We start from the raw sequence: 70284 nt of genomic DNA on the forward strand, positions 1-70284 counted from the left end.
CCTACCCCACCGTAGTGAGGTTGGGGGTCTTGTGTCAGAATGCCATTCTGTTCCGTCACATTTCATCCTCTTGAGGTCCTGCCTGAAGACCATCCCTCCTTCAGAAGTTACCCGTGGTACGTGTCTTGCATCCCTGGTTCCTGGAACCACGGACACCCAGAAGAAATGGAGCCCCTAGAGAGGATGGAATGAACCTTTAGCTAGAACCCAGGTCCACCTATGTTTCTAGTCATAATTTGATACAAGTCCTGTTCAGTCGGGCTTTGTTTCCATCAAAAAGACACAAAACGAGTTGTCAATCCCATCAGGATACATCAAAAGGAAACATTTAACTGAGTTTGGAACTGAACTTTGGAAGGAGCAAAGAAAAAGAGGGCGATGTGTTTATCACAGACAACCCAACCTTGAGGCACACTTTGATTCAGATTGCCAGCCAGGGATGAGATGGCCTTTCAGAAGAGACACAAAATCAGTTTACACAACCTTCTCATTAACTCAGGTCTCCTCAAGGCATTTAAGCTCGGAGACGGCACTCAGTGACAGGCAGGCCCTAAGTACGCTTTGGCCACTCCCCAGGGCGAGCACAGGCACAAGTGGCCCCCGCCCTCCACATGTCCCCTATCTAACAGAAGGGCACTTGTTAACTCAACCCAAGATGGGTCTGCATGTCCTGCCCGCCATGTGTGACCCCGCACTGTGGTCCAAGCAGCAGAAAGACTGATGTCACCAAGAGGGCGGGAGTGGACGTGGGGAAGGTCCCTCCAGTGACACAAGCTTGATCTGGACAGGTGACTGGGGATTTCCCAGAAGATGGTGATGTGGGGGCCAGGGCACATGCGAGAATGTCGCATCTACAAGGGACAGGAAGGGCAGGCAGACTGGGGGGGGGGCAAGGATTGGGGTTGGCGGTAGCAAGAAGGGAATAGGCACTTCCTACTTGTTAAGGCTGAATCTGAATGACTTTTAGTAAGCAGGGGAAAGAAAAGGGAGAAGTCTTGTCAGCAGAGGCACACACACAGACTGATTGTTCTAGAAAGTGGTTTCAGGGCATCCTGCAGTGGAGCCACTGTTGAAATGACAGCAAGCAGCTGTGGCAGCCATTGTTGTTCTTCCAGAGAAACAGGACAGGATGGGTACAGTGGCAGGGGGGAAGGACAGGCGCATGGACAGGCGGTCAGTCATTAGGACCCAGGATCTTCCCCACTCTGGGCATGGATGGGACACCAGCAGTTGCAAGGGCAGGGAGGAACAAGGATGGTGGTGGTATCTCATGGGAGCAGCGGGCACAGATGGGGAACAGAAGGTCTCTCAGGAGAGAGACCAATGGCTCGTGTTGGACCCTCAGGACGCCCAGGCTGCTCCGCGCAGCTAGAAGCTGGCGAATCACAGGGGGAAGGTGAGGGCCCAGGGTGAGGCGGGCAATGCCAAAACCAACTGGGATGAACGGTAAAAGGACAGCCGGGGGAGAGCACCGCAGCATAGACGCCCTTGGGGGTGGATAAGGAGAGTCAGTCAAGACCACAGTCAAGGAAGCCAGGGTCGGGAGGGAGAGCTGCGGAGAGGCAGATGGTAAGTGTAGGCCATAGAGTGGTTTGAAAACGGGCTGGGGCAGAAATCTGGGCCGTTTGAACACCGACACCTGTTTTTGTTTGTTTGGTTTTGTTTTCAAGACACCGGTTTCTACAGAGGGAACCTTACAGCTTCTTGTTGGTGTCACCTCTGTCACCTTCCTGAGTTGTGTTGAGAGGTTGCAGGCAAGGGGTTTGACTCGGGGGTGATCACGACTTTCCAGCTACAGTGTGGGGTCTGGGATGACAGGTCAGCGGAGTCAAAGGCAGGGGCCTTGTTGGAGACCACGGGGAAGAGAAGTGTTCCACCTGCCGCCGGGCTGGCAGTGCTCGGGGACCCCAGCACAGAGCTTCCAGAGAGCACTTTGTCTCGTCACAGGGGGCTCGCTTGAGAAAGACAGCATGGGGGGCCGGGGGAGCAAGAGAGGAGACAGCCTCTTGAGGTACTGCTGATCCTCTGGGTGATTTACTTGTGCCAACAAGTTTGCTTTTAAACTTAAGCCAATTTGATTTGGGTTCTGTTATTGACAACCCAAGGAGGGCTGACCCACGCACAGCCGCTTGGCGGAGGAGACGCTCCGCTGGCCTCGTGGCCCCTGGAGAAGACTGTTACCCAGCCCTGTGTTTGTACATGGCTTGCGCTTCCAAAGCAGGTCAGTAGTTACAGCCATGAGTTGGGGGGGGGAGAAGAAAACTAGAAATTGACAAGCTGGCTGTGTCTCAATACCTACCGGTGCGAAAACACAATGGTCTCCTTTATCCTACAAGGAGTGAGTCACACTGGTGAGCGTTGGCTTGGCGCAACGACTTCGTGTTCCTGCCAAGGGCGATGGTTGGGATGGGAGGTGATTTATTTGAGGACACACGTGTCAACATCATCCCGAGGAACAAAAAAAAAAAAAGAGAGAGAGAGAAGACAGATATGCTTTGCTGGCGTGTGCTTTTCCAAAGAGGCCTCTTTCTTGGCCTCAGAGACCAAGGCAGGATGTTAGACATTGTGGGAGTTTTTGAGGTTGACCAAACACGGGCCCTGGAAAGGAGGCTGATCTGTTCTCTCCAACATGGACAAAGGAAGGGGGGCGGCTTTACATCCAATGGATCAGGGTTGTGCAAAGGAGACAGTCAGATGACGACCTCTCCCACCCTGAGGGAGGGGACAGCAAGTGTTCAGGTGGCTTGAACAGCGAGGCAGCCAGTGTGATGTAAGAGCTACACTGGCCATGGATGGAGGACTGCCACATTCTCTGTCCACGCCGTACGTCTGCAGCCTTGCCTATCTGAAGTTCTGTGGTACTTAATACAGTCAGTCTCTTCTTCCCGTGTACGAATCCATCCATTCATCCAGTGCACAAATACGTAGTTTAGCCAGCCGAAGGTGGGTGGATGGGGTTGGTGCTGTCGGGAAGGCAGAGTTGCCCAAGAACTCTGGAGGAAGAACCTATACCCCTGCAGAGCACAAAGCCCTTGAGGTAAGTCCTGGGGTCCTGGGTGGAAGTGGCTTTCGCACTGGGGCCCATTGAGAAAGCCCTCCCTGGCCTTCCATCCTGATATTGCCCTCAGTGGAGAATGGAGCTTCTTCATGCCCAACACCAGGCAGAATGGAGACATGAAAAAACTGATGAAATGCTTTTGGGATAAATTAGGTGGCGTCCCACACGGCATTCTAATAGCCATGTGGTAGCAGGGACTGATGCTTTAAGAGAAAATGAGGAGAGAAACACTTAAAATGGAGACTAGTCCATCCATTAGCTTAATTTTTTCTGCCAACCATGAGGAGACCATCATTAGTTAATATTAGTGACGGCCCAGTTGAGGGAGCACCTGCTCCACCGCCAAGCCTCGTTCAGGACGGGCTGCTGTGGCCAGAGGGTGCTGTCTCGGGGCCTCCATCAGGCAGTGACATGATCCGATTTGTGCTCTGGAAAGGTCACGGTGGCTGCAAGGTAGAGGATGGATGGAGGAGAAGAGATGTGTGATTGTTAGGAGTCTGCTGGAAAGGTGCACGGTGACTGCCAGAATTTAGGCACCAGGAAAGGAGATGCTAATCCCTGGAGGCCAAGAGTGTGGGTCTGTCTTCTCCACTTAGACTGTAGCTAGGTACAGCCACCAACAAATTTTCACAAACACAGCACTGAATTGTCTGGGGTAAAAAGCTAGCAAGGAGGGGCTGGAGAGACGGCTGAGCAGTTAAGGTGCTTGCCTGAGAAGCATAACAACCCAGGTTCGATTCCCCAGTACCCATGTAAAGCCAGATGCAGTGGCGCATGCATCTGGAGTTCATTTGCCTTGGCTGTAGGCACCCATTCTCCCTCCCTCCCTCCCTCCCTCCCTCTCTCTCTCTCTCTCTCTCTGTGTGTGTGTGTGTGAGTGTGTGTGTGTGTGTGTGTGACTCTTTCCTCTCTTTCCCTCTCTCTCTGCTAGCAAATAAATAATTAAAAGTATTTAAAAAAAAAAGCTAGGAAGGTCTGCACCAAACAAACTGATGCCTGTCTGCTGGGGAGATGCCCGTTCACTCTGAAGGCAGACGGTGGGGTTCTGAGGAACAACCCAGGGGGACAGAGGACAAAAGCTGCCACTTCGTGAACCTGCCAGTCCTGTTGGCTCTGTGCGAAGGAGGCATTTCTTCGGCTTTGGGACACACGTTGCTCATCTGCGTAAAAGAACAACATCTGTCTTTCTGAGGTACCAGAAGTTCAGAGTTCAATGGCATCCATTTGGGATTGGATAAGCCCCTCTTCCACCAGAGCACATTGTAAGCACATCTGGATTCCCCAGCCACTGAGCAAGAATGTTGAAAATGTGCTTGGCTAGTATTCTGTTCCCACAACCATGTCCTTCCCTTTGGAGGTTCTGGTGCATTCCAGGGTGAGCAGAGCTTGTGCACGAGCTTTCCTACAAGAGGATCACTGCAGTAATAAATCACACCATCATCCATTGTGTGCTGAGCCAGGATTAAGGGTCTGCCCAGCCCTATCTCAGTTAAACTTCTTCCCCAAAGGCCATGTGAGTCTCACACAGCTAACCCTCTTTGTCTAACCACTAGCTTGTTTGTATTTGAAAATCTGCCCCTGACAGCCTCTGGCTTCTCCAGGAAAGCCCATGTTTACATTTCCCCTCTTCACTGATTAGGGTGACCAGTGGACAATGAGACACTTGTTCCCAAAGGGACTTCTTGGATCCATTGGCAAAATGTTAGAAAGTGGGTATGAAGCCCAAGAAACAGGACACTGAGACTGTAAGCTTGAGAAGTGTTGCAGAATCCTATCCCAGGCCAAGAATGAGTCACAAGGAAAGCTTTTAAAATATAAAACCATCAACCTAGATTTCAGCTCCAAGGAAACACATACTTGGCCATGAGGGAATGCTTAAAAAAAAGAAAAAAAAAAAAAAACTTAAGCCACTTGACAGGAAAATAAAATGGCTGAGGAACATTGGAATATAATGATTTACATCCTTCCCCTGCACCCCAGCAATGTGGACCAGGGCATACATGAACGAGACTACAGAGTGTGCACGTCTTCTCTGGGACTCCCTTCTTTTCACAACATTAGTTCATGCACAGAAGCCCATGCCTGGGTGTCTCCGGGGCTCAGCTGCACCACGCTGCCTTCGGCTGCTACAGCTTAGATTCAGCCAACATCTCCCTACTTGTGGGCTCTAGTGTTGCTTGAGGTGTCTGTTTTGAGTACAGGAGGATTCTTGTTCCATCACTGATGTGTGCAAACACTGCTCATTTCTCTGAGAAACAGAATCTTGGTTGATTTCCTAAATGTAAGAACGAGATTGTACTACAATAATTATTTAGGAATTACCAGGAAGGTTGACTCCCACCTGCTGAAAACACACACACACACACACACACACACACACACACACACACACACACACCCCAGAAATTACTTTAAGCTTCCTGCATGGAGCATGGAGGGAATGTATGAATAACCATCCTATATAATATTTGTCCAGCTTCTGATAGTTTACAAAGTGCCTTCTTTTATCTTATTTGATTTTCAGAGATGTAGTCAGGGCACACTGATCGCAAAGATTATGAAAACCATACATTATATTTTCTTAAAACAGGGCTCTAAAGGCCGAGTCGCTGGATGGAGGTCAAAGCGGCTGAGAACGAAATCTCTAATATTCATGCACATATTTAAAAGCCGTTTATCCAGAGCCTGAACAAGCCAGATGAGATGGCAGTGGGTACAAAGATGACTAAAACACAGCCACGCGTACAAGGAATATCAGGTTCTAGCCAGAAGTAAACAAGCCCCTGCTTTGCAAGGGGCTGTACGCTCCAGAGAATGGAGAAGAATCAGGACCCAGATCTAATCTGATGTTCCCGCCGAACTGCGGCGGCTCGGCTGGCTGGGTTGTTGTTTACAGACACTGGTGCCCTGGGAGGAGGGGGAGGAGGAGGAGATGGAGGAGGAGGTGGTGGAGGTGGTGGTGGTGGAGGAGGAGGGGGTCTGCCCACGTGACTGGGGTCAGCTCTTAAGGAGGGGTCAGTTTCAGTGTGGTAACAGAAGAGATAATTTCCCTGCGTGCCGACCGTGCTCAGGGGGTCTACAGAGGGACCCTCGCATTTCGTTCCAAGAGATCAGCCTGGACCCTGGTTTTGGAGAGGCCGTCTCCGCAGCCCTGCGGCCTTCAGCCGGCCCTGAGCTCCCCGCGGCCGGGGCCGGGGGTCGGGGGCCGGGGACCGGGCGGCTCTTGCCGTCCTTTGCATCGCCGGCGCCTAGCTGCTCCTTACACGCATTGCGTGATGCACCTCAAAGATGTTTTGCACACGAGTGATCAGTGACACGAGAACGCACGAACACGCTCCCGGGGAGGAAAGGCACCCGGGCTCCCGAGCACGGATAGCCCTGGACCTTCCAGTGCAGGGCTTCGCTCGGCCCGCACCCGGGAGCCACGGCCACGCGTGTCCGAGGCAGACCCGCAAGTCGGCAGGCCGGGCCCGCGTGCCACGCAGCCCCAGGCGCCGCTGGCCTCGGCCTCGCGGGCCGAATGTCTGCTCGGGCTGCGGAGTTGGAGCCGGGGGGCCTCGCAGAGCCTCCTCGAGCGCCCACCGCAGAGCCTGGCCGCCAGGCAGGCGACCCGGGCCGGGGGTCCCAGCTCGGTGGAGCGCGGGCCCAGCCAGACAAGTTGTTCCCGAGGGGGTCCAGGGGGCTAGGGGGGCGTCAAGTTTGCAGGGGCATTTCCCGTGGAGATGCCCGACTCCGCAGTACCCCCTGCAGAACCGTAGGGCGGGCGCCCCGACGACCCCAGGTTGCCCCCTGCCTTGGGCTAGACGAGTCTGGAGGAAGAGCGCGTGCTAGCACCTTTTTTTTTTTTTTTTTTTCCAAATTCTCTTTTCTCTCCTGGTTGTTTTTCAGATACATTATTTTTTTATTTTTTTTTTTTTACAGTTTAAAAAAAAAAAAAAAGCAAATCTCCTCGGCTCCAGCGAGCGAGGCGCCTGCAGTGGAGCGTGCTCGGCCTGCAGAGGCAGTCGCCGCCCACTTTTGCTCCCGCCCCGGCGGAACCAGACTCGGCTCTGCAGGAGCCCAATTCTGCCTTCCGAGCAACTTCCACTCCTTCGCGCGCGCGCCAAGGCCCCTGGCGGCAAGTTTCAAGTCAGGGGCCACACAGTCGAAGCTCCCCTGGCCTGTCTCACCCGTGCCAAGGCCCGGGCTCACTCGGGGGGGGGGATGGGAAAAACCAAACACCCCGAGAAACCAAACACCCCGGGACAGGGCGGGACTCTCCCGCGCCGGGAGGCTCAGGACAGGGAGCTCCCGCGCCCGGAACGTTGCGAGCAAGGCCCTGCGAGCGTCGCGGGGGGGCACTCGCGAGGGACGGACAGGAAGAGGGCCAGGGGGGAACGCCAGAACCCGGGACCACAGCGCGGAAACGGCCCCAAGGGCTGGGCTTTGCAAGTCAGATCCGGGGATGGAGGGAGCCGGTGAAGAGGAGTGAGAAGGCCGGGGAGGCAGGCCCTGCCGTCCTCTTGGAGGCTGGCAAGCCTGCTGGCAGTGGAGGAGCAGGCCCCGCAGGAAAGGAAGGGGTCAAGAGGTCGAGGCGCGCTTCAGCACGCTCAGCGTCTGCGCTGGGAGGGAGCTGCAGGCGCTCAGTAGTTCAGGGCTCAGGCCTGCTCGAGGTTGTGCGAGCAGGAAGCAGTTTGTGTTCACTCTCCCGTGGTGTGGGGAGTGAACCAGAACCCGGCTTTGGAGCCACAGCTTAGATTTGGCCCAGAGGCCAAGTTTAGGGGTAGGGGGTGAAGACCTTTTGGGGGGGGGTCTCAGGCATTGAGTGGTAGGGGGCTTCAGGGTCTTTGACTCACGAGTGTGATTGGCGAGTTAGACGCTTGTAGATCCAAGGTTGGATTGGGGAGGGGTCTCTGGGACGTGGGCTTCTCGGCAAGGATTGGGGGGATTCAAGTGCTTAGAGATCTAGAGTCAGGTGTTGGGTAGGGGGAGTCAGACAATTGGAAAGCCTAGGTAGTTATTTGGGGAGGGGTCTTTGCGCTTTGGCGAAGCGCAAAGCTGCGCCTTTCTGGCTCGAGGCCTGGGGCCTCGTCGAGAGAGGCCTCTGTGCAAGGGTGGGCCGGCTAGGCCAGGCCACGAGAAAGAAAAGTGAATACATCAGGAATATAAGGGGGGAGGGGGACCCTGAGAGGGGGGTCACAAAGGGTGAGACATGGCCACCAGGCGTTTAACCGACGCTTTCTTGTTGTTGCGGAATAATTCCATCCAAAACCGGCAGCTGTTAGCCGAGCAAGTGAGTAGTCACACCACCTCCAGCCCTCTGCATTCACGTAGCATTGCTGCGGTGAGTCTCCTGGCGGCCTCCACACACGCACCGTGTGCACTGCGGCTCTGCCTGTCTGTCTGTCTCTTGTCTGTCTCTCTGTTTAAAGCAAAAAAGAGCAAGAAAGCAAAAGAAGAAGACGACGAAGACTAGGAGTGATACGGAAGTGGAAGGTCTCCTGGCCAGGGTCAGGGGAAGCAGCGCCGGGCCTGCCCCGCCTCCCTCGCACTCCAGCGCTCCCCTCCTCCCCGCGTGGCACTGCACGACAGGCCGCTGCAATTTACATATGTTTTCACACCAGGATTCGAAGCCCTGGGCCTCTCTGAAACCTTTTTGTTTTGTTTTGTTTTGTTTCGTTCGGTCCCGAGCTTCCCCCTGCCCCCAGTCTTGGGCCTCACTCTGGCCCTCGTGGCCAGGAAGTGGGCTAGCCTGCCCAAGGCCTTGCAAAGTGAAGGACTCCCTCCCTCCACCGAGGAAGGAGTTTTGTCAAATATGTGTGTTCTGTTTTATTTATTTATTTATTTCATTTTCCCACCTTTTTCCTTTTAATGGCCTCAGCTCTGTGTGGCCCTCCTGTTCCCTGTGAATAATTGCTTTTCTTTTTTCGTGGGGGCTCCTGTTGTTGAGGCTGTGAGGTGCTAGGCGCTTGTTTTCCATTTCCCACACAGGAAATTAAGCTTTTCCCTCTCTTCGAACTTTTTTCTTTTAAAAAACATGATGTGTATGTGAAAATTAAGCCCCCAAAATAGCACATGGTTTTTGATTTTTATCGACTGAAACTTCACTTAATCTACCAGTAGAGTTGGTTTTTAAGCAGGGTTCTGGAAAGATCTCTGTGGTTTGTTTATGATGGAGGCTAACTCCCTTCCTGAACCTCAGTTTACTGCTGTGTTTTACACAGGGGTCGGGTGTGGAAGAACCAATCAGGGTGAATATCATTTGCTCTGTGTTATCTTTAATTGAAAAGTGAAATTATGGAGAGATTGTCCTACACAGTTTGCTTTGCATCACAAGGGGTAACCGTTGACCCTAAGACTTGATGCTGCAGCGTTTTTGTGTGAAGTAGGGGTTCTAAATCCCACACTTACCTGACCTCTTTGGTACTGGGTTGATTGAATCTTTGTCATTTACCGAGATGCTAAGGAAAGTCTGCTACATGCCGCTTGTTTTCAAGGCGCTTTTACCGTTTTTTTTTTTTTTTAAATTCACTGTGGAAAATATCTCTGGCCATGTTATTTTTTAAAAAAAGTGATTTTTAAGCCATGTGAATGGTTTTAGGAATAAAAACATTTTAATTTTTGTCAGCATAAAAAAGTAACATGAAGTGTGTTTGGGCTTTTATTTACATATGACTTTGGAGGATTTTTTTTTTACATTATGAATGGAAAGAAATGGTATTATGTAGAAATAAGTAGAAAGATTTGGTTAGCGTGGAAGTGAGCTAGTTCTGGCGCTAATTTTGAAAGGATGTACTGAAGCGAGTGTGGAGATACTGAGTGGACGCGGAGTGAATGGAGCCCTGGGCGGGTCCTCAGTGACGGCTGGGGGAGAGCCGCTGGGTGTTTTCAGGGACTCAGTTTTGGGCTTCCTTGTCCGGGAAGAAAACTGAGCTACCCCGTGTACCAATGCTGCTAGGGCTGCAGTTTTAATAGACTGAAAAAGATGCCATTTGCTGTTTAAATTTTTAATTGTATAAGGTTTGATGCACCCTGCACCTTTGGGCAACAAGAAAAAAAATGTAGCCATTAATTCACACAATTGAAAAATGTGTTGTCTCAGGCGGGCAGCTTTTCCAGAGAACATCTCTTGAGTCCAGCTGTTTTTAAAAAATATTTTCCAAGGTATACATATTTTAAAATACATACGTAAGCTAGGTAAAAGAATTAAAAATGATTGGGTAAAGTACACCATTTGGAAAAGCAGGTAATAGCAGAGACTGTGCCGATTTAGTTACCTAATTCGGACAGTTTCTTGAAAAGCATTGAATTTCTGAATCCAGCTAAGATACATATCAAGTCAACAATATTAAAAATATTTTCACAGGTTTTACTATTAGAAATACTGCATGCCTGTATTAGCCTGACATCCTGGTGGGATCAGCAAAAGCCCTCAGATCACTGGAGGTACTCGGGAAGCCAACCCTGACCGGCTCACAAATCCCGCAGTGTAACAAAAACAGGTTGCCTGAGATCGGTTCAAAAAGAAAGCACACTTTACACATTTCAGTTGTGTACACGAAAAAAAACACAAAACAACAAACACACACACCACCACATGCCATTAATTCCTCCAAGTGTTTAGAGGTGAAGAATTACATTTTCAGTTTGCTTCTTAGTAGTTTTTTCCACAGAAACTATTTCTGCACTCAGAGTATCGTAACATGGCAAGATGTTAACAGCAAAGATGATAAAAAATTTTCAACTTTACTAAAAGCAAGAAAGCATCATGAGCAATTTAGAGAAAAAGACATGCTTAATAAATTTAAAAAAAAAACTTTATAGGGCCACATGTGCAGTGCTTCTCGCTGCTTCGAAAATCTGAAGACTTCATTTCCAACTTGTAAATTGCAAATCCAAACCGTAGCTGTCAGCTTTGAGTGAGGACTAGGTACTAGGTACACCCAGTCGTTAACTAACTAGAATGACATTTGTACATTTGCTTGAAGATGCCCGTGAGACTGTCACATGCCTGTTGTTCTAGTTAAGTGCTTAATTCCCATAAAAAATACAGGAATCAAAGCGTGGCTAGCTACTTAGCTTAGCTGATGCAAACATATGGAGGGGCATTTTGCCATTTTACATTTTTTGTGTGTTTGGGAAATTATAAGTAAAAACTTAAAATGTATATTTTTCATAGTAAAATAAAGCAATATAATAAAAGACAATTTGTAAATAAATATCTAAATTTAAATAATTAAAAAGTAAGTTATTAAACATGAGTCTAAAAAATCATAACTTGAAATTTTAAGTTTTGAATTAGAATGAAACACTGTAGATGTTGATTTTGGTATGTTTTTAAATGTCATGTATAAATAAAAATACCTAAAATAATAGATTTTTGAAAAATGTGTTCCCAAGTTTTCACATCCTCATTTGAGGAAAAAGCTCCTCAAAACAAACCAAATTTAATCCCCAATTTTTTGAATAGGATTTTAAAGAAAATACTAGGAGTTTGCTGGTGGTGGTTATTTATTGCAGGCACAAATGTGTATTTGTATTTTTGCATACAGGTAGAACAGCATTCAGGTAAAAATTTTATGAATAAGGCAGGACTTAAGGAGGATTTTCAGCTGAACAGCAAGCAAACAAGCCAACATAAAACCTCTAGGGCAGAGGAGACCCGCAGTCTTTTGGTTGGGGTTTCTTCCTCTGAAAATTTTTCATGCCTTTTTGCTGGACACTGACAGGGATAGGCGATTCCAGCTCTGCTGCTATCACTTCACACCTTTTATTTCTGAAATGTCTTTTTTGTATTGATCCCAGTCAATTTGCTGTCTCCCACCCTGTGGTTATATCATGGGGCTATTCTATTCCCTTGGCTCGGAGACATAGGAAGCCTGTTCTGCATGTTGAAGTTGCTTGTTTTTTTTTCCCCCTAGGTTCAGCATTCCCGGCTCGGACGCATAGTTAAGTTTTTTTCCTCTATGAGTGGAGTCTATTTTCTCTGTATTTTTTTTTTTTAAGCTCAGCGCTCACAACTGAGCAAAATTCTAGCTAGTTATAGTTTTGATTGTGTCAATATTAGCAAAGTTAATTGTTAAAAATAGTGGGCTTGTATTTTATTTTCCAGGGAAAATGAACTTGTTAGGCGGTTCTTGTGAGCTGGGTTTTGCCCTCAGTGTTGGGTGTCCATCATGTCCCTCAGGGAAGAATGAAATAGAGGAATGAACACATTGGCTGTAAGTCTGGGAATTTAGGCTAAGCCTCGGTGTGCTGTGGATGGAATCTTTGTGGATATCTTTTGTCTCATTGCTAAATTGAGGGTTTTGAGTTGGATGATCTCTGTGGCCCTGTCAGTTCAACAGTGATTTTCAAGTTCTGTTTGGATGGGTTATTTCTTCTGGTAAAGCACACAGCCTTATCTTTAAATTGAAAAAGACAGTTCATAGTCAACAACAACGTTGGGGCGGTCAGCCCAGGCTTATTGTAGAGGTACTCAGAAGTAACCCAGCGCTGCGTGCAAGTAACTTTGCCATCCTGTTTGCCAAGTACAGATTGTAAAGGTGGTGCATTCAAGCAATTACAGCCATTTGGCTTCAGGAAGCAGACATGGATTTATGAAGCTAAATAACCATTTAGAAAATGTAAAGTCTTAATTAAAAGAATGAGTGAAAGATGGAAGTTGAGTTGGTGTTCCGATCTAACCATGCTGTGTTGGTCTGTGTTCTTAGATCTCAAGGTGAATCTAATACAGGGCTGGATCCACTGTGCTGGTGTTTACTGCCTGATCTACAGTGCTTTCAAATAATGGGTCATCTGTACACAGAAATTGGAGTTCATTGTTCTTAGATTAGTTTGGAACTAGCACATTCTTTTTAATAAAATGTGTGCTTTAGGGGAAAAAATAAGGATTAACTCATTTATAAGAAACGCGAAGTCCTTATTTAGTCTTGACTATGGTGTTAGTGGAGATTTGTTGCGGACTTGCTGTGTGCAGCCAGTGCTGAGCCCTGTGGGCAACCTCACGCCGTCGTGGGTGAAACACGTGCCCACTGCACAGGAGGAAGGCCGTGGGTACAGGAGCTGGGAGCTGGCCCAGCGTTGCCTGCTTATGAGCAGGGGCTGCAGGTGGGCACACTGGCACTGGCTGTTTTCCAGGGTTTAGGTTGCAGATCTGGGACAGTGGAAGGATTTAATTGTTCAATTACAATTTTTTTCTTGCAGTAGGAAGCACCTTTCCTTATTTCTCTTCCATAGTCAGTTGTGATTTGATCACCAAAGGATCGCTTCGATTTCGTCCAGGCCGAGTCTACTGGAAAATCACTTCTTTGCCATTAGGGTCCAAGTATGAAATCATTGTATGTTTCTCTTTAGATCTATTTGCTTTTCTGTGTTTCAAGATTCCATGTGAGCAGGGAGGCTGACTTGAGAATAAGGGTACTTTGTTGGATGAAAGTGAAGCAAACTTGTATTTTGGCAGTGACGGAAGTAAAGTCAATATCAGCATAGCATAGACCTGTGTTTCCAACTCATGTTGCTCAACTTTTCCAGACTTCCTGAGTAAACACAGATGGGTCTCCACTTAGTTTTCAATTCTATGTGGAAAGTTCTTTAGACTGTACACTCCAAATGCTACTTGGAGTTTTCAATGTTTGCTTGATTGCGTGCCATGGGCAGGTCAGAAACCTCAATTTAGACGTTACGAAGATTGAGAAGGTGGTGATGTGTAGTAACTATTTTCATTTGGCTGTATTTTGGTCTTTCCTGATGGTAATTCTTAATGTTTTAATTCAGGTTTTGACTAGATTTCCTGGTAATTTCGTGGCATAAGGAATTTTGGAAAGCTTCTATTTTTAAGTAGCAGAATGGGAGATGGTCTTTGAAAAGATAGTGTTCTGAATTTATTTCCTGATGTGCAGGCAATTCTCTGAATTGTGAATAAAGTTACAGAGGCTGAAAAGTGGATGGAAAAGAGCTGGATCCCCAGGGCTGTGCCCATCCTAACCACTGTCAGAGGTCCGTGGGTTCAGACAGCACCTTTGTATGTTATTCCAACCCAGTTTTCAGGTATTGGTGAGGATGGAGTCACTTGTATCCCTAGGGTCTCACAATTGTAGTTTCACTCTTACCGTCTCGTACTTGTGGAGATCAGAAGCTGAGGAAGAGTCCCGCTGCTGGGGCTTGGGTACAGAGGTTTTGACGGTGGGTTAGAGGATTGCTTCATGCCACCAGGAGCCACCAAGGAGTGCCCCACGCAAGAGCAGGCCTGGGCTGGGAGGGAGGGGGGCTCTACCCAACTCTAGGCTCTCTTTCTGGAAATACTAAGCTTTAAAAATAAAGTAGAAGACATGAGATCAGATTTCCATTGACACTGTCTTCTCTCTGGTTTGTCTTTCTGTCGCTCAGCGTGTGTGCTTCTCCTTCGTTCTAGAAGAGCTGAAAGAGGGAGGCTTTGCCCTCTCCCCGTGCATCCTCTTGAGGTGTTGAACTGAGGGGCATTACTTGATTCCTGTTTTTGCGGGGGGTTCCTAGCATTGTGCAATGATATTTGGCCCTGGTAGATCAATTTCATTTGCCAATTAATTTTCACATAAGAAAGTTATGTGGTTTTTTAATGTTCTAAGTTTTATTTTCTAAATTCACTGCTACACATAAAAAAAAGTTGAAAATTGAAATTCAGCACTACTGATTTCCGTGATCGCTGTTAAGATAAAGAAGAAAGGTCATCAGTCACTGTCTGCTGAGAAGGCAGAGTCCACGTTGATCTCAAGAAGAACCCAGTTTTACATTGAAATATAGCCTTCCAGTGCCCAGTTCTCCCTCCCGCGGCCTTTCACTGGGTCGTGTCTGCTTGTTTTACTAAATAGCCTGTAAAAGTGTGCACTCTAGGGCTACCACAGCACAGGCCGAGCAAGTGGACAGGGCTGCCCCTCTCCCACCGGGTCCGAGGAGGCGCGGGTCTCAGCTCTGCGCTGCTGTGCTGAGGGCCTAGTCACGGATTTGGCTGGTAGAGCCCTTACCTAGTGAGCTCTCCTTACTCGAGGCAGCCATGCATGGTTCTGTTGTGGGTTGTTTACATTGTAATTGTGTTGCATTTGGAGGGACAATTTATGTGTTAAAATATGCGTTTATTTGACAGAATTACATTCCATTTTCGCTTTTATCTTCCTAAGGAAGTTGTGTGGCACTGGCTGTGATGTTGGATGCTATAGAGCCCGATAACAGCATGCTTCAGAGAGGCGGGAGGGAGCCAGTGCACTTACTGTCTCTAATGTGCTTTAATTTGTACAGCTAGTTATTTCTTGATTCTTACCTCATTTACCAAAGTAACGATTACAGTCAATCAAAGTATATAGGTGTAGCTCTTTTTTTTTTTTTTCCTTAGAAAGGACAAACTGGAAGGAAACGTTTAAACTAAGTGTCTTGATTAGAGGGTCTTTGTTTTATAGTCAAGTTAGAGTTGCTTAACACCTGTTTTCTCACTTGACGGAGCCTTGTCTGTCTGTCTTACCATGCTCTTCTGCTCTCCCTGCCTGGACGGGCCTGATGCCAACTGCACACCCATAGGAGCTGGAGGAGGTACGTGCTTAGATATTTCTGTATGTTAGCTAATTTTCATTTATAAACCATCTGCTTATCCTGAAATCTTTGGTCATATATAAAATGGTAGCCAAGCTGACATTTGTTTAGCATTTATTTATTTGGTACTTTGTAGAATAATGCATACATAGGACTTGTTCATTGTATTTCCTCACTGTGAGGTGATAGGACTTCAGAAGTAGCCACAAGTGAGCGTTCAGAGAGCAGGAACCCACCTATGAGAGACAGCATGACCTCTGATTTCTGAGAAAAAGGTGCTGGTGGCTCAGGTAGAGCAAAAAAACGGACAGGCCACCAGTAAGCCCCCAGTGGGAAGGAATGAAGCCGCTGGGGGCTATTGTGAGTCTCTTGTGCCTGGGAGGAAGTGAGGGTGCTCTGTGCATTTCTGGAGCTAATCATCGCACAGGGCCACTTCTTTCCTTCCTAGCAGCACACTGTGGCCTTTTCACTTCTCATTAGCCTCTCACCTACAAGGTGTGAAGGGTGCATGCTCAAAGTCCTCAATTTTAGTAGCTCTCCTCAAAGGGCTGAGAGGTACTGAGAGGAAATTGTGCTGTCGCACCGAAGTGGGTGACAGGGTCTGGTGTGTAGATTTTGTTCAGAGCAACTGAGGGGAAGGGTACTGTGTCTCATGTTTAAATGTCTGTGGGGTGCTGGAGAGATAGCACTTGGCCTGTGGCTCCTGAGGACAAAGGTTTAATTCTCCAGTACCTATGTAAGCCAGATGCAAAATGTGTTGCATGCATCTGGAGTTTGTTTGCAGTGGCTGGAGGCCCTGGTATGCCTATTCTCTCTCTCTCTCTCTCTCTCTCTCTGCCTGCCTCTTTCACTCTCTCAAATAAAATGATTAAAATGTTTTTTTTTTTTAAATAGTACTTAAATACCTGTGGGAATGGTGGGATCAGGACCACCACCTTCGAAGTCAAAGGGTGCAAGCTGCTAGATCCAGATTCACCTATGCATCCCAGCAGGCCACACCAGTTCAACAGCCTTCACTGGGAGCCAGTTCAATAAATCCCTTATCCCAGGGAGAGTGAAACCACCAATGAGGGCTGCCAGACCCAAGCCCCAGACTCACAGTCAGGCAAGAAGAGAAAGCAAGATGCAAAGTGGTGTGGGTGATAATATTCTGTGTCTTGTGTTCCTGGGGACATGAAACATTCTGAGGAGATAGACCAACATGTGCTGTCCTAGGGTGCTCACACGTGTTTAACCATATGCATTGTTACCTGTGTCACCAGAGACAGTATAAGAAGCACACCTTCACCGAGCTCACTGACCAGGGTCCAGGTCAGGTTGTTGGAGGTGTTTTACGCCATCGAAGACACTGGGCTGCCAGCACTGCTGCCTCGACTCTTGTGAAGAGCAGTTAGGGGTCTGGGGAGCAGCAGATTGAAGGGTTTACTGACCAAACTCCTACCAGCACAAGGCTCAGGGACAGACTTGGGTGGTAGAGGCCATGACATAGGCATGCTGGTCCTCACCTGGCAGGATGTGGTTTAGAGCACCAGGGGCTGAGGGAAGAGGCATGTCTGCGCTGGGGGAGGGGGGCAGATAAGTGGAATAAGGTCAGTCATCACCAGGAGCCTGTCCCCAGCTCACCCTTTCTTCAGGGACAAGTTCTAGAAACCATTCATTCATGGTGTGAACTGGCAACCCTTTTGCTTTACTTTGCTCCTTCCTATCTTTCTTCTTTCCTCCCTCCCTCCCTCCCTCCCTCCCTCCCTCCCTCCCTCCCTCCCTCCCTCCCTCCCTTCCTCTCTTTCTGTGTGTTATGTATTTATTTGCAAGCAGAGAGAGTGGGGAGGGAAGGAGAGAGAATGGGCATGCTAAGGCCTTTTTGCCTCTGCAAATGAACACCAGACGCATACACCACTTTGTGCATTAGGCTTTTTGTGAGTACTGGGTGGGGGATTGAACTCCGGCCAGCAGGCTTTTCAGGCAAATGCTTTTAAACCACTCAGCCATCTCTCCAGCCCTTATTTATTTATTTATTTAAGATAGAGTGTTAGTATGTAGCTCAGGCTGGCCTCAATCTCTCGTTACTCCTCCCACCTCAGTCTCAGTGGGCTCTCAGTGGGCTTTCAGCTATGTGCCACCACATCCAGTGTCCTTTTGTTTTGCTTATGTTCAGTGTTGGAGTGCTTAAAGGGAGTCCTCATATTCTGAGCAAGGACCTAGGCAGAAATGTGAATGATGTTGCCATCCAGCCCTTGCACTCAGGCTCACATCCCTCGTCACCTGAGCTGTCAGTTGGTCCCTTTGTCTTCTCCAGCACCATTATATTTTTCAGGAAGCATAGCTTCCAGAATTATCTGTGATATATTTTATTTATATCATTCATTCACTTCTCCTTGTTGGCTCATTCAGCTTGTGAGGTGCAGGGATGCTGCTGGGAAAGGTGTCCAGAGGTTTGTTTCACTGGGCAAAGTCTGGCTTCAAGTCGCTGTCTTCCGGGAGTAGTAAACACCTGTCACTTGGATGGCTGGCATGCTCTCTACCTGGTGGGTGAGGGGGTCCGCTTTAGGCACCGACATGAGCCACTTGACACTCTCCTGCTCTAACTGAGGTCCCTAGAGGCACTGTCTTCATTCTGGCTCAGAAAATGTGCCAGTAAGGTGTCTGCTGAGGATGAGGCCTCCTATCTGTCACACAGATAAGTACCTGGCCCTCTCATCTGTCTTCTGCCTAATTTTCATTTTACCTTCCAAATTCTTGGTTTATTAAATTCAAGATAGAAGCTGCTGAAAAAATATGGAGAGTAAATGTCAGACTCCCAAAGCACCCTTGAGTGGTCAGGTTTGTGTAGCCGTGAGTGGGTCCCCAAGTCCAAGGGTCAGTGCTCACATTGCAAAACAGGGAAAAAACTCTTCCCCCCACCCCTCTCTCTCTTTTGAAGTACTTTTATTTGTTTGAGAAGAGCAAAAGGGTGTGTCAGGGCCTCTTTCCCTTGCAAACAAACTTTGGATGCATGCTGCACTTCATGTATCTGGCTTTACATGGGTGTTAGGGAATCATCCCAGACCACAGGCTCACCACAAGCACAGATCACCATAAGCAAATGCCTTTGACTGCTGAGCCATCTTCCTTGTCCCAAGGAGCAACTCCTTCTGAAGGATTGTTGCTGGAACCCACACCAGTTGGGTTTTAGGGGGTCCAGTGGCACGAACAGTAGGTAGTTGTTACCTTTTTTTTAGGTTGTAGATTGAGGATAAAAGGAATGTAAGTGAGATTAGCAGTGTTAAGTATCTGGGGATGATTTTCAAATTGTTTTGTATATTTTGTGTTCAGAAAAATTTTGAGCAGAACATATTGACTCACACCTGTAATCCTAGAACTTGGAAGGCAGAATCAGGAGGACCAATTCAGGTTCAGAGCCAGTGAGGGTCACACAGTGGGACTTTTCCTCAAAGAAGAAAGGCATTTTGAATCTTCTAAGAGGGGATCAGGAGCAGTCAGGGTGGTTTGGCCTTAGACTTGAGTTACTCCATAGTCGGAAGAACACAATTTAAATAATTCCACATTCAGATTACGGAGTGCTGACCTGCTCTGATTCTGTTTTGCCCACGGGCTTAATCACTCCTCCAGAAGCACGTGTGTCTGCCCGTAAGATGGCTGCGCTCGTGCTCCAACTGGACGGCACGTGGGTCCCGTGGAAGAGTCGCGGCTAGAACTCCAGTGTCCTTCCTGGGCTCTTCACGCTTGTTGCTCACGTGGTTCGTGCCTTGTCACTATACTTCGCTGTGTCACGTAAAGCTGGCTTAATTGTTTAGAGTTCTGTCTGAATGCCTGTCATCACCGAGGCTGCACTGTCCCTTAATCTAAATCAGCTACGCATGAAGGCAGAATGTTTGTACGAGCAAGGGCTGGGTGTTTGGAATAGCAAGATTTATAAGCGAGAGCATGCTCTTCCCCATGCTGTCTGGTCCTCCTCACTGTCCACCTGAGTGTGTGGAGTGCAGGAAAGCCTGTGAGCTTCTCGAAGCACTGTCGGGATGCTCAGGTTGTCGGAGGACAGCCACAAGTCAGGGAGACAGGAATTCTTAAACTCTTAATTCTCTTAAGTGCAGCTTTTATTAAAAATTTTCATATTTAAAAAAGCATGGAAAATTGTTTTTCTAAAAAAATACCTCAGAAGTTTATTTAAGAAAAGCCTTAGCCCATATCATATTTTTGGAGGGGAGACTGAGTTAAAATGGGCAAAGATAAATACAAAGAATGAGAAATGTAGTAGGTGAGGTGTGTGGAATGGATGGCAACCTGAAACCTATGTGTGCTGGCTCCTTGGCAAACAGGAAGACATACTTTTATGTGGAAGATGGTAGGGCTTCAGGGAGTTGAAAGGGTGATTATATTTGTTCCCACTTCCGACAGTTGATGTTTATCTTCTATTGTCTTCCCTTCTCACAACATGTTTTCATTTTTAGTAGTACATACTGTGATACACAGTACCGATAAGACAGGTGACATGTTTCTTCTCAGTAGGGCAGGGTTTCTGTCATAATGAGCTATGGCTGTAGAATGTATGAGAAAGGGTCAAATAATTGGCCACATGGAAGTCCGCAATCCCACAGACTCAGCAGTTCCTCCCGTTGGCACGGTCCTAGCGCGGTGTGGGAAAGCGGCAGCTAGTAGCTGTGCGGGCCAGCGCCCGGCCCTCTGGTCATCTCCGCCTCCTGGTTGCAGGCTTCCTTAGGGCCTGTGAAAGATTGTCTTCTCCCCAGTTCTGGTTTATACTGACTTCTGGGGAAACATATCTCTTGTGAAAAATCAAGTGATGCTCAAAATCACTGAATCTGTTTCAACCAGCTGTGTGATTTGTAATTTCTTGTTCCATATAGGGTGCTGCTAGTGCACAGTACAGGCAGATGTAGAGAGCTGTGTGTGTGTCTTTAGTTTAATATGCACATGTGAGCAATAACCATAGCATAGCTTATTTTTTATTTATTCATGAGCTTAGAAACAAAATCATTATGATACTGTAGAAATACAGTATCCAGGTATTGTGCGTTAGACAACAGGCTGGTGTGGGGAAAGGCCCACGACTCATCTGCAGATACCTGGCCTTTTCACATACTCTTGGAAGCTCACGTTCTGCTCTGGCACAGCAGGGCTGCCTGAAAGCATCCTGAGCCTGCTGCACGGGGGCCTGCAAGAGGCCCGTGTGGGTTGGTGCCTTGGGGCTCATTGGGCCTCCTGTAACCCCTGAGCAGGGGTTGGAAAAGAAACCCCTGGCGTAGTTCCCACCCTCTGGTTTGTTACCTCCTGATTCATTTTCTTAGTGAATTACAGCTGTATTTTACAGGCTTGTCAAGAGTGATTGGCAGTCTGTGGAATGGCGGGACCTCTGGGGTCACCTGACCCAGGGTTAATCTATCCTGGAGTGGCTCGATGTCTCCTTAGACAGCTGTTGCTGTCAGGTTCGCACTGCTGGTAGAAATCACCCAACCAAGAGCAACTTGTCAGGGGTGGGAGGTGGGAGAGGTTTATTTTGGCTTACAGACTCCAGGGAAAGCTCCATGATGGCAGGGGGAAATGATGGCATGAGCAGAGGGTGGACATCACCCCCTGGCCAATGTAAGGTGGACAATAGCAACAGGACAGTGTGCCCAACACTGGCAAGGGGAAACTGGCTATAACACCCATAAGCCTGTCCCCAACAATACACTGCCTCCAGGAGGTGTTAGTTCCCAAATCTCCATCAGCTGGGAAACTAGAATTCAGAACACCTAAGTTTATGGGGGACCCCTGAATCAAACCACCACAACTGCCAATTTTTCTTATTTCATATTTATTTGCGAGGAAAGAGTGAGAGAGAGAGAGAGAGAGAATGAATATGGGTATGCCAGAGCCTCTTACCACTGCAAATGAACTCCAGAAGCATAAATCACCTTGTGCATCTGGCTTTACATGGCACTGGGGTATTGAACCTGTGTCATTAGGCCTTGCTGAGCCATCTTTCCAACCCTACTTAGCTTTTCTGAGTTTCAATTTCATATTTATAGATTGGGATAATTCCTAGCTCACCTAGTTTCTGTGAGGACTAAAATAATAAAAAGCAAAAAGTTTCATTAGTGAACTCATAAAATCAAAGCAGTGGTGGAGAGTCCCGGGGCTCACAGTGGACATTGCAGGTTTTGAGAACGGAGATGGTGCTGGCCTGCAGTGGCAGCATGAACCACAGCGTGGCCAGGGCCCACTCCCTGCCGCGGGCTCGTTGTACAAGATGTGCTGTGCGCATTCACACGGTGCCTGGGGCTACACAGGGTCCCGGAGCCAAGGGAGGTGGAGCTCCACAAGCACGGGCCAGGCGCTCGGTGTGGGGACATGGGCTTCCTTTTAGTTTGGACGTGAGCCAGCCCTCTTGGAGGTTACAGGCTATTACTTGAAGAGTTTACGTGTAGGTTTCCCTCCATTTGTGGGACTTCCAGATTTGTCTCCACTTTTAGGCAGCTAGGAATTTGCTAAGTGCTTAAAGAAACAAGCGCAGACGATTAGGAGGAGAGCAAGGTTGCGCATTCCTCATCCAGCTCTGCACACGCTCCAGACAGCTTGCAGAGGTGTCGGGGAGACTTTATCATCCACCACTCTCCACTATGCTGTGTCACTGGGGCTTTCTGAAGTTTGCATTTCAAAGCTCTGAGCTGTGGCCAGGCTGGGGTGGTGGTGGCAGTGGTGGCACCACCTTTAACCCTTGCACTTGGCAATCAGAGCTCAGAAGACAGCTGTGAGTTCCAGGTCCGCCTGGACTGGATTGAGACCCTACCATGGGGGCTGGAGGCACGAATTCTCAGCCTTGGAGGACCTCTAGCTCCTTTCCAATGCATTAACCATTCCAGGCAAACAGTAAGTAACCAGGCCAAACCTGTGATTGCCTTTCCAGTCTTAAAATATTGCTAAGGCAACACATTGCAATTTAAAAAAATAACAACTTACCAATATCATTTCAAAGGAAAGGAAAACACTGCTAACGTAGACGCCAACGTAAGGGAAGAAACGACAGTGTAAGATTGTGTGGGGATGTCAAGATTGCTCTTATCCCACGTTGTCACGGTAAACCTTTTCCCAGGGAGAGGTGAATACCCAGATAGGGCAGAAGACAGACCAAAGGACAATTACACCGTAGCCAGTTTTTTTTGGTGAACCAGTGAATTTATTGGGGTTAGAGAGCAGGATGAGGGGCTGGTTACAGGAGCGATAGATGACTCAAATGCTGCCGCACCCCACGTCTCATGCCACCCTGCATGCCAGCCTCCACTAGTTGCATCACTAGAAAGCCACCTCAGCGCAGTGCTGGCTCACAGCTTTGTGTCTGGAGCTCACGGTACCACTTGCAGGCAGTTCCAATGGGAGAGTCTCTCCTCTAAGCAGTTAGCTTTTTTCTTTTTAATTTTTTTTTTTTTTTATTTGAGAGTGACAGACACAGAGAGAAAGACAGATAGAGGGGGAGAGAGAGAATGGGCGCGCCAGGGCTTCCAGCCTCTGCAAGCGAACTCCAGACGCGTGCGCCCCCTTGTGCATCTGGCTAACATGGGACCTGGGGAACCGAGCCTCGAACCGGGGTCCTTAGGCTTCACAGGCAAGTGCTTAACCGCTAAGCCATCTCTCCAGCCCTCTTTTTAATTTTTTAATATTTTATTTATTTGCCCATAGGGAGAGAATGGAGGCACCAGGGCCTCCAGCCACTGCAAAAGAACTCCAGATGCATGTACCACTTTGTGCATCTGGTTTTACTGGGGAGCCTAACCCAGGTTGTTAGGCTCTGCAGGCAAGCGCCTTAACTGCTGAGCCATCTGGCCATCCTTGTTTCCCCTTTATATATAGCCTTAGGACAGGTCTTGCAGCTCTTGCCCAGACTTGTTGACTTCCTGAGTCTCTGGAACCTCCTTCCTGTCCTCGCCCTCAGGAAGGGATGTTTTAGTTTCCAGCTAACATAACCTTGGGGCATGGTCTCCCAGACTTATAGAATCTGCTACACAACATGCCACTCTTTCCTGCATGTGCCTGAGCCTTAGGGGGTGAGGTCAGTGTCCGTCTGTGGCTAAGCATGATACCGTTATAGCACAATAGTCATCACTTAGTCTTAGGAGCTTGATCACTTAAGTTTCCATTAGCAGCCACTGTCAACTGCAGGTTCACCTCTAGGACCACGGCAGACAGAAGCAGTAATAGTACCAATACTCTGGGCACAAGCGTAGGTGTTTAGCAAGCAGTTGAACAAAACCATCACAGCTATGTATCAAAATAGTAGTGGTGGCTTTCCTCCCAGGGTCTGTGATCTTCACATCCACAAGCTTTGACCAGGTTTACAGTACCAGGCATGAACTTCCTCCTGTGGAGTAGACTTTGAATCCAGTCAAAACATTGTTCTTGTACCCACAACATTCATGTCACCATCACACAGGCAGTCACCTCTGGCTTGGCATACTGGTGTCATAGGGCCATGGCCGAGCAGCACCACTGATGACCATCTCCCCAGCAGCCTGCAGAGTAACTTCTGGCATGATGAAAGCCTGTGAGCAGCAAGGGTGCTTCCAGCTCAGTCCAAGCCTGATTCCTCCACAGCCTACAACCAAGGCATGCAGTCTTCAGCATTAAGGTCTTACCATTGAATTCTGGAATGCAGCCAACAATCGCTATTTTCATTTTGGGGGTCCTTCCGAACCTCCCTGACACTGACCTTCATTCAGCAGCCTCATGGCTTTTCCATCCAAGCAGGATGTCTTCCTTTAAGCTACTTACGTGTGGTCTTCAGGGTCTTCTCAGATACCTATCTTAACATGCAGAATACCCAGAGGTTAGCATTGTAGCATTTGTAAAACCTTAGATAACCTTATTATACAACCCTTTGAGAGGTAGGCAGGATCTCTGAAGGTCCATCACCACACATCCACTGGTTGGTCTCAGGAATCTGCAGCTAAGTGGACAATGAAGGAGAACGTTACCATGAGTCCATTGCTTCCATCTGCTGTTTCCTAAAAGAGCGATACTGGGTATAGTGTCATGTATGGGAGGCACTATCCCATCCAGCCTTCTTTCATCCCCAGATCTATTCCATGTGCAACCTCGTTTCCTTGCCTTGTGGTATTTGCATGGGGTGCCTTGCATCTCCCACTCAGTGGGTTCAGTAGTGTCTGCTCAGGCTGCTTGGCACAACCCAGGCCCAGAGGGCTCTAGTCTGCTGTGATGTCTGTCTCTCTGGGGCGGCACCGAGGCAGCTCTTGTTTCTCCCTCAGCCACACCTGGATGCTGACATGACCTAAGGCTGGGTGAACCATTTACACCCTGAGTGTTAAGTTTTTGCAGGACAGAAATGTGCATAACTCACTCTGGGGCATAATTACCCACCCCTGGGACAAGACAAGTTCTTTTTTCCTGAAGTACCCTATCATTCCTACTCTCTTGAGAACTGTCCTGCAGGCTTAAAGCCTTCCAGAGACTCACTAGCATTGCATTTGAGTTTCTGCCAATTTTGTCTTTAGATTCCAGCTCTATACAAATTTTGCCCCATCTGTCTTCGAGTGACCTGAACAGACCCTTTTAGTTGGCCTGGCCTGTCTCACCTCTGGACTCCCTCTGTCACCGGGACATCATTTTCTCCATCCTCACTGACTTCCCCCACGCTAGAAGGGCTCTTCAACACGGGTCTGACTGCTTTGTTTACCTTCTGGCTTGTTAGCCGTAGAAACAGTAAGCCAGCACCTTTAATCCAGTTTACCTTTTAACGTACAGTCAGTACTGACTGTATTGTATGTCTGTCTCCCTTTGCAGTTCCTCCTTTACACAATTAAGTTTCCTTTGTGCAGCCATCTCAGCATCAGATACAACTCTTAACACACATACCAGTGGCCAAGCCACCTCTGTTGCAGCTTGCCAACATTCCCTACCTGTATGGTCACACTTGGGACTAGAATGCATTTGGATTGCACCAAAATAAGTGTGGCATGGCCATAAGTTTTTGGGGTTACTTCCAGAGCAGCCTAAGTGGGTGCGTACAGGAAGAATAGACCGTTCATAACAAGAACTCTCATTCCATCCTGGATAAGCACTTCCCCATAGCTGCATCCCAGAAAGCCCACCTCAGCACACAGGTGAGGACTGAGAAGCTGCAGCTCCGTGGAGAGACTGTTCTCCAAGCAGTTGACCCCTTTATACATGCATAGCCTTGGGTGGGGTCTCTCAACCCTTTTCCTTCATGCAGCTCTGCAGCTTCCTTCCTGCACGCCTCCCCGGCAGGAAGCAAGATCCTGGTTCCATGACACGCGCCTCCCATTTTTCTGGCCCTCGTGGGTAGCTCTTGCAGGCATTTAACATGTGGCCTCATAACTAGGATAACGGGACCAATACAGTCTGCAGAACAGGCCTGGCAGGTGTGTTTAACTTTGTGAGACTTCAGTTTTGTTTCCAGCTTGGATGAATCTGAGCACAATGCGTGCTGAGGTTCATGCCATTCTGTCATAGTCTGTTAGTTACTAAGAGGTCTTTCTTTTAAAGGACTTCTCTTGACTTTTTCATTACATTTCTATAGCCAGATCAAGTCAAAGTCATGTTCACAAGTATGTCCAAGGAAATTAAGAACTGGTGCATGAAAAGATAGGAAAACAGTTCCAAACCCTAGCGTGTCAAAGCAAGCTTATGATACAGGCAAGTGCGTTTACTCCTACTTTTCTCTGTGTGCTTAGGGAGGAAGCTTAAAGGAGAGCAGGTATACCCGCGTACAGACTTTAATCTCCTTTCCTTGTCCCTTCTCCCTCAACCCCCTGCAGCTCGCTGATGACCGCATGGCACTGGTGTCGGGCATCAGCTTGGACCCGGAAGCAGCCATCGGTGTGACAAAACGCTCACCTCCGAAATGGGTAGATGGAGTAGATGAGGCAAGTGAAGTGTTCGTTTTACCGTTTCTTTAGGGTGACAACCATGTATTATGATATCCCCATATGTAGGTTAATTTGGCTACACTTGAGGTGGTATCCTTGGATACAGCTAGGCTTTGGAGTTACTCATTTTATATACTATGAGAAAAAATTGTGAGTGTGTATGTGTTAATGATTTTGGCTTTAGTTTTAACATGAGTATGTATATTCATGTTGAATTATAGAAAGAAATTGGAAGACTATATAAGGAAGAGTGTGTTTTGTTTCTTTTTGGTAACGTGAGTTAAAAGTTGCTCATGTTGCCGGCAAGTTCACTGACGACCCAGCTTCTCCGCCAAGTGTGGCTGATGGCCTTGGAGGCAGACAAATGCCTGCCGGGACTGAGCGGAGCTCTGGTGACTTGATATGTTTAGATACAATATGACGTTGGTCGAATTAAACAGAAGATGAAAGAATTGGCCAGCCTTCATGACAAGCATCTGAACAGACCCACCCTAGACGACAGCAGTGAGGAGGAGCATGCCATTGAGATAACTACCCAGGAGATCACACAGGTGAGGACACAGGCTGGTCCTGGGGAAGTAAAAGGCCAACCTGGTCTTTCCTTTCCACCTCCAGAGCCACTGCATGTCACCCCTTTAAGCTAGCAGATGGTTTTCTGTAGCTTCGTGTCCCAGCCTCAAGTCCTTAGAGGGACTTTAAAAGGCCCAAAGTCTGCAGGGTACGGGCATGTGTTGTGATGGCTTTCTTGATGGTGTGGGGGTGCTCTTCAGTTTTCAGTACATACCACTGTGGATTGATTAAATAAAAATTAGACTTAGGATAGTAATGAACTCAACCATTTGATATTAAAATGTATAGCTTCTGGCTATAAGGATGGCTTAGTGAGCAACATGCTTCCCTGCAAAGCCAACGGACCTTGGTTCTATTCCCCAGTACCCGTGTAAGCCAGATGCACAAGGTGGCACGTGCATCTGGAGTTTGTTTGCAGCAGCTGGAGGTCCTAGCGATCTCTCTCTCTCTCTCTGCCAAATAAATAAATAAAAATACAGTATTTAAAAATGCATAGCTTCTGTTGTGTTACTAGTACTTTAAGAAGTTTACGTGAAACTACAGTTCTCATAATTGAAAGTGTCCTTGAAGACTGCTGAGTTGACTCATTTTTTATGGCTTTAACAATGATTTTATTTCAGCTCTCTGAAAATATAAAAAGGATGGGGAAGTTTAGAATAAAATCATAGATTCTTAGCATGTATTAGATCTCTCAAGGTCTATCTGGTGCGCAAATTTGATCAGTGTTCCATAATCAAGGTTGGATGACTTCTAGCCCCCAACAGGGTACCAGAGTGGACTGATTTTTAACTAGTGTGACTAGTGTTTAATAAAACTAGGTACTAATTACCCAAGGAAGTACTCAGTGTTTGTACCGTGGCCTGAACAGTGTGGCAGGATCACGCTTCCCACTCCGGTCCTCCGATTCCAGCCTTGTCCTCTGGACAGTGGGACAAGGAATGATACTAGGGCCTGCCTCACACTATGTGTGGGTAGTGTGTGAAAAGAAGGCTGGAGAGGAGTAGAAAGGAGTAAGAAGCTTGGCACGGTGTATGCAGGGCAGGGCAGGGCACACAGCAGGCACTGCCCATGGAAGCGGAACTTGAGTCAAGTCTTCTGTGTATGTGAAGCCTCCTCCTTGCTCTGCCCAGTCTTCATGGGCAGGTACCTTCCTTTTCACAGAGGCCTTGGCCAGGAGAGGGTTCTTGCCCTGAGCCAGGCCATTCTCTCAGCTCTTCCACAGGTGCCAGCGCGCTGTACAGGCCCTGCCCAGCCGGGCCCGCAGGGCCTGCTCTGAGCAGGAGGAGCGGCTGCTGCGCAATGTGGTAGCCTCCCTGGCGCAGGCCCTGCAGGAGCTGTCCACCAGCTTCCGGCACGCACAGTCCAGCTACCTGAAACGTGAGTGCTGCCGGCCCTGGTTAAGGGACTCTGAGTAAGAAATAACTACTTTATGTTTTCTTTGCTTCTTTTCTGCGACTGTTTCTCCATTTAGCCTCATCCCTTTCATTCTTAGCTTTTAGGTCCATTCACATCTTTTATAAGAAAAGGGAACCTTGGTGAGGAAAGAGGGCCCAGATGTGGAGGCAGGGCAAAGGCCCAAGGATAGTTCATTTCAGGCAGACAATGTCTCCCTGGCTGCTGGGAAACTGAAAATCAGCCTGGCACACTTAGGAAACCTGTCCCTTTCTAGAGGCCGCGGGCTGGGGAAATTGCCCAAAGGCTGACAAAAGCCAGTTCCCATCATGGAAAGTGACATATTTGCACAACAACTGGAGAGTTTGAGAGTCTGGAGAAGCCTTCCTCAGAGGTAGAAGCCTTCCTCAGAGGTGCCTCAGTCGCCTCTTCCTGCATCCCTAGTTCCCCAGCACACCTTTTTCCCCAACAACACAAGGAGAGCAGGTGACTACTCTCATCCCTCACCTGCAGCTGGAATGCAGGCAGCCAGTTTTCACGTCCCTCACCCTACAGCTGGGGCTTTTCTTTACTGACTCCCCAAGCCCTAGGTCTTTTCCTCTGGCAACTCACATATTCGAGTTTTAATTTTATTCTGAAATTTGATTAGGGCATTTGCAATGCTTGTAGAGATGCTCCAAGGGAGAAATTGATTTTTTGTTAATGTTCCGTAGCAACAGTTGGAGTAAATATTTCTGTTTCACTTGGGGACTCTCAGATGACTGTGTCACTGTTGTAGTGCATCGAATAAGTTGGGCGCATTCAGGGGGATGTGGTCCTGAGCAGCCCCGAGCACTTGGTGTTCTCATGTGCTAGAGGTGAGCTGCTTCGGAGCTGCCCAGGAGGCCCACCTTTGAAGTGCAGGAGTGGGCTGCCTGAGTTGTTTGGGGGCCCCCCATTGACCTGAGCTTTACTCTACATCACCTCTTCTTAATGGGGAGTGGGGGCCACGGTAGTTTACGGATTCAAGAAAAGTGAATTCCTCTCTGTGACAGGCATGAAGAACCGAGAGGAAAGGTCCCAGCACTTTTTTGACACATCAGCACCACTCATGGATGATGGAGATGACGCTACTCTGTACGATCGGGTATGTGGGGCACCACGCGTTTACCCTCCACACTGCTTCCTTCTGCTTGGGCTCCTGACCCCACAGTACAGATGGGGCTGTGCTGTTGATGTGTGTCCCTCAAGTGGTCTTGGCTGCAGCCAGAACAGCCACAGCCTCTGTCTCCAGTGGTCACAGGGTGGCCTCTGGAAAGGTAGCATGTGTGCCACTTTCTTGGGAAGAGTCCTGAGGCGCAGGGCTGTCCTGAGCCCCTGCCTGGCTGCCGCTCGGCTCCTCCATGTCCCTGCTCTGTCACTGTGCTGCTCTTCCTGCTGCTTTGGGGTCAGGAGGATTTTTTTCCTATGAGAGAAAAATAAGTGCTTATCTAGAGACCATTTCAGAATTCATGCTCCCTAAATGGCGTCTGCAGTCGTCCGCTGTGGCTGTCCTGACAGGGAGCATGTGCATTGCCCTTCCTGTAGGGTTTCACGAATGATCAGCTGGTCCTGGTGGAACAGAACACTCTGATGGTGGAGGAGAGGGAGCGAGAGATCCGCCAAATTGTGCAGTCCATTTCTGACCTCAATGAGATTTTCAGGGACTTGGGAGCCATGATTGTAGAGCAGGTATGTATGTGCTATTCTTCCTCATGAGTGCTTCCTGTGTGTGCCCCTCCTCTGACCTTGATCCTGCACTACTGCTGGGAAAATGTCTGAACCGGCGCTCTCCTCAGCGCTTGTGCTTCTGTTTGTGTGTAACCATATATGTAAATATGTGCACGTTCATAGGTGGTGCACACAGACTACTCTCTGTGACTATAAAATATTAAACTTTTTTCAGGTTAGGTAAAAGATCAGAGAGTTCAGAACTCCCTACACTGCCCTGGGTTAGAGACCTGGCTTATGTGCCCAGAAGATTCCCTTCTAGTTTAGACAGATTACTGTATAATAGCCATTGGAACCACTGGCTTTTAAGTAGAATTAAATTGTTGTTCACTGTTAAAATCTAATTAGGGCATTTTATTATCTTGCCATCAGGGATCTGGGTCCTGGTCCCCCTGAAACCCACTGCAGAATGGAGTGTTCAGACTCCACATTAATTACTGGGTGACTCGCCATCCCCTGGTGCAGCAGACTTTTAAAAGAGACTTGTCCTCTCTTGGTTCCTAGAACTTCAACAGTTGTAGAAATAATCCTGGAGACCATGGTGTCCATTTGGGATGGAAGCTTTCTGTGCTCTGTTCTGACCCATAGGAAGTCATACTTACCTTAGGAGATATGATAGGTCATTCACAGGCCTGGTCCTGGCCAGGCAGAGCCTGGTTGGCATTCTCTACCTACTTGAACTCAAGTATTTAAGCATCAGTAAAGGGGCCACCAAGGCTGGCACTTTGCTGCCCAGAGCTCATTTCCCCTAAAACAGGGGTTTAGCCCTGTGAGTTCAAGTACACATGTCTGTCTCAGTGTTAAACCCCAGGGAAAACTTCAGCTTACTAGTGGCCTTCTCAGGAGCTGGCACTGGAGCTTATTGCACAGAGCACAGTGCCTGACATTGCTAGAGGGAGGCACCACAGCACCCAGCCTTGACCTTGCTTAGGACATGCTTGGTTAAAACACATATTCCTGAGGAGGACTTGGTATCCTGGGTCTACAGTTCAGTCTCTCAGTTGTAATGGTCAGTCATCTGTAACTGTCCTCTGTCACTAGGGGCACGGTCCTCCATAGGATCCACTGTGATGTCCCTAGAATCCACCGTGATGTCCCTGTCCTCTGTCACTTAGGGCACGGTCCTTGATAGAATCCACCATGATGTCCCTGTCCTCTGTCACTCAGGGCACAGTCCTCCATAGGATCCACCGTGATGTCCCTGTCCTCTGTCACTCAGGGCACAGTCCTCCATAGAATCCACCATGATGTCCCTGTCCTCTGTCACTCAGGGCACGGTCCTCCATAGGATCCACCATGATGTCCCTGTCCTCTGTCATTCAGGGCACGGTCCTCCATAGGATCCACCATGATGTCCCTGTCCTCTGTCATTCAGGGCACGGTCCTCCACAGAATCCACCGTGATGTCCCTGTCCTCTGTCACTCAGGGCACGGTCCTCCATAGGATCCACCATGATGTCCCTGTCCTCTGTCACTCAGGACACAGTCCTCCATAGAATCCACCATGATGTCCCTGTCCTCTGTCATTCAGGGCACGGTCCTCCATAGGATCCACCATGATGTCCTTGTCCTCTGTCACTCAGGGCACGGTCCTCCATAGAATCCACCATGATGTCCCTGTCCTCTGTCATTCAGGGCACGGTCCTCCATAGAATCCACCATGATGTCCCTGTCCTCTGTCACTCAGGACACAGTCCTCCATAGAATCCACCATGATGTCCCTGTCCTCTGTCACTCAGGGCACAGTCCTCCATAGAATCCACCATGATGTCCCTGTCCTCTGTCATTCAGGGCACGGTCCTCCATAGGATCCACCATGATGTCCCTGTCCTCTGTCACTCAGGGCACAGTCCTCCATAGGATCCACCATGATGTCCCTGTCCTCTGTCACTCAGGGCACGGTCCTCCATAGGATCCACCATGATGTCCCTGTCCTCTGTCACTCAGGGCACGGTCCTCCATAGGATCCACCATGATGTCCCTGTCCTCTGTCACTCAGGGCACAGTCCTCCATAGGATCCACCATGATGTCCCTGTCCTCTGTCACTCAGGGCACAGTCCTCCATAGGATCCACCGTGATGTCCCTGTCCTCTGTCACTCAGGGCACGGTCCTCCATAGAATCCACCATGATGTCCCTGTCCTCTGTCACTCAGGGCACGGTCCTCCATAGGATCCACCATGATGTCCCTGTCCTCTGTCACTCAGGGCACAGTCCTCCATAGGATCCACCAAGATGTCCCTGTCCTCTGTCACTCAGGGCACGGTCCTCCATAGAATCCACCATGATGTCCCTGTCCTCTGTCACTCAGGGCACGGTCCTCCATAGAATCCACCATGATGTCCCTGTCCTCTGTCACTCAGGGCACGGTCCTCCATAGGATCCACCGTGATGTCCCTGTCCTCTGTCACTCAGGGCACGGTCCTCCATAGGATCCACCGTGATGTCCCTGTCCTCTGTCACTCAGGACACAGTCCTCCATAGAATCCACCATGATGTCCCTGTCCTCTGTCACTCAGGGCACGGTCCTCCATAGAATCCACCATGATGTCCCTGTCCTCTGTCACTCAGGGCACGGTCCTCCATAGAATCCACCATGATGTCCCTGTCCTCTTTCACTCAGGGCACGGTCTTCCATAGGATCCACCATGATGTCCCTGTCCTCTGTCACTCAGGGCACAGTCCTCCATAGAATCCACCATGATGTCCCTGTCCTCTGTCACTCAGGGCACAGTCCTCCATAGAATCCACCGTGATGTCCCTGTCCTCTGTCACTCAGGGCACGGTCCTCCATAGAATCCACCATGATGTCCCTGTCCTCTTTCACTCAGGGCACGGTCCTCCATAGGATCCACCATGATGTCCCTGTCCTCTGTCACTCAGGGCACGGTCCTCCATAGAATCCACCATGATGTCCCTGTCCTCTGTCACTCAGGGCACGGTCCTCCATAGGATCCACCATGATGTCCCTGTCCTCTGTCATTCAGGGCATGGTCCTCCATAGGATCCACCATGATGTCCCTGTCCTCTGTCACTCAGGGCACGGTCCTCCATAGAATCCACCATGATGTCCCTGTCCTCTGTCACTCAGGGCACGGTCCTCCATAGAATCCACCGTGATGTCCCTGTCCTCTGTCACTCAGGGCACGGTCCTCCATAGAATCCACCGTGATGTCCCTGTCCTCTGTCACTCAGGGCACGGTCCTAGAATCCACCGTGATGTCCCTGTCCTCTGTCACTCAGGGCACAGTCCTCCATAGGATCCACCGTGATGTCCCTGTCCTCTGTCACTCAGGGCACAGTCATCCATAGGATCCACCGTGATGTCCCTGTCCTCTGTCACTCAGGGCACAGTCCTCCATAGGATCCACCATGATGTCCCTGTCCTCTGTCACTCAGGGCACGGTCCTCCACAGAATCCACCATGATGTCCCTGTCCTCTGTCACTCAGGGCACGGTCCTCGATAGAATCCACCGTGATGTCCCTGTCCTCTGTCACTCAGGGCACGGTCCTCCACAGAATCCACCATGATGTCCCTGTCCTCTGTCACTCAGAGCACAGTCATCCATAGGATCCACCGTGATGTCCCTGTCCTCTGTCACTCAGGGCACGGTCCTCCATAGGATCCACCGTGATGTCCCTGTCCTCTGTCACTCAGGGCACGGTCCTCCATAGAATCCACCATGATGTCCCTGTCCTCTGTCACTCAGGGCACGGTCCTCCACAGAATCCACCATGATGTCCCTGTCCTCTGTCACTCAGGGCACGGTCCTCCACAGAATCCACCATGATGTCCCTGTCCTCTGTCACTCAGGGCACGGTCCTCCACAGAATCCACCATGATGTCCCTGTCCTCTGTCACTCAGGGCACGGTCCTCCATAGAATCCACCATGATGTCCCTGTCCTCTGTCACTCAGGGCACGGTCCTCCATAGGATCCACCGTGATGTCCCTGTCCTCTGTCACTCAGGGCACGGTCCTCGATAGGATCCACCATGATGTCCCTGTCCTCTGTCACTCAGGGCACGGTCCTCCATAGAATCCACCATGATGTCCCTGTCCTCTGTCACTCAGGGCACGGTCCTCCATAGGATCCACCGTGATGTCCCTGTCCTCTGTCACTCAGGGCACGGTCCTCCATAGAATCCACCGTGATGTCCCTGTCCTCTGTCACTCAGGGCACAGTCCTCCATAGAATCCACCATGATGTCCCTGTCCTCTGTCACTCAGGGCACGGTCCTCCATAGAATCCACTGTGATGTCCCTGTCCTCTGTCACTCAGGGCACAGTCCTCCACAGAATCCACCGTGATGTCCCTGTCCTCTGTCACTCAGGGCACAGTCATCCATAGGATCCACCGTGATGTCCCTGTCCTCTGTCACTCAGGGCACAGTCCTCCATAGAATCCACCATGATGTCCCTGTCCTCTGTCACTCAGGGCACGGTCCTCCATAGAATCCACCATGATGTCCCTGTCCTCTGTCACTCAGGGCACAGTCCTCCATAGAATCCACCATGATGTCCCTGTCCTCTGTCACTCAGGGCACGGTCCTCCATAGAATCCACCATGATGTCCCTGTCCTCTGTCACTCAGGGCACAGTCCTCCATAGAATCCACCGTGATGTCCCTGTCCTCTGTCACTCAGGGCACGGTCCTCCATAGGATCCACCGTGATGTCCCTGTCCTCTGTCACTCAGGGCACGGTCCTCCATAGGATCCACCATGATGTCCCTGTCCTCTGTCACTCAGGGCACGGTCCTCCATAGGATCCACCATGATGTCCCTGTCCTCTGTCACTCAGGGCACAGTCCTCCATAGGATCCACCGTGATGTCCCTGTCCTCTGTCACTCAGGGCACAGTCCTCCATAGAATCCACCATGATGTCCCTGTCCTCTGTCACTCAGGGCACGGTCCTCCATAGGATCCACCGTGATGTCCCTGTCCTCTGTCACTCAGGGCACAGTCCTCCATAGAATCCACCATGATGTCCCTGTCCTCTGTCACTCAGGGCACGGTCCTCCACAGAATCCACCATGATGTCCCTGTCCTCTGTCACTCAGGGCACAGTCCTCCATAGAATCCACCATGATGTCCCTGTCCTCTGTCACTCAGGGCACGGTCCTCCATAGGATCCACCGTGATGTCCCTGTCCTCTGTCACTCAGGGCACGGTCCTCCATAGGATCCACCATGATGTCCCTGTCCTCTGTCACTCAGGGCACGGTCCTCCATAGGATCCACCGTGATGTCCCTGTCCTCTGTCACTCAGGGCACAGTCCTCCATAGAATCCACCGTGATGTCCCTGTCCTCTGTCACTCAGGGCACGGTCCTCCATAGGATCCACCATGATGTCCCTGTCCTCTGTCACTCAGGGCACAGTCCTCCATAGAATCCACCGTGATGTCCCTGTCCTCTGTCACTCAGGGCACGGTCCTCCATAGAATCCACCATGATGTCCCTGTCCTCTGTCACTCAGGGCACAGTCCTCCATAGAATCCACCATGATGTCCCTGTCCTCTGTCACTCAGGGCACGGTCCTCCATAGGATCCACCATGATGTCCCTGTCCTCTGTCACTCAGGGCACGGTCCTCCATAGGATCCTCTGTAATGTCCCTGTCCTCTGTCACTCAGGGCACGGTCCTCGATAGAATCGACTATAATGTTGAACAATCCTGTGTCAAGACTGAAGATGGCCTTAAACAGCTTCACAAGGTAATAACATTTTTCAGTGCTTGAGAATTTTAGAAACTATTAGCAAATTTCAAGGACTGCTACGAGCATCTCTTTCATCATACTTCCTTCAGCATTGGAGTGACGGTGGAGTGAGGTGGACAAGCACACGTCATTCCAGACTGAGCTGTTCCTCCGCCTCCATGTGTCCCTCCTGTGTGTAGTAGCCAGAGTCCTCGTTCTTTGTTCATCCTTGAGTCTTGTTGGGGAGCTCAACTGAATGGGCCCCTGTGCAGGGTGTATTGAGAGGCTGGCTGGCTGTCACTGCTGCCCAGGGCCTTCCGTGTTGGGATGCACTTCTGGCAACTTGCTGGTGGAGTACTTTTGGCAAGGATGAAAATTTAATTTTCGCTGTATTTGCCCCAGCAAAACTATGCCACCTTGAGAGAAGTTAGTGAGAGTGGAGGTGCTCCACTCTTGTAATACGGGGCCTGGTGCAGGATGTTTTCAGGATATTAATTAATTAATTTCTTTTGAAAAATAAAGCGCTGTAAATTGTACTAAATCCTGTCATTAATTATGAGAAACACTTGCCTGAGCTGCTGAGCACATGGATAGAATTGGGAATGTATTTCCTTAAAAAAAAAATGTAATAAGCTGGGCGTGGCAGTGCACACCTTTAATCCCAGTACTCCGAAGAGGAAGGTAGAGGTGGGAGGATTGCTGTGAGTTCAAGACCCCCTGAGACTACGAATTCCAGGTCAGCCTGAGCTTGACAGATGAAGGAAACTGTCCACCACCTTGTCACTGAGACCAGTGGTACTTGTAGCCATAGAGGAAGTGTTTTCCCATCTCCTCCCATATCAGAGATGGCCTTGCCTCAGGTGCTCTGACTGGGATCCTTCACTGTTGTCCCTGTACTGTTGCCTCATGGTATGGGCTCTTCATGGGGAGAGAAGTCTTGCTTGGGGTATCTAACTTGGTTGCTAAGACCTGTGTATTACAAATGGAACTAACCAGGTTTCTCACATGTAATACTTGGGCTTTGATCCACGACTAATGGTGTGTTGGGTTTGGAGTTTGTTCAGTAAACCCAGTGCAACATGTCCTAGTGGGAGCAGAGATGTTTCTGGAGATTCTACCAGTCAGCTGAGCATCCCCCATTGTCCTGCCTTGGCCTCCCTGGTTATTGGTACTCATGAGGAAGGGAGCTGCCTTCTCTTGCCCATACCATCCTTGACAGGCGGCCCTCTGAAGGTGGTGAGCCTTGGGAGTTGCTCCTGCTGGTCACCTCCCAGCTCCCTGTCCTGTTGCCCTGTGGACGGATGGGCTTCTCCTGAGGAAAGTCAGAACATCACGGGGGTAGAGAAGACTGGGGTTCTTGCAGTCTCCTGGGCACATTGTCTCTCCAGCTTAGACGCTGTCACAAGCTACTGTCCTCCAGTTCCCTTTCCTCAGGATTTTGTGTCTGAATGTTGCCTTTTCGGGACACTGAACGGTGGAATATGTAGCGCTTGTAAGGTGTGGGGTGGGTGAGGAGGTGGGGCTTTCCGAGCTCTCCTGATGTGCCATCAGCACTGGGCATGTACTTCAGGTGGGTGCTGCACCCCACGTTCACAGGCACTGTGCCTGGGTCTGTCAGAGGGTAAGGCATTTTGTTCTGGGTTTAAGAGAGATAGTAGAGGGTCTCCCAGGCCGTCAGCCAGTGTCTCCTCCTCCACTGGGAGGTCAGTGGTGTTTGTTCCAGACACAGGACTCTTCCTGGGGAGTTCAGGAAGGGGAAGGCCCAGCCTAATTTGGATGTATCTTGGCCTTGGTCTTCACAGTCCAAGCAGCAGCAGGGTTACAGAGCTCTGCACACCCTGGTTGATTGCCACGGAGGCCTGGCCTGTACAGTCAGCAGCCCCTGTGCACAAAGGCCGGAGCTGCCCTGCAGACCGGGAGCGTGCGGGGAGCTCCCGGGGACTGACTGTGTCTCCTCTCGTAGGCTGAGCAGCACCACAAGAAGAACCGGAAGATGCTCGTCATCTTGACACTGTTCGTCCTGATCGTCATCCTCGTCGTCGTCCTCGTTGCTGTGAAGTCTCGCTAGTGGCCGGGGTCTCGCGCTCGCTGTCCTGCAGATGCCCTGGGGTGCAGGGCTTGCCACCACAGCACATCTTCATCTGGGTGCCTCCAGGCTGCTGCCCTGTGGCGCAGGCTGGGCCTGTGTACTTCCATCATTGCCAGAGTTGAAAGGCCTTGACTCTGGCAGGATGGAGATGGGCTCTGTGACCAGCTGTAATACAGTATAGACATATAAACATATATTTTTAGAATGTAAAGACGTTGAACGTTGACAGGCGCTGCTGAGCTGCTCAGTGTGCGTGTGTGCGTGTGTGTGTGTGTGTGTGTGTGTGTGTGCGCGCGCGTGTATGCTGTTGTATTTTTAGCAATCATTTCTGAGCAGCATGTTAAAATAATTTTTGGATTTTAAACCATCTGGTTTTTAAAAATCTTGGTACCAAAAACTAAAGAGTAGAGGTATAAATGCCTCTTCGTCTTTGTCTATGTTTTCCAGTTGAAGACAAACCTAGAAGTCCTTCAAGCATTGCAGACCCATTGCCCATTACCTTAATTCAGTGTGTCCATCACTGTCAACAGTCAGGGTAATGGTGGGAGCAGTAAGACCCATCGTCGCTGTTAATTCACACACTTGGATGGGTTGATTAAAACAGCTTCCTAAGTTAGTCTTAAAGAAGAGAAGTCCTCACCCAGGCGTGCACCGTGGCTCTACTGTGGACCGCATGGTGACTAAGCAAGCACCTGCACTGGACAGTTGGTGATGGAACCAGCCTCACAGTGAAAGAAGGCTTGACGGTGTTATGAATGTCACAGGTGCAGCCAGTGGGTCCCGCTGGCCGTCCCCAGCCACCCTCACTCCGTTACTCACGTCCTAACCATAGAGCGGCCTGTCTAAACCAGACAGCGTTTAATGAGCTGTGAATTTACACAGAGGCCATTTTAAATGGTCACCTCATTTAGGGTTGGTGGGTCTCCAATTATTAACCAAACATGACTCCACAAAGTCAAATATTCCACCAGGATTTGATTTATTGGTGCCTCATTCACCACTTAGCCATGCCTGGAAAGTAGGCAGATTCCCTGAGGCTTGTGAGAGTCTTGACCAAGAAGTATCATGAGTGTGTGTGTGTGTATGTGTGTGTGTGTGTGATCACCTTCACCTGTCTTATTGACTGCACCTGAACTGGGGTGATGTGCATGGATGGGGACCCAACCCTGTAGGCAGGCATTTATGTCTCATCTGCCCATGTCTTAATTGACACCAGTATAATTTTGCGTGGTCTTCGTATAATTTCCCATGGCTTTTTTAGCATTTCTGCTTCTCTAGAAATGTTTAAGGAAATCACAGTCCTGTTCAGTGTGTGACATTTTGGTATAAATGCCTCTGAAGAGCTGACTGGGAAGTGAGTTTCTAGAAACTTATACTCAGAGCCAGTGATGAAAGTCACTCAGACAAACCATGGGCTTGACATCCCAGCCTGTCCCTTCCCATGTCATTTTCATTCTGGACAGTCTCTAGGCTCTCACTAGCATGGGACAGTAGAAGGGTGAGGATCCAAACCAACAGTGTGCCTGGTGGACATTGGCATGAAGGGTTTGGAAGGAATTGGTGCCTCTCCCTCACCTCTGAAGTGGGGCTCTCCAGCCCTCCATAATCCCAGCTGGGTTTAGAGCAGCTGCTCCTCGGTGGACCTGTATCAGAGCCATCCTCCGAGGCTGTGTTGAGTAATGGTTTAGGCCTTGAAGAAAAGTGACCCTTTAAGAAAGGGTCACTAGTTGTTTATATTTATTTCCCACGATAGGGTTTTGGGGTTGGTTTCCCCCCAACCCATCTAGGTGGCCTAAGGAATCTAACCAGAAGTTATTATAAGGACCTGTGGGGAGGGGGAGTGTCCCCCTGTGCCTGAAGACTGCAGTGCTGGCCAGTCCCCAGCTCCAGCCCCTCACTGCTGTCCAGAGGCAGAGCTGATGGGCTGGCCCCAGAGCTGGTGCCCTAAATGATTGGGGCTCTTGACCACTGTGTTTTTCCACTGGGTCTGCCTCTGGGGAAGATGCAGAGCATTTGAGGATGCGAGAGAGAGAGAGCACTTCTGTCGTGGTACCTCAGGGTAGCTCCTTCCATCCGGAAGAGAAGGACCTCCCGCCTGCTGACAGCTGTCTGTGTGCTCATCTTGCCCTTTGGTCTCTCTGCCGGAACCACCTCCTTCCACTGTCCTGGGTGGTGAGACCCAAATGTTTACCGTCCATCCTCCAGAGCTCCAGATCATTCCCGAGGCTGTAGCTGAAGTCGTCTGTCCTATTCGCACTGGGGGCGGGTGCTGGCTGGCCATGCTGTTGAAGCAGCGTGTCTCTAATTTAACTGATGTTCCGCTTTCTCTGCTAATTGAGAGAGCATTATTTATTTGTTTGACACGAGTGCGTGCAGTGTTTTATCCCAGCTAATGGCTTCTTAAAGGTAATAAAACCCTTCAACCTAATTGGTCAGATAAGACTTTTTTTCTTGTATGCTTAAATAAAGCAATTAGTGAAGAGCTTCTATCCAAAATGACTTTTTTTGTCCTGTTTTGAAAACTAATTTACTGTTACTGGAAAACTTTTTGTAAAATAAAGTAATCGTGCAGATTAAAGAGCATCCTGTCACCCTAGTGTTCACGTAGCGATGGGGTCGCGTCTTCTTGAAATGTGTCGTGCTGGGGAAGGGCCTAGCTGGGTTGGGAGCTTGAGGGCCATGACTATTTATTTTGTGCCTGAGGCCTTTGCCTCAGTGTCTGGAAGTCGATTTGTCTGTCTAATGGATGCCTACAGATGGACCATTCTACTTGCTATTCAGCACACAAGAAGACACTTATGTCTAGAAGGCAGGTCACTGTTTCTCTTTATGAAAATGTGCTTTTCTCAGCCATGCTGGCAGGAAGGAGGGCAGAGGAGAAACCACTGGAAGCTTCAAGGCCAGCTAACCTGGCTCAAGGTCCTTGCTCAAAAGGAGGTGGAAGGCTAGGGCTGGCTCCCGAAAGCTGTCCTCTGACCTGCACGGGTGCGCCATGGCACACGCGTGCCCAGACTCTCACATGTGAGCGTACGCCCCACGCTACAACGTGACGCGCTTTATGTACGTACCAGGTCCCGTACAAGTGGTGTGCCAACAATAATTCTCACAAGGGTTCCAGGACACCTGCTCCTATAAACATGTAGCGGTTAGTCATCACACGGCTCTGAAGGGACAGTTTGGCAGTTGAACTTAGCAGTGTCTCCTCCAAGGCCAGAACCTTTTGTCAGAGTGTTGACTTATTGCACACGCACACCTGTAGGGGAGGTGGCCTTCGAGTCATGACAAGAGCTTATGTTTTTCTTTAAAAACCAGTCTGGGAGAGGTGACCTGTCAGGTGGGTAGCTGGTGGTCAGTCTGGAGTATGCCTGGTGCTCCTGCTATTACCCTCAGTTTGCTGAACCACAGAGAACATTCTTCTGCCGTGCCCTCCAGTCTGTTCCCCCCTGTGCTCCTTGGCCGTTGGCTCTTTGCAGGGTACAAACATCATTCATATAAGAAGTATTTAGACGACAGTAGTAACATGAAAAGCTCTTCCTACCATGGTGAAAAGGTATCAACTGGCATGGACATGCAGGCTCCGTGGAGCCTGTGGAGATTTTTTTGTGACAAGGTTCTGTGTAATCCAAGTTGGCCTTGAACCTGTAATCCTGCTTCTGCCTCCCAAGTGCTAGGATTACAGGCAAGTGCTACCATGCAGGATTGTATTTGGCTCTTGAGTGGAAACCCTTCAGGATGTTTTTGCAATGGATTCTTTGGTGGTCTGGTCTTGGAATGGTTCAGTAAGGATGTGTAAATACAGGTCAGACCATTGCTGCTGAGCAAAGAGCTCTGGATACTTGGGTGCATAACCAGAAGGTGGAGAGAGGGCAACTGAGATGTGACCCCTTCTGAGAGCTCACTGACTGTTGGAGGGCTGGTTGGATGTAGACTGACGTGGCTAAGTAAACTATAGAGTCCAGTCTTCACTTGAAGGAGTTGAAAGCAGTGTGTAGTCTCAGCCAGTACATTACCTTGTCTATTCCAACATGGCATGTAAATAGCAAACTGCCTCACTTTAGTCATCAAGTTCCTTATTCTAGTCCAGCCATATGGGAAGCATGTGGAGAAATAACCTTTTCAGCCTTAGACGGCCGTAGGAAAAACAAGACAGGACTAAGAATTTCTGCTTATGAGTGAGGGGTTTTGGTGAACTTCCCATTTCTTCCACGTTCTAAGGAGGCAGCCCTGGTGCACTGTGAAATGCATGTGAGGATGCCTCTCCAGTTGGATATCCCCATGTTCAGTGGCCCTTAGAAATGCCTGGCTTCCTCTTTGCAAGGTCCCCTGACCACCCACGTGTCACCTTTAACCTTGTGTCATTGTTTTTGTTTAGGCATCCTGGAGCTGAGGGAAAGCAGACCCCTCAAATTGATGGGTGTCAGAATGAGTTAACAAGGGCCCTAGTGGGCCTGCAGAGAAGTGTTTCCGATGTGGGGCTCAGAATTAGACAGCGGGCACCAACTGTGTATTTTGTTCCCGATTCCATACCACCCTCAGATGGAGGTCGTGACATAGCAGTCTGTGCCCAGGTTTTCTTGTGACCCAAAAGGAACATTTCACAAAGCCAAATGGTAGAGACTTGTGCACAATTGTCTGGTCAATTGAGGCAAAAGAAAATAATCATTTGTCCAATCGTCCAAATGAGCTCTCTGGACGGTCCTGAATGCTCTGATAATTGTGTGGCTCTCCACTTTCACTCCATAATCCTGTGAAAATGGACCAGCGATGAGGCTGCATCCGAACAGCACACATTTCAGTCAGGATCGGCTCACACGGGCCACTGGGCTTAGCATTTTGTTTGTCAACTATAATTCTACAATTGCTTTGCGCTAATCATCTAAATTCCACTGTCTTCTCATTTTATAGATGTAATGGAGGCAGAGGGCTCTGGTTTGCATCATTTGGTCTTTTTTGTTTTCCTCGGGAAGTGCTGAGATAATCAAATGTATTTTTTAAGGGTTTTTTTTTTTTTTTTTTTTTTTAGTGTTCTGACTCAAGTCACCATAACAGACCTCCATTTTCATCCATAGTGGGGACAGAAGATTCCCCCTCCTATGAAGCCTCCCCTTTTTCCAGATGGGGAAACTGAGACCTGAGCCTGGCTTGCCCAGGTCATGTGGCGAGTGCAGCTCAGACTAGAACTGGACTCATCAGCTTTCTAATTTCCAGACCAGCACTCTTTTCTGCTTATACCATCTCAATTGTTCATTTCTTTCCATAAAATTAAATGACCTTCTTCAAGAAAGATTTAATGGTCAAGATGTGATTGGGTAAAAGCTTCCTCAAGGATTTTTTTTCCCCTTATTACAAAGATGAGACCAGGCTGTGGCTAAGAGAGATGTGCAAACAGTGGTGTACCATTATCCGCAGTTCAGTTTTTTTTTTTTTTTTTTTTTGTATGTGTGTGTGTAATTGGTGTGAAGAGATGGCTGATGAATCAGCCTGCTGCTGAACAGAAAAATAACGATTCTTTGATGACGTGACTGGGAGCGTAGACGTGTGAGCCTGCGGTTGTTTACAAAAGGTGTGTGTACATAAAATGCTTACCGAGATGGAGAATGCCATTCTAAAGTTGTAAATAATAAAAAATTGTCCTGAGCAAAACTGATTTTACAATTGCCCGAGAATGCAGCTTTTCAACAGTATGCAATGGCTAGAAATTGATTTTTTTAAATCCAATTAAGCCTCAAGGTTGGTTGTCCATTTAAAAGGTCGGATGAGTTAAGCAGTGATGGCGCCTTCGGTTCATGCTAATGATTAGGTTTGCCGAGGACCTCCACCCTCCTGTCACGCCTGTGGACGCAGACACTTCCTGTTTGCACAACTCGGAGCTACCTAAGTCCCCAGCTATGGTGCAGACACACCGTCAGAGCAGGGAGCACCCCCCAACTTGCTGTGTCCCCAACTGGATGCTTGCCTTGTTGTCCCTTCCCTTCAGATGTCCAGTATCCACCCTGGCCAGTGTTGGTCACAGCAGACAGCTCCCTTTCCAGTGGCCCCAAATGCTGGGAAATTAAAAGTAGTCTCTGTAAAGGAGACGCAGACACCACTGGGGGTCCCATGCTTCTGAATTCGTGATGCAACAAATAGATCCTGGTTTGTTTTGTTGTTGTTATTATTTGTTTTGTTGTTTTGTTTTTGAGGCAGGGTCTCACTCTAGCCCAGGCTGATCTGCAACTCACTCTATTTCCAGACTGCCCTTAAACTTATATGGTGATCCTCCTACCTCTGCTTCCCTAGTGCTGGGATTAAAGGCGTGTACCACCACTCCCAGCTCTGTTTATTTATTTATTTATTTATTTATTTTTTTTTTTAGTAAGCTAGTTCATTATCGTTTATTTATTTGAGAGTGACAGACAAAGAGAGAAAGAGGCAGAGAGAGAGAGAGACAGGGAGAGAGAGAGAGAGAATGGGCACGCCAGGGCTTCCAGTCACTGCAAACAAACTCCAGACATTCGCCCCCTTGTGTATCCAGCTAATGTGGGTCCTGGGGAATTGAGCCTCCACCTGGGTTCCTTAGGCTTCACAGGCAAGCGCTTAACCACTAAGCCATCTCTCCAGCCCAGTTCTGTTTATTTTTCATTGACAATTTTCATACATAAATATAATGTAACTTCTGTCCTTTCACGGAACTTAGCTAGTCCTTCTGCTTTGAAGACTTTTTTTTTTAACCTTCCTTCATCAGCCATGATGGACTATTGACGGACTCATTGCTGTGTAGGTCCTACAGAAGCAGACAGTCACTACAAGATCATAAATGCAACAGCCACTCCTATCTGGAAGATAGCATTCTATGGCAACCCTCCCTGCTTCCTGGCTCTCACATCTTTGTGGTTTGGTTTGGTATCCAGGCAGGGCCTCACTCTAGCCCATGCTGACCTGGAGCTCACTCTGTAGGCTCAGGTTGGCTTCGAACTCAGCATGATCCTACCTGTGTGCCCCCTCTGGCTCCTTGTGCTTTCTATCCCTCTTCTGCAATGTGAGAAAGTCGGCTTATTTAACACTGAGCACTCAACAGTCACTTGTTATCAGCACTTTGGTCAGCTTCAGTCTCCTAGCAGTCACTGCTAACTGCAGAAGCTTTCCTGACCAAGGTGAGAGCAGCACAATCAACGGGCACAGACATAAATATTTAGAGGGCAACTTGATGGGTGCAACCTTCTCAGAGAGCCAGACAGCAGTAGGAGCTTCCCTCCTACAGCTGATGACCTTCCCAGCCATCGGCTTTTGACTAGGCTTCAGTACCAGGCATGGATTCCTCTCTCTCCATGGAGTGGGTCTTAAATACAATTAGAGAGCAGTTGGTTATTCCCGTGACCGACACGCCACTACAGATCCCGTTTTAAAATAGTGCTTTATAGGGCTGGGGAGATGGCCCAGCAGGTGAGATGCATGCTGCCCAAGCATGAGCCCCCGAGCAGATCTGGGAGAAGCAGCACCCACGTAAGCAGCTTGCACACACAGGTAACCCAAGTCCTGCGGGGGGCGGAGACCGGAGAACCGCTGGGGCTCCTGGTGAGCAAATGTGACTGGAAGCAGCACCCCGGCTTCAGTGAGAGATTGTCTCAAGGAAGCAACGCAGTAGAACCACAGAGGAAGACACCGGGCGGTGTCCTCTAGCCTCTGGACGTGCGCACATGGGGTGTGCACCCATCTGCACATACAAGCGGGCATACGCTCTACATGCACATACCTCACACACAAACCAACAGTACAGAACTTTTACGGTGCATATTTACTGTGTTCCTAATGTCAAGAAAAAGATTTCAACATGTCTTTTTTATGATTCTCATACTGAATTTATGAGGGTGTTGGGAAAAACGACTAGCCTGAGTTTAGTGCTTTTTCTCTCTGCTTGGGCTAGAATGCACTCAAATTTTGTAAATCATGGAGAATAGATACATGATCTTATTTCAAGCCTTGTACAGTAATATATGTCAGCCGCACAGCAGTATTCTCTATTCATAACTATGAACCAGCCCAAAATAAGGAACCTTCCAGATTCACTGAGAAGAAAATATTTAATTTGCTTCTCAGGGCTCTCCAGCCTCAACAACAACAGCAACAAGAGCAAAAAGCTCACGATTTTGCATTTGTTCTCCCCTCCCCCGGCTTCTCACACCCCTAGGCTGCTCAGAGCCTCAGTAACAGACTCCTGATTCGTTTTAAAAGACCTGCATTCCACCGACAGATAGTGATAAACACGGGGGGTTGGGAGGCAAGTGTGACGCCAGTTGGAGATTGAGTCATTTTCAGTGCATCGGAGAGACGCCTCCAAGCACAGGCTTTTCCTAAAGAAAAGATTTCTTGACCAAAGTAAACATTCACCCCTCATTTTGCTCTTCTAGAAGCCTGCGTGCCTCAGAGGTCGAGTTTGCTTAAGGGATGTAAAGCCACGTCCGCTGCTAATCGTTTCTCTTTCCCTCCCTGCTGCTTCCCCAGACCCAATATGCCCTTGAAAACTTTTGCAACTACAAAAATAATTGTGCCAGGGTTCTGAAGTAAATAGGAATTTAGTCCCGAGACGTGACGGTTATTGCTGTCTCGCACTGTGCCTTTCCAGGGAAGATAATTCAGGGACTCGGAGAGCAACCAGCTCATCCCCTCCTCTTCTCCAAAGGTCCCCAGACCTACCGTCCAAAGAAACGCTCTCAGGTGTTAATAAATGGTTCTGCTCGTACATTTTTATTAACGTGTTTTCCCTCATCCTGCTGATAGCAGAGAATGAAAACAGTCTTGCAGATGAGACTGCAACATGCAAGCCAAGTGTAAGATTACTTGGCCCCTTTTGTGTGAGGCCCATGAAGACAGTGGTCGTTTTTTTGTTCAAAGAAGATGCAGAGCTAATAACAATGGGTTCCCATGGGGGCGACAGGCTGACTTGGGAGGTATGGGAAGAAAGGGAGGGTGGGGGCGGGAGCAAGAGCTTTTGAGCATTCCTTTTTACAGCGTTGACTTTTGACCTCTGTTTTATGTCTAGGTTTTATGTATTCAAAAAAAATAAAATGTTAAAAGAATGAGGCCAGCAAGTCGACACACACACACACACACACACACACACACACACACACACGGATGAGCCCATGTCTATCACAAGGATAAACTGTGTGGAAAAGCAGCGGACTCCTGTCTTACTGGTGGGATATATGCCAAGCACAAAAAGCATAAAGAAAACACAGGTGCATTGTCAGGAATGGAAGCTAGTGGTATGTGTGTACGAAAAATCAAGAGTGTCTATAGGAGGGCGAATGGGAGCCAGGGCCCTGGCCATGGGGAGGCAGGTGTGAACAGGTAAGATGGACAGTATTGGAACCGAGATAGAAGGGGTCTCACAGGGTCCCGTGGTGTGCTACCTCAGCTGGCCAAAGGGGCTAGAAACAAGGGCCCTGTAGCAGACAGAGCTCCATCATCTACCCACTCCTGCCTACTAACCAGAGTTCCCTGCTCTCACTCAAAAGAGCCAGGGCTTCCGGAGAAGTGACCCACTAGGATGGAGGTAAGGGAGGTACAGCCTGGGGACATCTTATTCCCTAAAGAGCCAAAGTGCAAGGTCAGCAAGACATAGGAAGCTGCCAGAGAGGAAAGAATGTGGAGCAGCATCCTGAAGGACTCAGATTCCTGCATGAACATGCATATGAAGGTGGAAGCAGAGCCCAACAGCCCCGTGGCCCCAACCTTGGTTTCATGCTGGGCTCTTCCATTCTCAAGTTTTTTGGGGGGTAAAGAGTCCCTGCCTTTTCATCTGCACTGGACTCCATACATAACACGGTCACCTGCCTCTGCCCTGAGACAGGAGGGAGCAGCAGGTGGGTGATGGAGCTAGAAATCCACCACCCAGCACCCAAGACTAGATTGAGGCAGGGAAAATGACATCGGGCATGAGGACATCCTAACAGCCTTAGAGTGCCTCCGCCCCTCAGCCCGAGCATGTGTCTCAGTTTTCTCATCTGGGAAAGGGGAAGGATCTGGCAGGGGGAGGTGCTCTCTAACCCTCACAGTGAATGAAAACAAAGGTCTATGGTGGTCCTTGGGTCAGAACGCCAAATTAAAAAAAAGAAAAGAAAAGAAAACTTTTTTGGTTCCTTCAACACTTCCTAAGAAATCTCAACCAGCAGCTCACAGCAGAACTCTTTGCTGCCTTTACATACATCAAAGGATAGAACTTGGGGCTGGGGACGTAGCTCGGTTGGTAGAGGGCTGGCCTGGCATGGATGAGGGCCCGGGCTCCACTCCCAGAACCATAGGCTCTGGTGCAGGCTTGTCACCCCAACACTCAGGAGTGGAGGCAGAAGGATCAGAAATTCAAGATCATCCTCAGCTACACAGAGCGCTCAAGGCCATGTCTCATGAGACTTGTCTCAAATAATAAGTAAAGGCCTGGAAAGATGGCTTAGCAGTTAAGGCGTTTGCCTGCGAAGCCTAAGGACCCAGGTTCAATTGGTCAGTACCAATGTAAACAAGATGCACAAGGTGGTGCATGCATCTGGAGTTTGTTTGCAGTGGCTGGAGATGCCCTGGCAAGCCCACTCTCATTCTCTCTCACTCTAAAAAAAAAAAAAAAAAAGATAATAAATAAAAATAAAATAAATTATGAGAGAAATAGCAATTATGAATGGTATAATTTGGTGTATGAAGAAGACGTTGGTTCTAATTCTACTAATAGTAAAAAGGGGAAATACATTTTTACCATGAAGTGCTCCCTCAGGTCCTTCTTAAACCAAATGCAAGGGACCTTAGACCATGTGCCTCCCCATGAGGCCCAGTGGGAAGCATAACCTGTATTTTTCTCAAAACCATTTGATCAGGAGGAGGCAGGCAGATGTCAGCTGTAGTCCTCCGGCGTGCCATGTCGATGTCAGGAAAGAGAAAGGCAGGATTATTCTGGATTCAAAGAGCCCAGAGAGGCCTGACAACTGAACGGAACACCTGATCCTTGCTTGGATTCTGGACTTAAGAAGAAAATGCCATGAAGGACATTTGGGGACAAGGAAGAAAGTCTCAGTGTGGACTGTTTGTCAGATGGCAGTATCACTTCCAAATCCGTGGCAGGACAGAGCCACATCTGCACACCGGGGTGCCGATGGGTAACGACGTGGTTTACTTTATGGTTTCACTTGTTTACTTTCTTTACTCTTATTTTTATTTTATTATTCACTTGGGGTGTGCGTATGTGTGGGGGCTCGTGTGCATGAGTACAGGCACATGTGTGCCTCAGCACACTTGTGGAATGCAGAGGACACCTGTCAGGTCCGTCCGCACTGTTCACCGTCCTTTGAGGCCAGTCTTGCTGTTCTCGGCTCTTTTCCGGTGACTGGGAGCCCCGTGTGCAGTGGTGACAGAAAGCAGGCTCCAGACAGCTATGTGGGGTGCTTTTAGGAAGCTCCAGGGCACAGTGGCCAGAGTTCAATCATCCACACCAAGCTGCAGAATAAATAGCACGTGACTGCGACCTTGTGCAGAGCCAAGTTCAAGTTTCCTGGCTGCCAGAAAATCCACATCTCAAAGAAGTGGGGCTTCACCAAGTTCCCTGCAGATGAGTCTGGAAGATGTGGTAGCTGAGAAGCCATTCAGCACTAATGGCTATGGCGGGGGGGGTCGTCAAATACATCCCCAGTGGAGGTTCCTGGACAAGTGGCGAACTCTATGGGCTTCCTCTGCCCATACCTTACCAACCATAACCAAATAATAAATCTCACAATTTAAAAAAATATAATAAAAATGAGCTTCCAGAAAATTCTCCTGTCTCTGCCTCCCCCCTCACTATAGACATATTGGGATTCTAGAAGTCTGCTTTTATATGGGGTCTGGGAATCCAAAGTCTGATACTCAGGTCACCCAACAAGCACTCTATTCAGTGAGCCATTTCCCCAGCACATGAGTTAACTTTAAAACTTAAAAAAAAAAATTTGTTGCTGTTGTTTTGTTTTTTGAGGTAAGGTCTCACCCTAGCCCAGGCTGACCTGGAATTCACTATGTAGTCTCAGGGTGGCCTCGAACTCATGGTGACCCTCCTACCTCTGCCTCCCAAGTTCTGGGATTAAAGGCATGTGCCACCATGCCTGTCTCATTTTATAAATTTTAAAAATTATTTTTATTTATTTATGAGAGAGAGAAGAGAGAGAAAAAATGGGTATACCAGGGCCTCCAGCCACTGCAAAAGAACTCCAGATGCACATTCTACCTGTGCATCTTGCTTATGTGGGTTCTAGGGAATAGAACCTGGGTCCTTTGGCTTTGCAGACAAGTGCCTTAACTGCTAAGCCATCCCTCTAACCCCTTTAAAGCCTCTTTTAAATAGTTTAATTATTGATTTCTTTTTTTTTTTCCAACAACTTCCATGATTGTAAACAATATCCCATGGTAATGCCCTCCCACCCCCCACTTTCCCCTTTAAAACTCCGTTCTCCATCATATTCCCTCCCCCTCTCAGTCTCTCTTTCATTTTGATGTCATCATCTTTTCCTCCTATTATGATGGTCTTGTGTAGGTAGTGTTAGGCACTGTGAGGTCATGGATATGCAGGCCATTTTGTGTCTGGGGGGAGCATGTTGTAAGGAGTCCTACCCTTCCTTTGGCTCTTACATCTTTCCACCACTTCTTCCACAATAGACCCTGAGCCTTGGAAGGTGTGATAGAGATATTGCAGTGCTGAGCACTCCTGTCACTTCTTTCCAGCACCCTGATGCCTTCTGAGTCATCCCAAGGTCATTGCCATCTGAAAAGAAGAGGTTCTCTACCAAAAGTGAGAGTAGCATTAATATACGGGCATGAATATTAAGAGAAGTGCTTACTGGGCAGTTTAATAAGCATAGTATATACATTTAGCCAGACAGCAGCAGACGTTACACCCCTAGGGCTCATACCTACCCCTGTTTTAAGTTTTCAGTGTCAGGGATGTATTCCCTCCCATGGAAAGGGCCTCTAGTCCAATTGGAGGGCAGTTAGTTTCCACCATGACAGACATGATACTATTTGGCCTAGCTGGCAAAATTTAAGACTTGCAGTGTCCACTGTTGAGTATCTTCACTGGTGGTATCTCTTTCTCCCATTGAACTACATGTAGAATGGCTTCTTCTAGCTTTCTGTCAGCTGGTCTACATGGAGGAGGTTACCAGCTCAGTTCCAGCAGGATTTCTCAGTAGCTTTGCAGCCCAAGTATGTGGGGTCTTCAGTAATAGGGTCTTGCCATCTATTCCTGGTGGGAAACCCAGGGCCTCGGCAATGGCCTGTAATGTTTTGGGGGCATCAGGGACCTCCCTGGCCAACAATTCACTGGAAGATACCCCATCCCTGGCACTGAAAATTTTGTAGCAACAATCTATGGTTCCCAAGTGTTCCATTGTCCAAAAAAGTAGGTATTTATTGATTTCTTTTGAGAGAAAGAGGCAAATATATAGAAAGACTGGGTATGCCAGGGCTTCCAGTCACTGTAAATAACTCCAGACTCATGTGCCATCTTGTGTATCTGGTTAACGTGGGTACTGGGGGAATCAAACCTGGGTCCTTATGTTTCTCAGGCAAACACCTTAACTACTAAGCCATCTCTCCAGCCCACGAGTTACTTTAAGTGAGGCAGAAAAAAAAAGTGTATTGTGAAGGTTAAATTCTGTTGCCAACTTGATCAGATCAGGAATCAAGTAAGAGATATGTGGCTTGGGTGGGTCTGTGGGGACGTTCCCAGGAGGGATTAATGGAAGGAGCAAGTCCTTCTTCCAGAGTGGGTGACCCTTTTGGTGGTGGCCTACGTGACAAAAGCTCCAAGAGGGCACAGTGCCTTTCGCTGCTCACTGGCATGTGCATCTCCCCTGCTGCTGCCATCCCTTGTGGACTTTGGAACCCAGTGTCATCAGCCTTCTTATGGAGACTGAAGACCATTGCTGTCCAGGCCTCACGACAGCTGTCTGTGGACTACCCAGCATCCTGTAAACCTGTAAGCTAATCTAACAAATCCTTCCCCCACCCCCAGTGTTTTGAGGTAGGGTCTCACTCTAGCCCAGGCTGACCTGGAATTCACTATGTAGTCTCAGGGTGGCCTCACACTCATGGCGATCCTTCAACCTCTGCCTCCCGAGTGCTGGGACTAAAGGTGTGTGCACCACGCCTGGTCTTAACAAATCCTTTTTATAATACAGATTTCACATGGTTTTTTTTATACTTGTTTAAAATGCCTATCTTATATAATATACATTCTTTTTTGTTGTTGTTTTATTTTGAGATAGGGTCTTGCTGTAGACCAGGCTGACCTGGTATTCACTATGGAGTCTCAGGCTGGCCTTGAACTCACAGTGATCCTCCTACCTCAGCCTCCCAAGTGCTGGGATTAAAGGCGTGCGCCACCATGCTTGACAACATATTCTTTCTATAGGTTCCATTCCTCTAGAGAGCACCCCTACATGTGCACACACTGTGTGTGTGTGTGTGTGTGTGTGTGCGTGCGTGCGTTTAACTGAAAGGTATACAAAACTCATTATGCTAGTTTTTCTACTTTCCACGGGGATAATGAACCTGACTTTATTTCACATTATTCGTGACTGAAGCGCTTCTGTGGACTTTCACTTACACACAAGGTCAAGTGCAAACCTTAGCTGTGTCTTGACACTCTGAGCCCAGCCACAGGAGCTCAGTTGCTCCTGAGTGGACCATGTCCTTTACCTTGTTAGGCCTTCCCATGAATAGTTCCCTGGACAGAAGGTAGACTGGGTGGCACACACCAGCTTGTCCCTGAAGAACAAGTCAGAGGTCGATCCCAGCCTGATGCCTTCCCTGTAACCAACTACGTCTCTCCCCCCGTCCACGTACATAGCTCTTCTCTCCTAAGTTTGATGCGGCCTAGAGATATTTAGAACGGATATTCAGTGAACGAACACTGGACTTGTGAGGTTGAGGCAGGAGGATCACATATCCAAGACCAGCCTGGGCTGTAGAGTGCTTTACAAGGCCAGCACAGGCAACTTAATGAGAACTTGCCTCAAAACAAACAGTAAAAAGAGGGACTACGATGTGGTTCAGAGGTAGTGTACTTGTCTGGCCTGGCATGCATGTGGTGCTGGGTTCAAACCCCAGTACCGAAATAAGTAAATAAAAAAATAACTGACAGGCGAGTGAATGAAGATGGCTTGTACTGGCCACAGGTTGTAGCTGAGGGACTCCACAATGCGCTGCAAGCACTCCCTGAGGTCTGTGCTCGCCAGCATTTCTATGAGGAATCTCTCTGGAATCAGCACTGCCAAAGCAGGCCTCAGGGGATTTGTTGGACTTTGGCAAGAAATTCACATGTAAGTGAACACATCAGACACGTAGAGCCTGTCTTACAAGGTAGGATTACAGAAATGTGTCGTAAGTGTTCCCTAGATCAAAAAAATTCCTAATAAGTCCTGGGAAGTTTACTCTGAGTTTTTCCAGAAGTTTTTGATCTTTTCCTCAATTTCCAAGTTAAGTCTGAACACCCAGTCGGGTGTGGTATTGGCCTCAAGTCATCAAAAACGTAAGTTACTTCTTGGGTTGCATTAAGAGATTTGGTAATTTATTTTAAACTTTCATTTTTTAAAAAAGAACATTAAATAGAGGCGAATTTTTCATTGACAGTGAAATATATACTAAGCTGTGGATTAATACCTTTATAAAAGTTAGTCTAAACAAAGTTCTACCTGTCTTATTTATGCTAAAGTCTTCAGGGGACAGGAAAGAGCTTTCCTGGACCCTATTTATATCTGTCACACGCTGCATCTTGAGGAAACTGGCAGGCATTTTAAGCGGAATGGAATAATTCCTCCACATTCTGTTTGCTTTGGATATCTTTGATTCAGGGGTGACTTAAACCCAGAATCGAGAATATTGGCTCCCATTTACCATCTGGCCTTTCTCTCTCTCTCTCTCTCCGTGTGCAGTCGGCTCTCAATAAATGTTGACCAAACCCTACAACCTTATTCATCTTCATCTGGGGTCACTGGGGTTACTCAGCTTATCCTTCAGATGGATAGAAGAATCCTCAAAGAAGGGAAGGCTTCAACGTGATCTCTCTTCTACAAGTAGCCCCTCTTCTCTCCCAATGTCCCAGTCACCCAACTGCCCCATCCCACTTTCTGAAAGGTTTTGTGGGACCTTGTGCAGCCTGCAACCGTACATCAAGTGAACCTAGTTCCCTTGTCCGCCTCCCTCTCCACATCCTGCTCTTAGCTCGGCCCGGCTCTGTCCTCTGGCTTCGCAGCCAGCTGGCATTCCGCTTCTGGGCATCACACATCATTCCTGCAGGACTGCCCTGCCCTGGCCTGTGGAGATCACGTCTCACCTGCGGGAACACAGCGTGAGCCCTCAAGGTGGCTCCCACAGCTTTCCCAGCCCCCTTAGGAGGACCTCGTGCCTGGCTGCAGTGTCTGCACACAGGAAAAAAAAGGAAGGATAAGATCTTTAGTACCCTTTACAAATGTGTGAAAACATTCAGCTGCTATAAAAATATTTTCAAGAAAATAAGACTCAATTAGTGTTGACTTTTATGTCAGGGAAACCCAGGGTCTCAAAGGAGTCTCCCTCGGCTCATGCAGCAGCTGTTTCGTGATGCCTGCTTTGCGCAGAAGTAGGCCCGAAGCCCTGCCTTCAGGGTGGCGCCGCTCTGGCCTCCGCTGTTCCTGCTGCGGGTCAGTGGGCAGGAGTGGCCGGCAGGGAGTGGCCGCGAAGATGGGTGCGTGGGTGGTGACTCGCCTTGGACTGGGGGAGGGGCGCGAGGGTGTGCGAGCGATGGAATAAACTTGGCCAGCTTTTGCTGAAGAAATGGAAACTAAGAGTGTCACACGGGGCTAGCTGGTGACCACCGAAGGTGCCAGCCCCAGACCTGGAGCAACAGGAGGTGGCGGTGTGGGTCAGATGGCTGCTTTTCAAGCGATTCAGTGTCTTCTGTAACCTTGCAGGAGCCAGGGTCACCGGTCCCGCTGCCCGTCCTGCACCACACCTCAGGCAGTCTTTGCTGCTTCAGGCGGGGGACTGGGGAGCTCCTCCGCTTTGCTTAACCCCCCGGCAGGAGGGGCAGTTTGCACGCAGCTGCGGGGTGACCTTTATTTATCTTCCGTTTTTTTTCAAGGATTGGGCTCAGCAAGGGCGGATGATGGACAACTGGTTACCTGCTTTCCCAACTGGCCATGCCAGCAGCAGCAGCACCTGCGTGGGGTCCACTGGGTCCCCCTCTCAAGTGCAGGGCTGTGCCCGGCAGTGTGGGGGCCTGGTCACGTTCAGAAACCTACCGGGCAGTGGGCAGGGCACGTCTGCAGAGCGGGCCCACCGGGCCGGGCGCAGATCGGGCCGTGGGTCTCCCGGGGGCCCCTGGCCTGGAGGAGCCCGGGCGGTGCCGAGCCTCCAGCCGCGCCAGGCCGCGCCCGGAAGCCGCCCCGCGCCCAGCCCTCCGCGCCGCCCCGCGCCCTGGCCGCCGCCGGCGCCCCCTCGCGCCCCGGGCGGGCCCTGCAGGTCTGCGCGGGCCGCGGCGGCGGGGCCCGGGAGGCGGAGCGCGGCGGCCGGGCGGGCCGGGGCGGCGCCGAGCCGGGCCGGAGCGGGGCGCGGGCGTCCGGGCCGGGGGGCGCGGGGAAGATGGCGAACGTGGGGCTGCAGTTCCAGGCGAGCGCCGGGGACGCGGACCCGCAGAGCCGGCCCGTGCTGCTGCTCGGCCAGCTGCACCACCTGCACCGCGTGCCCTGGAGCCACGTCCGCGGGAAGCTGCAGCCCCGGGTCACCGAGGAGGTGAGCGGGCCTCGGCCGCCAGGCCCCCGCGCCAGGCCCGGCCCGGCGCCGCGCGGGCCCCGCCTCGCCTCGCCTCGCCTCGCGCGCCGGCCTGGGCCGAGGCCCGACCCACGACCCGGCCGGCAGTCCCGCCCCGGGAGCCCCGGCGCACCAGGCCCAGCCATTGTCGCAGGCCTGGCGCCGCCTGCTCCGCTCGGGCCGAGTCACCTGCGCCTGGGCGGGGAGGCCCTGCCTTCCAGGTCGCCCCTGGGCAGCTCCCTGCTGGCCTTTGCGCTGGCCTCTGCACTCCCCACCCACTGCCGTGGAAACTGGGCCAGACGCACGTGTTGGAAGCAAAAGGGCCCTCAGACAGGACTGTCAGCCCAAGGCTTGGTCCCACGAGAGTGGAAGGGTACCTGCGAGACACCCAGCACCCACAGCCCTGTTGGAAATGCAGGCCTGGCCAGCAGGGCCGCTATATACACATATGCATACACATATACATGCACACATATATACGTGTGTGTGTGTGTATATACATATATACACACACACATGTATATATGTCTTGTCTCTCTTCTGATCTAGCTCTGGCAGGCCGCTCTGGCCACACTCAACCCCAACCCCACGGACAGTTGTCCCCTGTACCTGAACTGCGCCACCGTGGCAGCCCTGCCCTCCAGGGTGAGCCGGCACAACAGCCCCTCGGCTGCCCACTTCGTCACTAGGCTTGTGCGGACCTGCCTACCTCCTGGAACGCATCGGTGCATCCTGGTGAGTGGTGAGCTAGGACCTCAATGTGATGAGCTCCTTAGCGGACCCCTGCCACAAGTGGGTAGCAGGGCACGTGGCCCTCGTGCCTCCCATTCTGACCGCTCAACCACAAAGTGACATAGTCCCCATCGCTTAGTGCACCCTCTCTGTCCTGCTGTCCTGTCCAGGCGTGGGGGACAGTGGACATCTGGTGGCTGCTGTCTTCTTTCTCATGAAGCTTCAGGTCCCTCTGGACCCAGTGAAGTTGACTGAGGAACGACACTGCCTCTGGGCACCCCAGCCTGGGGTTTTCCATCCTGGAGTCACACCGGTGACCCCTGTGGTCTCATCCGCTCTCGGCCTCTATCTTGCGCAGATGGTCTGTGAGCAGTCTGATGTCTTCGCCTCGGCCTGCGCTCTGGCCCGGGCCTTCCCGCTGTTCACTCAGCGCTCAGGGGCTTCACGGCGCACAGAGAAGAGGACCGTCACGGTGGAGTTCTCCCTGGTGGGACAGGACAACGGGCCAGTGGAAGTGTCCACACTGCAGGTGAGTGTCTGGAGGGCTGAAGGTCCTAGGTGCTCAGGTGGAGACCTTTCTCCCTCTCCTCCAAGGAAGGGCTGTGGTTCCCCGGGGGCTCCTGAGAACATGGCGGGTGCCTCTCCTGCAGGGTCTGGTTCCGACCAGCTAGTAGTCAGTGCCAGCCACGTCCATTGTTAATACCAAACCCACCGCATATGGCTTGCCTCACTACCCCCCTCCCCGGCCCCCCGCCACAGTGGGGCACTTTTATATGTTATTTCACTTGAGTTTAAAAAACAATCCCGTGCACGAAATCAGGGCTAGGAGTGATTCCCGACATGGCGGCCTGTGGAGGCCTGACCTTGGGCTCCCTTCCCACATGGTCACCCCCAGTTCTGTTGCTATGGCCTGACCTCCACTCTGGGCCTCACTTTGCCATCTCTACCCAATAGCCAGAGACCGACTTGTCCCTCTTCCTGTCTCACAGATTACCCTTCACTTCCTTCTCAGCAAGGCTGTCACCTTGAGCCCCAAGTGAACGCCTCCTTGAGGACTATGTTCACCGTCCACTTGACTGAATCAGGACAGGCCTCCATCGCCACTGTCTCAAATCTGCTTTCTATGTTCTTCGACTCCAGACTTTAAAACATTGTCTTAGTTTCTTTTCTTTCCTTAAATTCTTTTCCCTCCTACCCATCCAAACTTCATTTCTAAGGGCCACAGTGTGAACATCCTTTCTTGAAGCATGCCACTGATTTGAAAGTCCTGTGACCCCCAGCTGGCCTGTCACTTCTGGAATTCTCTTTGTAGCTACTCCTGCCTCTCCAGCTCCATTCTGGCAGATTTCAGCTACCTTTGGGCTCTGTCTAGCCGTGAACACCAAGGACCAGTCTTCCCCTACCTCTAGGGAGTTCCTTCTGAGCGAGCTTCAGGCCTACCTTCTGTCAGAATGCACCTTGATGCCTGCGATTAGCTCTCCTTTCTCTGCCCCACTGCTGGCCCTGTCCCCTTCCCTCCTCACTACACGGTTTCCCTCCCAGCCTCAGTGGACTTCCTGCTCTCCCCTCAATGTGCCATTTGTTAAAACAATACATTTATTTATTTGCAAGTAGATAGAGAGGAGAGAAAAGAGAGACAGACAGACCAGAAAGAGAAGGAGAGAATGGGTACACCAGGGCACCTAGCCATTGCAAAGGATCTTCAGATACATGCACCACTTCGTGCATCTGGCTTTGCATGGATACTGGGGAATCAAACTCAGGTTGTTAGGGGTTTTTTTTGCATGCAAGCTCCTTGACTGTTGAACCATCTCTCCAGCCCAACTTGCCATTCTTGTTCAGGGCTGGCGACCTCTTGTCTGTGGTCTTGCTTCCTTTTTCTCACCAGGGAATCTCTAGCACCCTCCACCTTGGGCCCAGGATCCCTGAGTCTTGCAGACTCCTGGCCTCTTCTCCCATAGCTTCAGTGTGTTGCTGTGTGCTGGTTTATGTTCCTGTCAGTCCTTCGTGTGTCTGGATTCGGAATCTGGCGTGACCGCTGGCACATAAGTGGCGCCTCACATAAACACGGAGGGAATGACCAAACAAATGGCACTTCGGGTGATGTGGGTGCCAACGCTTGTACTCCGTGCTCTCACTGCTTGCTTTGTGGAAGCTCCGAGCCTGCTGGGGTGTGCAGGATCACACCCCTGCCTCCCCTGAGGCCAGTCCTCGGCCCCACGTGCATTCCACACAGGTCACCGGCAGCTGACAGGTGGCAGGGCCTCACAAACACAGTGCACATATGAGCTGTCAGGTCCTTGGTTTCTACTTCGGAGCCTTGGAGGTTTAATTACCTGGGACAGGCAGTGGCTCTTACAAGGATCAGACAGCGGGGGCGGTGGCGGCCCGGCTAGCTCAATCGACCTGTGTCTGCCCTCCTGACACACCAGCCCCGGGGAGGCCGTGATGGACTCTGAGCTGCTGCCCTGCGCCCCCGCAAGCCCCTTAATATCTGCTTCTTCCGGCCAGTGCCGAAGCTTTGGTGCAGCTGGCGGTTCCTGGCTTCTGAGACTTTGGGTGGGTGATGGGGACTGGAGGGGCTTAGGTACCCTCGAGTCAGCTGAGAACAAGGTCCTGTGGCAGAAAAGGATGAGCAAGTGGGGTCCTGGGGCCATGCCGGCTCTGCAGAGACATGGGGCCCCTCTTCTCTGAACGCTTGGCATTTGCATTTAGGAAGTGGTCCTCCCTGAGCTGCCTTCTGCATCATGCGCCTAAAATAAATCCCTTCCAGGGCCAGTGATGTCCAGTTCTCGATGTCCGTGTTCCCTCCTGGGTATCACAGACTCATGAGCCCCCTGAGGCAGGAACCAGTCTCCCTTCTCCCCGCCGCAGCAGTGGCCATCCAATGACCCCTATTTCTCCCCCCCAGAAGAGTGACATACTCACTGGGACTGCAGCCCCTCCCAGCATCCAGGGTGCTGAGCGACAGTGTACCTCAAGGTCTACCCTTCTGCGCTGTGAGCCCCCCTTGGAGCTGTGTGCCTTTGATAGCTGTGGATTGCTATAGAAATGAATGGGCAGGGAGGGAGGCATCCCTTCCCACCCAGTCCTTGGGCCCCAGTACTACCTTTTTAAAAAATATTTTTTAATATTGTACTTATTTGTTTTTATTCATTAGAGAACGAGGTAGAGAGAGAGAAAATGAGAATGGGCACGCTAGGGCCTCTAGCCACTGCAGACAAACTCTAGACACATGTTCCACCTTGTGCATCTGGCTTGTATGGGTCATGGGGAGTTAAACCTGGGTCCTTTGGCTTTGTAGGCAAGCGCCTTAACTGCTAAGCCATCTGTCCAGCCCTACCTTTTTTTTTTTTTCCCTAGTGCTTAGCGAATGCCACTGAAGGTGTGCGGCTGGCCGCCCGCATTGTGGACACACCATGCAATGAGATGAACACAGACATTTTCCTTGAGGTTTGTGGCCTTGTCCTGCCAAGGGAGGGTCGTCTGTGGGTTGAAATGGGTGGGTATCTAGACCCCAAGCAGTGACAGGGGAGCCTAAGGGTGTTCCATGTTCTCTGGCCTGGCTGCTCCCATGAAGTTCTGTTGTCCACCCTCCACCCTGTTCTGAGAGGCCAGGATGGGTTGGACAGGGCCTTCTGCAGCCCCACAGTCACCAGTGCAGGAAGCAGAGTATTGAGGTCCCCCTCTCCCCCGGGCTTCATCATGAGAGGCGAAGCCACTGGCCTCCAAGGCAGTTCCTTTCCCACCACACAGCCATGGATGGGCTCGTCTCTGGCCCCCAGCCCGGCCTCGCCTTGAGTCAAGCCTTCTTCACGTGTCTCCTGTTGTTTTTTCCATGAACACGTCCAGGAGATTAGCAAAGTTGGAAAAGAGCTGGGGATCGCCCCCACTGTCATCCGGGATGAAGAGCTGAAGACGAGGGGATTTGGAGGTGGGTGACGCTATGAGCCCATGGGTCTCGGCCTTTGGGACTGAGCAAGGGACACCTGCATGGCAGGGGTCAGAGAGAGGGGCCTGTGGCACAGTGTCCCAGATTTCACTCTGCTTATGACCTGGAAGGAGTCAATGTGGGTTCCAGCCCAAGGCCAGAGCCTGGGGAGCAGAGCTCTAGGGAGAAACGCTCGGACGCTGATGGCAAGGAGCCGCTGCATGTAAGTCGCCCCCGCCTGCAGCCTCCTCGCGTGTCATGTTGGCTGTCCCATCTCTCCCAGGAACTGGAGGAAAAGGACGTGGCTGGGCTGCCTCGGGGTGCTTTTCATCCTGATAGGCCAGGGTCACTGTCATGGTCCTCTGTGGCTGTAGGCCAGGGTCACTGTCATGGTCCTCCATGGCTGTGAAGTCTGTCTCTCGTTAGGTAGCTGGCCACTGAAGAAGCGCAGGCCTCTGGCGTGGCTGTCCCTGGTCTTGGGGTCGCTCCCCGCCATTGCCTTGTGAAGCTGGGCCGCCAGCCATCTTAGCCCCAGGAATGGGTGCTCGTGGGCTTCCAGCTGACCTTGGGGCTGGAGGGCTGCTGATCAGATGTCAGTTCCTCTCTGGCTTCCTATCAGAAAAGCAAGTCAGAGGACGGCCCCTGGGTGCCTCCAAGAGAGATCTCTAGGGACAGGTGACCAAACAAGATGGGAGCGTCACTCACCCTGCCCACCTACTCTCAGACGAGGGTCTTGCATGTTTTCTGGGCTTAGTTAAGATGAGATTCTAGGACCTGCCACACCAAAGGGCAGAGTATCGACAGGATGTGGATACCCATCATAAAAGTCACCAGGAGCTGTGCCCATCACACATACGCGAGCCAGTTACACATGGAGACGTAGGCCACTTAGTTGGAGAAAAATTCTCTGAGGTGGGGTCATCACAAGGGTCCCCAGGGGCTGTGTCAGTCATGCCCATCTCACACAGGCGAATCAGCTACATGTGGTGACATAGACCACATATGTTGGAGAGAGTTTCTCCAAGGAGGGGACATTTCTAGTGGTCCTGTGGGATGAGCAGGAGCGGCGGGGGCTCCGTGGCTCACTCCTTCACGACTGTTGTCAGTCATTCGATTCAGTGAAGGGCACCTCGAGGCGCAGCTCGTGCTCACGCAGGCCCCGCTTTCTTTGGGGAGAGCGGACGAGGGGGGTGGTCGTGCCGGGGCTTTGGGAGCAGGCTGCGGGGGAGGGGGGTCTTGCAGGCCGTGTGTGCATGAGGGCTCAGGGCTCGGAGCAGGGGGATGAGTGTGAGTGGGAGAGACCTTGAAGCACTGTCCAAAAGTAATTTCATCCTGCAACCCTGTTCTTTCCCTTCTGGACACGATACAATATAGCTTTTCCCTCAGCGGGTTTTCTTGCCTAACAGTACTTTGCGCAGTTTCAGATGTTGGAACAGGTCTGCATTCTTCTGTCCCGCACTGGTCGGGAGCAGGAGGGGGTGGGGAGGCCGAGCTGGGACCTCATGGCTCTCCAGGAGAAATACTGGCCGGGATGGGTGTTTGCAGGGCCTCTGGGAGCCGGCTGGCACCACCTTTGCCTCATGCACTCTTTCTTCGCACAGGTATCTATGGGGTTGGCAAAGCTGCTCTACACCCGCCAGCTCTGGCTGTCCTCAGCCACACGCCTGATGGGGCCACGCAGACCATTGCCTGGGTGGGCAAGGGCATCGTCTACGACACGGGGGGCCTCAGCATCAAAGGGAAGGTGAGATGTGGGTCTTGGGTTGTGGTCCAGGCCAGCCCCCCACCCCCAGGAGCAGTCATCTGGAGACAGCTGGGTTTCTTGGGTTCAGAGAGAGAGTCCACCCGGTCTGTCCCCATTCCGAAAAGGAGTGATTTACTATGAGGTGCCTAGATTCTGTACCTATGCTTTAAATAAGAATTGGGACCCCAATACCCTGGGCCAGACCCAGAGAGAAGTCACAGTAATGATTATAGGGACAGAGAACAGAAGTTGGAGGCTGGGGAATTGGCTGAGGTCGGGAAAGTGCTTGCTGTGTAAGCATGAGGACCCGAGTTTGGATCCCCAGCACCCATGTAAAGGCTGTGTGTTACCTGTGATCCCAGCACTGGGAGGACTAAGACCAGAGGTTCTCCAGGGATTGCGGGCAGTTAATTTAGACAAATTGGTGAGCTCCCTTCTCACAAAACAAGGTGGAGAGTGATTGAGGAAGACATCAGATGCTGACCTCTGGTCTCCACACACACCACGCATGTCTCCCTCCCACATGATGCAGGTGCCAGAGGCAAGGCTGGATGTTTCCAAATCTGCCTGAGGTTACCATGAAGAGAATGCCGTGGGGGGGGGGGTCCACATGGGTTCAGTATCAGAGAGCTATACACAAGCAAGGGGAGTGAGGAGTGCTAGGAGGTGGCCCTAGGAGGCCTCAAGTAGTGTGGCTTTTGTGTGAGATGTCTCTGGAGCAGTGGCCTGAGGGGAAGCCAGGGTGTGCGAAGTGTCAGTCTGATGGCAGCTGCCTCTGATACAGCTGCCACCCCACAAAGGTCTCCATGTACTCACACTTGCGTGGAGTGGTCACCGTGCTGGTGCCTGGCCAGTTCTTGGGGAAGGACTGAGGAGTAGACTGGGGAAGGAACACCTCATAGGATCTGGAAGTGACTGTAGGAGTTGAGAAGCTCCTGCAGGGAAGGGCAGGCTGTACTTGTCCGTAGCAAGCCCCGCATTCTGGCCACAACCCATGGGGCTCACAGATGTCCTCCTGGTCCAAATGGCCTTTTTCAAATGGGAATTCATTACCAGCATGTAAAACCAGGAGGAATCCAGAACTGGAGAGATGGTTCATCAGTTAAGAGCAATTCCAATGCAAGCGCGAGGATCTGAGAGGGCCTGAGACTGCCTGCGTTCGAGTCCCAGCACCCATGTAAAATGACCCAGGGTAGCCATGCACACCTGTGACCTCAGCCCTCTGGGGAGCAGAGATGGGGGATCCCTGGGGCTCACAACAATGGCAAGTTCTGGAACCCATAAGACTCTCTCAAGGAAACAAATGAGTTAGCAGTAGAAGACGGTCACCCCATGTTCTCTGGCCTCTACACACACAGACAAAGGGTACATGCACCTGCACACACATGTGCATATAACACACACACGTACACACACACACTACACACCCAGTCATGCTTTTCACATGCAACAAACAAACCAGGAGGAATTCTCATAAAAGACTGAATTTCAGGCCTTTTAGAGATTCAGATCTAGCAATGCTGGCCCACCCTTCTCACCTGGATGGTTCTGCAGGGTCAAGAGGTGATGCCCTGTGGGCGTAGCCTGCCCTCTCCAACTTACAGCAGCCACCTACTCCCTCTTGTCTCCCTGACATTGGAGGCCCAGTGTCAGTCACGTTGCTGAACACTTACTGCATCTAATACTCAGAGTGGGCGATCGTTTTAACATCCTCTCCTCTTCTATACAACCAAATTAATTCCAGGACTATTCAGGAAATGAAACTAATAATACAAGTTTAAAAATAATCCCACCAATAGTGAACATTCTCTTTTATTGAATTCTGTACACATTATTATGACAGTAAAAAAAGTTGAAAAGAAAAATATTTCAGCCCAAATAAAGAAAATGGCAATGCATCAACACTTCAGATATTATTAATGTATTTTTGTAGGAAAAAAACCACACAGATAACATAAGCCTCCACCTGATTCTGTGGTAATGGACTGCAGCATTAAAGTGTGTCTGGGCTTTACCTCATGGATTTGATGCCATCAAATTGACCCCCACAAATCTGTGGGAGCCAGGGTGAGCCGCCTGTCTGTGCTCAGTGTCTCAGGGCACTGTTAATTTAATTATGTGAGTTTCTGTTACTTAAAGCAACTAACACACAGGCATCCCGGCAGACATCTCCTGCTTCATGGTGTATTTATTCTGGAACTTTCAGTGCTGACTATGGGCTCACTGAGACCCAGGCTAAAAGCCTTTCAATATATGTGCCACAAAGCATCTTACATACCACACTCAAAGGGGTTGGGATGATGGCTCAGTGGGTAATGTGCTTGCCCCTCAAGCATGAGGACCCGGTTTTGGTCCCCAGAACCCACAAGAAAATGCCAGGTATGGTAGCACATGCCTGGAATCCCAGCACTGAAGAGGCAGCCAGGAGGTCCCTGGGGCTTGATGGCCAGCCAGGGTAGCCTTACTGGCAGGCTCTGCCTTCAAGACTGCGGACAGGTGGAGGACGGGAAGGGACGTGGGCTCCACATCTGTGTTGCTGCTGACGCTTTCATCGAGGTTCTCGAGAGACTGCGCAGCTGCGTTTCTGTGTCAGGCCCAATGGCCTTTTCACTTACAACCACAAAGGAACATGTCACTGGGGGGGATAAATCATAAAGATGGGTGAATTTGAAGCTTTTAGTTCTACGATTCAAACACAGTGGAACTTGTAGCAGCTGTTTAATCTTGAACCAACAGGGGCTGGGAAATGCTCCATTGGGAAAGAACCTGAGCTTGTCCCCAGAACCCAGCAACAAAAAGCTAGGTGTGGTGCTGCACACTTGTCCCCACCAGTGCTGCTGGGGAGGTCGAGATAGGAGGACCCTGGGGGCTTGCTGGCCGTCATTCTAGTCTACTTGGTGAGCTCTAGGCCAAAGAGAGGTTCTGTATTAAAAATGGTGGGTGGCGTTCCTAAAGAAAGTTACCCAAAGTTGTCCCATTGGCACACTCTTGTGTACACACAAGATAATATAATATAAACTTCAACTAACCTATTTTTGGGGGGACAGAATATGTGACCACTGATGTATCGAGACATGAGTGCACAGCGATAATAATCTGACTTCTAGCTTCTTTCTTAGTGTTTGTCACTTCTGCTCAGGCCCTGTCGTCTGCACTTGGTACTGGCTGCTAGCCCTGCCCCCTGGTTCTGTTGTTCCCCCAGGCAGCTGCCATCTCTCTGGCAGAGGATTCTTACTTAGATCAGATGCAGGCTTTTCTTGATGTTGGCTTGTTGGGCAAGAGCAAGAAGCATGGCTTCCCAGGGACTCATCCTTGTGCTGTGGCTCTCATTCTTGTCACTTGGGAGGAACATTGGGAGCCTGATGTCACCTCACTTTGCATCTAGCATGCATCTCCAGGGAGGCCATAGTCTGAAGGTAGCCGGAAGAACTTTTAGAGTGTAGGTCATCCATCTTCCGTGCCTCCAGGCCATGCTCCAAAGCTACACAACAGCCTGCCCTCCTGGGGCCAGACAACAGGAGCAGCAACGAATCCCATCTAGGTACCGCATCTTTAACCGGCCCGCTTCCCCCTGCTCTTGAAACTGTCCTGCCGCCACTCGGAGAGAGCTGGGAGCTATTGCTGAATTTCAGTGGGCACCTGGCATGGGGCTGGACAGTCAGGCTCCTGCAGCAGTTGATGGAAAGATGCCAGTCTGGGTGTACAGGTGCCCACAACCTCCTTCAAGAATGAGGCACAAAATGACACAGCGGGAATAAGCATTGGCCCACGTGGCCACCTCAGAAGCAGGTGTTGGGAAGTGGTCACATCTCACATAGCAAGCTGGTGACACCAGCAAGCCTCCCAACACTGCATGAACAATTGGGAACAATTTGAGTTCTGCAAAGATCTTGGCAATTCAGAACCAGTGGACTTGCCGGTCCTGGGACTCAGATGTTACTTGGGACCTTGGTACACTTAAGTACGTTGCATTGATAATGCTATAATATTTATATTTTAATATATAATATAAGTAATATAACATAGTTACTGATAGGACTACTGGAAATTAAAGTTGAGACGTGTCAAAGATACTAGTCATTCCTTTAAACACAATATAGATCCATTACATGAATGTGAATGGTATAACTTTATTAAGGTAATGTAATTTTCAAACTGAAAACAAAGTTGTGTTGCATTATTGTACATTTTTTCAAATCTCCTTGGGGCCTGTGTAATAGAAAACAGTTAGGATCTTGCATCTGCCTATGCATTGGGACTGTGGCCATATGTTGTTTTGGTTGAAATCTATCCAGACAATCTGGCATTTTATGGCTGAAACAGGAAGGAATACTCTAGTGCCCTTTTCTGATAACTATGGGCATCTTTGCTAAACTTGGCAGGTATTGTTTCCTTAGAGGCTGTTGTGTTGTGGGATCCCAAGCCATGTTGATGAACTTTCAGCTTGAGCCTCAGTGGGTAATGGCTTGCCCCTCAAGCATGAGGACCCGGTTTTGGTCCCCAGAACCCACAAGAAAATGCCAGGTATGGTAGCACATGCCTGGAATCCCAGCACTGAAGAGGCAGCCAGGAGGTCCCTGGGGCTTGATGGCCAGCCAGGGTAGCCTTACTGGCAGGCTCTGCCTTCAAGACTGCGGACAGGTGGAGGACGGGAAGGGACGTGGGCTCCACATCTGTGTCTGATTTTGTATGATGTATGGACCCCTTGGAGAACATCAGCTCGCTGACTTACGCATATGCGCCGGCATGTTTCCGTCTGTATTCCTTGATGTCACCGTTAGCTCATCAGAAACGACCTGGAGTGTGAGGAAGCAGTTGGGTGGTGCTGCTCTGGAGGCGAGAGGCTCGCCTCCTCAGGACGCTGTCGCTTATCTGATGCCCGGGCTGCCGCTCACATGGCCACCCCGTGCTGCTCTGACACCGCCCTGAAGGAAACAGTAGTGTGTTGTCACGTAGTAGTGACAATGGCTCACACTCGGTGCTGTTGAGACAGTTAATGTTCCTGCTTCCGCAAGGGCATTCTGTGGTGACATTGGCCTTGCTTGGATCTCGTGGATGATGCGGAAAGAAAGCCAGTGACTCCCAGTTTACCGTAAGACCAGGGCCCTGATCAGCTGGACCAGGGCTCCAGCACATTCACTAGTCCTGGGTCTTGTGACGTGTCAACATAATGGCAAAGAGAGTTGGTGTCTTGGTATCAGTGTGAAAAACCTTTTCTTTTACAGCAAAAACAGTATATATAAGGGCTGGCGGCACTTCATGCAGCCAGTGGGCCTCTCTTTGCGAGGCTGACACTTTCCCCCTGTGTTTGGGAGGCGTCACTTGTGCAGGAGCACGCCATGTTCTGTGAACAGCTGTCAGGAAACAGTTTCTGGATGGGTCATTTTGAAGTAGTTTGCTGCCAGACCCGAGGCCCTGTTTTTCCGTGCTTTCTTGCCGATTAGGTCAGAAAGATGGCTTCCTTTCAGTTGTGCTAGATGGACTGTGTTCGCTTGGCTTAATTAGAGAAACAGCTGTTTATGTCTAAAAATATTTTCCATGAAAATTCAAGGATCATGTAATACAGTAAGGCTTCCAGAGTCGCACAGTGCATTTCAAGACTAAATCCTTGCATCTTAGGACCTGTTGTTAATTTCAAATATAAACTGGATGTTTTGAGTTCAGAGCCTATAAAACATGAGAATGGACAGCCACCCCCTAAGTAGTTCATAGTAGCTCATAGGAAAGACTTCCCCTTAGATCTGTCTTAAGCAGGGACTGTGACATGAACGTGCAAGGGTGGAGAGAGCCCCTTGTCAAGGGAGGACGGCAGAAACATTAAGGGGTTGTTCAGACTATGCTGCTGGTGGCCCAGTGGGGACCAGGAGCATAGGCTGGATCTACTTGAGAAGCTGTGTGAAGGGGCAAATGAGGCAGGCAGATAGACAGACAGAACTGAAGTAACTTCAGGTTGGTGCTTCAGCGATGGAGGGGAGCAGAAGTGAAAGAGTCAGGGCGTGTGTCAGGGGTTGGAAGGCTGTGGAGGGGAGGGCCATGCTGCAGCTGTGGCTGGAGATGGAATGGCCAAAGGGAAGCATCCACACCCTGTGTGCTGACTCCACCCAGACTCCACTACTGGGAGCCAGAGCTCAGCACAGGCTGGCTGTTGGGCTTTTCTCGGGAGGCACAGAATGGTCACCGGCCAGGGCAGGGGTCCCTCCAGGTCCCTTCCCACCATGAAAACAATAGGGACCTGTGATGAATGAAGCACACTGGCGAGGTGTCCCATTGACAAACATTTTACTGCCATTTCTATGCCTGAGGAGGGATCCATAGCTTTGACTGCTGCCTAGAAGCCTAGATAAGACCTTCAGGTGTGGTCTAGGAGGCCCCAAGTGACCTTCAGTTTCATCCTTGTAATCCGGACAGAGCAGTAGTCCTATGGTACAGATGGCCTCCCAGACTAACAGTTCTGCTGCACTAACCTGAGTCCAGGGATCTGAATGTGTTGTGCCGGTGGCCACATGAGAGCTGGCCATGGTGAATTTGGCCACTCTGATAGGCTCATTGATGTGTCCTCCCTGATCACATATTTACTGCTTGGTAGCCCCAAAGCTGCACCAAAACAAAAGAGATCCCTCAATATCTTTGGGTATTCCATCCTTTTGCTTTTGGAGCACCAGAAAACACCTCCTTTGGCTGGTCAGAGTTTCAGGCATTCCTGGGATGAGGTGTTCACAGGCCCAGACACTCCTATGGGTGATGGACCCTAGTGTGCTGTGCAGATCAGGGTTAGAGAGGCGCCAGCCAGGCTTCATGTTCCTGCAGCTCACCCTGTCTGTCCCTTGTGTCCCTGCAGACCACTATGCCAGGGATGAAGCGAGACTGTGGGGGTGCTGCAGCCATCTTGGGGGCCTTCAGAGCAGCCATCAAACAGGTAAGGCCACCTCCTATTCAAGTGCTCATTCTGGGTTTTCTTCCACCTCTTTTTTCCCACTGCTAACGAGGTCCTTCGTAGGTCCACACCTCTGCACACAGCTCTTTGGTACATCCCAGAGCTCTGCCTTGACTGCTCTGGGTGGGCCTCATCTCCACCTGAGTGTCCACTCACGGCCACCTGCAGAGACTTATGTGGATGCCCATAAATCTCTGTGGCATGTGGCAGGCGTAAGTTCAGTCAGAGGGACCCAGCTTAGTACTCAAGTTTTGCACATCCCTCCCATGACCTTTCTGGGTATCGAAGATCCTTTGGTAAATGCCTCCCTGTGATTGACCTCCCATCCCCAGGGATAGCCCTTCACACTCCTTTCTCCCTTGTCTCAGTAGAAACCCCAGAGCTCAATCCTTGCCTGATGGCCATCCCTCTGACAGCCTGTTGCTGGGAACTTTAGAGGTGCTGGGAGCCTGGTGCTGTTGTGTCCAAAACCAGATAGCATAGCCAGACTGATCTCGCTTGGACCCTGCTGTGCTACTCATGGACAGGCCTTCTGGGTCTAGTAGTTGGACATTTTGCTCACACAGAGCCTGGGTGGGCCATGGGGCCATGCACTACAGAGCACTGTGGGTAATTTGTGGGAGTACATGTGTCTCTTCTGCTTTTCTCCACCCCTTGTTGCCTGGAGACTCATAAGGGGACACCGCGAGCATTCCACAATGCCCTGCTTGCCACTACAGGTGGGCAGCACCAAGCTTTTGCCACCTGACCTTCCCCCTGCAGGTCTCTGCTATCTCAGCCAAACCCCACTTACCTGATAGCTGATCTTGTCAGTGAATGCATGGGCATTGTCCAGCTCTAAGGTGCTCCTAGACATTCTCTGAAGGGAGAGGCTCCTGTGACATATTCTTGGAGGAGTCACTTGCCTGACATAGTGCTGGGTTGCTCTCTACCCCCTGCTGATTACTCAATAGAAGGGTCTGTCCTGGCAGGAATGTGCTGGTGGGAAGTGCTCAGCAGGTAGGCTCTTCTGGGTTCTTCTTTGTTTCTTCTTAAAAAATTTTTTGTTTTAAATTTATTTGTGAGAAGGAGAGAGACAGAAAGAGACAGAGAAAGAAAGAAACAAATGGGTGCATGCCAAGGTCTCTTGCTGCTATTGTTCCTGCAAAAAAAGAAAAAAAAAATCCTC

At 49.9% G+C, this 70284-nt stretch overlaps 2 protein-coding genes across 6 annotated transcripts in view; both read left to right on the forward strand.

Annotated features, from left to right (window-relative positions):
• Positions 1-7865: 7865 nt before the first annotated feature.
• Stx16 (syntaxin 16) lies at positions 7866-40572 on the forward strand. 5 transcript variants are annotated; one of them, XM_045156045.1, is made up of 10 exons: positions 8313-8330; positions 15587-15598; positions 26148-26263; positions 26386-26493; positions 26907-27047; positions 28278-28443; positions 29493-29584; positions 30025-30168; positions 35843-35923; positions 37869-40572. In XM_045156045.1, the coding sequence occupies exons 3-10, from the start codon at positions 26255-26257 to the stop codon at positions 37971-37973; spliced, it is 846 nt and encodes a 281-aa protein (XP_045011980.1). In that variant the 5' UTR covers positions 8313-8330; positions 15587-15598; positions 26148-26254; the 3' UTR covers positions 37974-40572. The 5 variants fall into 5 exon arrangements, with proteins under 5 accessions (XP_045011977.1, XP_045011976.1, XP_045011978.1 ...); XM_045156041.1 differs by lacking the exon at positions 26148-26263 and having other exon boundaries at positions 7867-8381; XM_045156043.1 differs by lacking the exon at positions 26148-26263 and having other exon boundaries at positions 7867-8330.
• Positions 40573-55607: 15035 nt separating this feature from the next.
• The window catches only part of Npepl1 (aminopeptidase like 1), a 17996-nt gene continuing 3319 nt past the window's right edge, over positions 55608-70284 (forward strand). The window contains exons 1-7 of the mRNA XM_045157770.1: positions 55608-55757; positions 56325-56510; positions 56866-57036; positions 59871-59960; positions 60360-60441; positions 62040-62182; positions 69021-69098. Coding sequence (XP_045013705.1) covers positions 55608-55757; positions 56325-56510; positions 56866-57036; positions 59871-59960; positions 60360-60441; positions 62040-62182; positions 69021-69098 — 900 coding nt within the window. The remainder of the gene's footprint in view (positions 55758-56324; positions 56511-56865; positions 57037-59870; positions 59961-60359; positions 60442-62039; positions 62183-69020; positions 69099-70284) is intronic.

Source organism: Jaculus jaculus, chromosome 8 (genome assembly GCF_020740685.1).
Source record: "Jaculus jaculus isolate mJacJac1 chromosome 8, mJacJac1.mat.Y.cur, whole genome shotgun sequence".
NCBI classification, from domain to species: domain Eukaryota; kingdom Metazoa; phylum Chordata; class Mammalia; order Rodentia; family Dipodidae; genus Jaculus; species Jaculus jaculus.

Bases quoted from the DNA above. Each gene is read 5' to 3' on its own strand.
- Stx16 (XM_045156041.1), top strand. From the start codon at position 8,250: ATGGCCACCAGGCGTTTAACCGACGCTTTCTTGTTGTTGCGGAATAAT. The intron at 26,494-26,906 runs GCAAGTGAAGTG...TGATATGTTTAG, and splicing joins GGGTAGATGGAGTAGATGAG to ATACAATATGACGTTGGTCG. The intron at 28,444-29,492 runs GTGAGTGCTGCC...TCTCTGTGACAG, and splicing joins ACAGTCCAGCTACCTGAAAC to GCATGAAGAACCGAGAGGAA.